Source organism: Pituophis catenifer, unplaced genomic scaffold, assembly GCF_029215685.1.
Source record: "Pituophis catenifer annectens isolate HBS135680 unplaced genomic scaffold, rPitCat1.0.hap2 SCAF_3, whole genome shotgun sequence".
Classification (NCBI taxonomy): domain Eukaryota; kingdom Metazoa; phylum Chordata; class Lepidosauria; order Squamata; family Colubridae; genus Pituophis; species Pituophis catenifer.
This window is the reverse complement of record NW_027256883.1, coordinates 159099705-159171793: the sequence shown is the minus strand read 5'-3', so window position 1 is coordinate 159171793 and position 72089 is coordinate 159099705. Positions and strand designations below refer to the sequence as shown.

The 72089-nt window shown below is 37.7% G+C and overlaps 3 protein-coding genes across 5 annotated transcripts in view; 1 reads left to right on the top strand and 2 right to left on the bottom strand.

The window, feature by feature from the left end:
* The window catches only part of CCDC17 (coiled-coil domain containing 17), a 19945-nt gene extending 1382 nt beyond the window's left edge, over positions 1-18563 (top strand). Inside the window, exons 3-19 of the mRNA XM_070939613.1 lie at positions 233-289; positions 1327-1450; positions 2716-2875; positions 3495-3617; positions 4312-4445; positions 4870-4998; positions 6791-7017; positions 8987-9072; positions 9374-9589; positions 10901-11123; positions 11415-11525; positions 12857-13014; positions 14739-14892; positions 15904-15996; positions 17239-17443; positions 17549-17655; positions 18364-18563. Of these exons, the coding sequence (XP_070795714.1) occupies positions 233-289; positions 1327-1450; positions 2716-2875; positions 3495-3617; positions 4312-4445; positions 4870-4998; positions 6791-7017; positions 8987-9072; positions 9374-9589; positions 10901-11123; positions 11415-11525; positions 12857-13014; positions 14739-14892; positions 15904-15996; positions 17239-17443; positions 17549-17655; positions 18364-18483 (2427 nt within the window). The 3' untranslated portion in view covers positions 18484-18563. The remainder of the gene's footprint in view (positions 1-232; positions 290-1326; positions 1451-2715; positions 2876-3494; positions 3618-4311; positions 4446-4869; positions 4999-6790; positions 7018-8986; positions 9073-9373; positions 9590-10900; positions 11124-11414; positions 11526-12856; positions 13015-14738; positions 14893-15903; positions 15997-17238; positions 17444-17548; positions 17656-18363) is intronic.
* A 5297-nt stretch (positions 18564-23860) lies between these two features.
* Positions 23861-37760, bottom strand: NASP (nuclear autoantigenic sperm protein). 3 transcript variants are annotated; one of them, XM_070941402.1, is made up of 15 exons: positions 37534-37760; positions 36248-36304; positions 35252-35362; positions 34395-34475; positions 33597-33700; positions 31983-32867; positions 30625-30695; positions 29884-29960; positions 29716-29789; positions 28558-28746; positions 26382-26548; positions 25891-25944; positions 25750-25809; positions 24685-24813; positions 23861-24020 (listed from the first exon to the last, which is right to left on the bottom strand). In XM_070941402.1, the coding sequence occupies exons 1-15, from the start codon at positions 37758-37760 to the stop codon at positions 23976-23978; spliced, it is 2331 nt and encodes a 776-aa protein (XP_070797503.1). In that variant the 3' UTR covers positions 23861-23975. The 3 variants fall into 3 exon arrangements, with proteins under 3 accessions (XP_070797503.1, XP_070797504.1, XP_070797505.1); XM_070941403.1 differs by having other exon boundaries at positions 36248-36298; positions 37534-37598; XM_070941404.1 differs by lacking the exon at positions 37534-37760 and adding an exon at positions 35673-35724.
* A 2253-nt stretch (positions 37761-40013) lies between these two features.
* Positions 40014-62631, bottom strand: AKR1A1 (aldo-keto reductase family 1 member A1). Its single transcript, XM_070939612.1, has 9 exons — positions 62554-62631; positions 55645-55740; positions 53244-53363; positions 50424-50575; positions 49806-50001; positions 45179-45378; positions 43546-43618; positions 41142-41228; positions 40014-40731 (listed from the first exon to the last, which is right to left on the bottom strand). The coding sequence occupies exons 2-9, from the start codon at positions 55732-55734 to the stop codon at positions 40666-40668; spliced, it is 984 nt and encodes a 327-aa protein (XP_070795713.1). The 5' UTR covers positions 55735-55740; positions 62554-62631; the 3' UTR covers positions 40014-40665.
* Between the last annotated feature and the right edge of the window lie 9458 nt (positions 62632-72089).

Below are 72089 nucleotides of genomic sequence, written 5' to 3'. Positions count from 1 at the left end.
TAGACAGTTTAAACTGTACTTTAGCTTTTGGATAATTGTAGCATATCAAATTTCCAAAATCTAGTTGAGATTTCTCCTACATATTCCTACTATATAGTATTTCTTGGTAAATGAAATAGGTTAATAATGTTCAAGTATGAATCTTGATATAGCAATAAATTAATTAGTGGGGGTTTTTTTTACCAACCTTTAGAAAGGAAGAAAGCTATTTAGTAATTTTTCTGTTTCACAGTTCCACAAATTGAGGACATCACTTGAAGGCACACTTCCAACATTTCGGACACTCCAGGTAGGGGTAAATGAACATGAGAAACTTTAAAATCTTTTTTGGGGGCTGAAGAGAAATTTATAGTGTCACACATACAGGAATATGTAGAAAAATCTATGCAGTACTGCTTTTCTGTCTTGTTAGTCTAGGGCAGGGATGGGCAAATGTGGCTCTTTTATAACCTGTGGACTTCAACTCCCAGAATTCCTGAGACAGCCGGCTCAGGAATTCTGGGAGTTGAAGTCCACAGGTTGTAAAAGAGCCACATTTGCCCACCCCTGGTCTAGGGCTACAGTTTATTTTGTAAATTATTATCATTATGGTTCCTTGCACAGCCAGCCAGATGTTCAGACTGGATTTGACATTTTTTTCTACCTATCAAGTCCTTCTCAAGGATCTGGGATAGGCAGATATGGATGTTTGATGATGTTAAATTACAAGCTTATGGCCATAATTTAATTATTATAATTATAATATTTATAATTAACTGTGTAATACAGAACCATAATTCACATAGTCATAGCATGCTGTTCTGGTTTCTTGAGGAATTACTCCAAATACAATTTGGTAAGTATTATGAATATTCAGTTTATGTTGTGGCTTCAGCGAAACACAAATGACTATCTTTGCTTTTCCTGTTATTTTAATTTTGGATTATGGTGATATGCTTATAATTGCCAAAACTACATGGTGAAATAACTTCATACAAAGTATCACATCTATCCAAGAAAAAAATATTGTACTTCATTCAGAATAATGCTATATCTATCTTGCAACAGATGACAGACAGATAGATAGATAGATAGATAGATAGATAGATAGATAGATAGATAGATAGATAGATTAACAAATAATTGAATAATTTTAGTGTTAGGTATCCATAGTGCTGTGCTTCAGATGTTGCTTTATGATAATTCCTAGACATTCCACCCAACATGATCAATGTTGATGGAGGTTGGAACTTAAGGTTCAGAATCTACCTTTGGAGAACTACAATTCCTTGCTCTTGCTGTAGGAGAAACAGCTATTTGAATCTGGCGTCTTTCCTTGACTCTTAGAATGAAAACCAAATACCTCACCAGCAAGAATACTGTCAGCGTCATAAGCAAATAGTAGATGCACATGAGCGCCAGTTGGCTGAAATCCAAGCTAGCAACCAACACCTGGAACAGCAAAAAGATGGTAAGTTGAAAATTAAAGATTTTGCTGAATTGTCAACCTTTTGTTCCTGGTTCAGGTTAAGGAGTTAGCTGAATTGGAGAAAAAAGTAACAAAGAAGGATAGATGAGTTTTCATTTAGCCAAAAGTGTTTGAGACTAGCACACAAGGGTAATTATGCCATATATACCAGATAAGACAGTGGTGTCAAATTCAGTTTCATTGAGGACCACATCAGAATTGTGTTTGACCTTGGGGGGATGGGGTAGGCATGTCCGGGGTGGGTGTGGTCAGCTCGATGTCACTCGTGTTGGGGGAACCTGTGGTGGCCTGACAGCTCTGCCAGAGAAAACGGGCTCCTGAGCTCCATTTTTGGCTGTGATGGCTATGTGCGGCCCTCTCAAACTCCATTTTCACTGGCAGAGGCAATGTGGGCCAGTCCTTCCCTGTTTCCGGGACGGCCCCGCAGGCCAGATCTAAGCACTCCACGGGCCGGATCTGGCACCCGGCCTTGAGTTTGACACCCTTGAGATAAGAGAAGGAAGCAGTTAGTGAAAGAATATCACCTCAATGGTGCTTGTACCTGATATTTTATGTATGGAATTTCCCAACTCCCAAAAGACAGAGGAGACCTGTTTCTCATCAAGAGTAGGTTTGGGTGTGGTGTATCAGAGTTGTTCAATCCAAAGGCAACAAATGATCTCTACATATATAAATTATAATTTCAGGAAGAAAAGTTCAAACCTGACTTTCACCCTAGCATGTTCATTACATTTCTGTGGACTTTTTTATGGAGAACTATTTTATAATTTGAATAATTACTTGTAGTTTTGTTGTATGATTAAAACACAAGTATATATCTGATCTATGTAGGAGATAACAAGACTGAGCCTGAGGGAAGGGTTAAACGTGTCCTCAGTCACAAGTCCCTTCGCACCCACAAGAGATCTGAGTCTAGCAGACCTTGAATTCCTTCTACTCTTATCTCCCGTTAATTTCCCTTGGCCATTAGTAGTTCAGATTCTTGTAGAGAGCTCAAGCTTACAATAAATCTTTATACCCATTTGAACTTTTAGAATCTCCTGATTTTCCTGGCGTTCGTCAATCTACTCCTTCTGAGAAATAGACCAGAAGAACATATATTAATGAAACATGTATAAGGTGTTCCTGAACTGAATGGATTAGATTCCAATATATATATTGAATATATATATTAAAATATATATGTAACCATACATTAATTGATGCAGTTGTTCCAGCACAATTTGTTCCATTTTGTATTTATCTAGAAATTCGTACACGCCTGTCAGAGTTGAAATTGGGGAACTCATCTTCATCTCAGATAGAAGAGTTGTTGATGGAGCTGAATACCCAAGAAAAAAAGAACAAGTTGACTTTGAATGCACTGAGCGAACAGGTGAAACTTCTGCAGGTAGCAACAGGGAACAGGTAAGACTCCAGAACAGAGAACTCTGGAAATGAACACGTTTTTTTCAAGATCTATATGACAATGTTTTAGTCCATACTATATGGGACATCAAAGACAGTCCAGACCTTATTAATAAGATTTCTCTGAACATCTGTAATATGACTGTTATAGTGTGCTTGAGAACATAAATATGCATTGCCAATGAACGGAGAAAGCAAAAAGACTCTTGTATAACACCCAATTCTCTGCTAAGGAATTCCGGCAGGTGGGTCAAGGAGAGGAGCCTTTTTCATTGTGGCCTCATCCCAATACTTTATCACCAGACATGAGAACTGCTCCCACCCTTTTAGCCTTCTGGAAGGGCATTAAAATTTGGTTTTGCCAGTTAACTTGGGGCCCGGGTTGGCTTGGGGCCCATGTTGCTCACCGCTGAAGGTGTTGATCGAATAAAAAGATCTCATCTCTCTGCCATCTGTCTTAGTTTTGGTTTTTGTATTGTTTTTAAATTTTTAATCTGCATAGTTTTAATATTTTAATATATTTTTATTATTTTCCTATTTGTTTTCTAACCTGTAAGCTACCTTATAGGGGAGATGGGAGATATAAAAATTTAATAAATGCCTCCTTTTTCATTTTTAGAAGGAATCTGGATTCTGCCACCAATAGAAAGACACATAGCATTGTAAATAAAATGGACGAGAATGCCATCTTCAAGTCTATGGTGTTTCCAGCAGCTATTGGGCCCCTTTCTTCTGAGATACAGTGAGTTGGAAGACAGAGTTGTAAGGACATGTAATGTAATAGTTTCCGTAAACTTAAAATATATAGAGATTATTATATCTTTAATTGTTTCTGCCTATAAAACTTTCCCACCACTTAGCAAACCTGTATCTTCAACTCTTAAGGCCATTTCCTCTAGCATCAGTCAGCTACCTTGTGGCAATATAAAACTGTACTTTTCATGTTTCTTGACATGTTAATGGCTGAATAATAATATAAAACATCATAAATTGCTAGTGACAACATGCCCTAAATTGATTTTCTACACAATATGTGGTCTCCAACAATTGAAAAGCAAACTTTTTACTAATTTGAGAAGACTTAACTCCCCTCCCAATGGGACCAATGAAAACCCTATAGCAGCTGTATGAAATGCAGTAATTCAACAAATGCATCCTTTTTCACCTAATTATCTCCATCAGGGGTGGGTTCTACTTACCTTATTACCGGTTTGCATCGTGCCCGCACTTCTGTGCATGTGCAGATGACCTATGATGACATCCGGATAAATGGGCGGAGCCTCTCACCGGTTTTACTACCGGTTCTTCGGCAACCTACCAATGATCTCCATGCTATGAAAAGTTGCCCTTTTTTTGGAATGTAACTATTAAGTATTTACCTAGTCAGGGGAAAAATTGTAACAATTCTTGATGATGACTGTTCATATCCCTGACAGGATGCTGTACCTGACTTACTTGCAGAGTGGAGGCAGTGACCATCACATCATCCGTCAGATGTATGAACTGCAGCTGGAGGCCACAGCACTGGAAAAAAATGGCACAAAGCCTGAACAAAATGGTAGAAAGAAAAGTGAGCTATGTTTTCCCAATCAATTTTACTCCAAATTTGGATGTTGAGCCTACACTTAAGCCAAGAATGTTTGCATCTCTCTTGAGCTCAGCAAACTGTTAACAGATAATCACTAGATTCATACCACATGCCCAAATTTAAACTATAATTTATATCTTCAGTGGTTGGGTTCATCCAAGATGGTATGCCAAAACCATATAAATTTCAGTAACATTAATGGGAAGTCTTAACTCAGTCTATGAAGACACTCTTCCAGTGGATAGTATGACATTACCCATGAAAACTTATTTATTATGCATGTATGAATCTTTAAGCTGAACTATTGATAGATCCTGTAAATCTAAAACCTTAGCAAATGGTTTTTCCTCAGTCACAACTTGTAGCTGTCCTGGCTTCTGATTGACTCTCCTTCCTATCTCTGCAGAATATGAAGATGGTCTCAACTCAAAGACTTTGGATGCAGAACTCTTGTCTGTTGAGTTAGAGAATCAACGTCTGGAAGATGAGATATTAAAAATGAAAATTCTGAAGGACAGAAGGAGAATGGAAAATGGTAGGGTTCATAGCCTTTTTTCTTAACTGAGTAAAGATAGTGGCCATAAAGCCTGCATTTCAAACTAGTCCACAAGAAGCTAAAGGGCAAATTATTTTCACAAGAGTTAGGAAGTCACTTTCATAATTAGAGGTTTTGGTTTATAGCAGGAGTGGCTGCCTGGAGAATTCAGGGAGTTACTGTAAGTCCATAGGTCTTAAAGCTACCAAGGTACCTGGTTTATAGTTTGCACCTACACATGGCAGCAATAAAGTGTGGGAATCAAGTTAAATATGCCAGATAAATGTTGATAAATGTTAACTGCACATTCAACACTTTTCTGCCTTGAAATGAAACACACAGAGGGTCTGTCCATGTATGAAATGGGAAGAGAAGAAAGGCAAAGAACACAGGTCTATTGATCATCTGAAAGCCCAGGTCACAAAAGGAATGCTAAACATGTTTACCAGTCTACCAGTGTTCTTAAGATTGGTAAGCCTTTGTCCAAAAATAGCTCAATTGTTAGATCAGTAGGCCCCGGAAGGGATGTAAAGGAAAGTTCCTGACTGTCCTTCAGCCCATTAAGAGCTCAGCTATTCTTGAGGTTTATCAATTTCAACAGAAGGCCTGAAGAGGGAAGAAGGAATGGCCTTAAGGGACAGGAGGAAGAATTTATACCAAGGCAACAGTCAGATAAAAGGGGCCTGAATCCTGGGCAAGAACGTAACAGGTGAAACATCTGAGACAAGCCCTTCCCTAGTTCACAGGAATATAAAGGGAGAGAGGGGAAGTGAATTCAGACTTCCAAACTTCTGTTACTATACTATAGTTTTACAATAAATGTAGAACTGACCTACATGTCATTGGTTTCCTGTTCTAATCTACCTGAAATTCTATGTCAGAGACAGAAAAACTTATCTTCAATCACTTCCTTTATACCATGCAAGATTTACTGGCTTTAGTCATGTCCTTCTCAATCACCATTTTTCTAACCTAAAGACTCCCAAATGTTATAGCCTTTTCTCAGAAGTGTGCAAACTTCCCAATCATTCTGGAAATTCTGTTCTGCAATTTCTCAGATTCATTATTTTCTTTTTCAAGTGCGGCAACCAAAACTGTACATACAATATATTTCAGTCCCTTTTATAATAACACCTAGCATTCACCTTTTCCACAACTACTGTACTGCACATCTACATTGAGCTACCTGCTAGGACCCCAAAACTTTTTGTTAATTAGTTATAGGCAGCTCAAAATCATCAACTGTATATAGGGCACTGGGAGGTGGGGAGATGCCCTTATGTGCATTACTTTATGCTTATTAAATGAGATTGTTTTTGCTATGCACACAGTTTAAAGATGCCCTTTTAAAGGTCTTTGTAATAATTTCAGTTTTCACTAGTGATCTACTGATTGATTTTGGCAGCTAGCATGACGTTTAGCTTGGCATTCACTCCTGGTGTTCATCAGTCATCTCTATCAGAAACATGCTACCCCAATGAGACTGCACAGCAAGAATTTTTGGGTGGTGTTAGTTTGGTTTTACCTATAGATTGAGGAAGGTGTAGCTGAATGTTGATTGATGTCAACCCAGCAAAAACAGAATAGGACCATGAACTAACTTTGATGAAAGGCTATAACACCAAAAGAATAAACATTGTCATTTTCTGCTGGTTTATCTATTCATTTCCTATATTTAATCCACACTCTCCAATTAGACCAACCATCTCTACATTCTCTATTGGCATTTGGAAGTGCTCCCATTGGATACAATGCTACATTAATGAGCTTTTGTGTTGTTCGTTTTCATTAGGTTCTTTGGACTTAGAGCTGGACAAGTTGCAACAAGTACACATGGCAGAAATGGCTCAGCTACATGCTGAAATTGGTAGGCTGAGACACAATATTGAAAGGAGGAAAGTTCAGTGGTCTAGAAGGGGATCCCCACCCCTACTTCCACCTCCTATAGCACCACCTCTGCCACCTCCTCCTCCTCCTCACCTTGGGCTTCCTGATCCCACCATTCTGACTAGAAATATGGTGAGTGCCTTTTGCCTTGGACAAATTTGAGAGAGGTTTTACAGGTATATAGAACTCTTTGATCTGCAGGATCTGTTGTGCTTTTGTTTATAGTACATATTTTCTAACAAAAAAAAGGCAAGAAAACATTGCTCCTGAAAGCACAGAGAAAGTAGGTAGAGTTTTCTCAAGGATGGGACTTGTTTTTCTCTAAATCCAGCTCATGTCCATTGGATGGATCGTGAATCTACCTTTTGGATGAAATTCAAATTTTGACCTCTAGCTTTTATGAAAATAATTTTCTTTCATATTTGTGATGATAACTCTCAGTTAGTGTGAGGTAATGAAAGTGTGTTCTGGAAAAATGACCAGGACACACAGTCTATACAATGAGTGGCTGCAGTGCAGTTTTGCCCATATTTTCCTTCCTTTTTCCCTTATTCCAATACTTTGCCTCAAGGAATATACAAAAATATCTTGCAGTTTATCTTTCCAACAAATTTGTATCTGCTGACCCTTGGTCGCTGAGTTGAAAAATCAGCAACAATGACTATTCACAATTACAGATCTATATTTCAGATATTTTTGATTCAAGTGATGGTATGCCATAAAATATGTTCAATGTTATATTAAAAAATACACTTACTACTGGAAGAGGAAAAAGAATATAGTAAGACATTTTTGCATTTATATGATCATTTTAAAAAGTATTATGGTGCCAAATTTCAATGTCTCCAAACTTGCATTTAAAAACTCTTCCACATGGCACCGTTTCCCCTTTCCAATCCTTGCCAAGCATCTTAAATGAAACTATCTAATCATCTGAAATCCTGTTAGCTTCAGAGCATTGAGAATCGGCATGGACCTCTATGAGCCAGTCACTGTTCTTTCCTGCCAAGTTACAGCAAAGAACAAAAATAATAATTCAGTCAATAGTAATCATAAATATTCTCTCAACTTCAGTCTCCATGTGGGGAAAAGTATCCTATTGATCCTTAGCAGGGATGGTATTCACTTACCTTCGCTATCAGTTCGCAAATGTGAGCGCGCATGGGTGCTCGCTTCGCTCACATGTGCCACCTCCACATATGCACAGAGTGTCAAAAACAGGACATGATAGCGGGTAGGTGGAGCCTCCCGCAGTCGCCGCTAACCAGATAGAACCGGCTAAATGCCACCAGTGATCCTTAGTCTTTCCAGGAAAACAGTTGAGTTACTCAGATATGAAGATATCAATATTTCTGCATATAAATTCCATTTGAAGGTGTGATTATGATATAACATCATATTTTTACAGCCAGGCATTCTTCCAAACAGGTATTATCAAGGTTGTAGGTTGCACTGTAGGTCATGTGTGTGTGTGCGCGTGCACATATGTGGGGGGGGATTTCTGCTTGTATATGTGGGGAATAAAAGGAATTGCTATTAAGGCTTTTTTAAAAAGGGCACTTTAAACAGTTCACCTGTATGGAGTGAGCATCGCAGGGGTCTGGTAGTGATCACAAGTGCATGGAGGGGTATGTTTTACCACCACAATTTGTCTCCACTTAATCTTTCAACAATCAGCAGTTTCTTTAATCAGCAACATGTTGGAAGATGGCCTTGGTGCAGAGGTGGGTTCCAGCAGGTTCTGACCAGTTCTAGAGAACCGGTAGTGGAAATTTTGAGTAGTTCGAAGAACCGGTAGTAAAAATTCTGACTGGCCCCATCCCCATCTATTTTCTGCCTCCCAAGTCCTAACTGATTGGGAGAAAATGGGGATTTTGCAGTATCCTTCCCCCGGAGTGGGGTGGGAATGGAGATTTTACAGTATCCTTCCCCTGCCACGCCCACCAAGCCATGCCACACTCACCAAGCCACACCCACAGAACCGGTAATAAAAAATTTTGAAACCCACCACTGCCTTGGTGGATATGTTTGTTTAGGTTATGCTGTTAAAGAATTAGTTGGATTTTGCTGATAAAATTCATAAATGTCCTCTTTGTTATAGGACCCCATGGGATCATCTGCTACAGGAATAAACCAGTACTTTCTGGATCCTTCTGACACACTAGGACCAGCTCCATATGATCCAGTGTATGTAATACTGTAACCTATAATATTCAGTCCTGAGAGGCATTCATGCACATGTACAGACAGATAGTCCTTTCTAAATAAGTTGCAGTTAGAATTCACTGCTGCATAAAATAATTGTTTTAAAAAAATCAAGTGGCCACTACTTTCACATAAAGTAAATATATTTATCCTTCTATTCTTTCTCCAAACATATAGTGATTTTGATCAAGATGTTTGGGTATGACGATTGTCATCCAGCTCTACAGAAAAAGTAGCAACATGGAATACTACGAATTTAACTAACTCTGTTCTCTCTCTGCAGATCTGGCTTTGTAATATTCTATGATTTTCTTTTGGGGTTGGATCCTATGTTCTACCATGTTCGCCTGGTCTCTGGCTTATATCGTAATGGGCAGCAACTAGGGAAGTCCACACCTCTTCCTATTGTCTCCTCTGATATGGGCCATTCTCCACAATCTCTGATGGACAGGCAAAGAGCATGCTGTGCCATCTTAGCAGCTAGACAGCCAGTCCCAAGGTGAGCTTCCAAGCTATTTCCATCACGTCACACCTTTCCTAACCAGCAAGTCATTACGTGGGCAGCCATTCAGTTGACAATTCTTCTATAGTTTTGCAACTGTATACATTGTTTCTAAATTCTAGAAAAATATTTATTTAATACCAGTATTGGTCATGGTTGTTCCAAAAGTGTTTTTTTTTCAGGAGGCAACTGGACTTTCTTGTTCTGCTTTGAAGACATTTCGCTTCTCATCCCAGAAGCTTCTTCAGCTTTGACCGGATGGTAGGGAATGGAAGGATTTATATTCCCTGCAGAAAATATAAATTCTACAATCCAATCAGAGCTGAAGAAGCTTCTTGGATGAGAAGCAAAAGTTAAAGGTTGTCAAAGTAAACTATTGAATAATATAGTATTGCTATTTAATATTTAATATTAACTATTATATACTATTTAATATTTCTATACCTCCAACTGAATGCCAAATACTGTAATTTCTGTTCCGTGGCTATATTCATGAGGTACCATGGGTTGTTTAGTATACCTCTGTAGTAATTTCTGGGCTTTCAGGCTAGATGCTGCTAGGCAACTGTGCCGCTCATCCAATAGGAGGGAAAAGAAGGCGGCTCTTTGCGAGGTATTATTTTAATATGTCAGATTTATTCTAAGACCTTTTGAAAATCTTGGCGCGTTTCCACTGGGAACAATATATAGCTGTGATGGCGAACCTATGGCACGCGTGCCACAGGTGGCACGCAGCGCCATCTCTATGGGCAAATGAGCTGTCGATCCAGTTCATCTCCGCAGTGCATGTGTGTGCGCATCCCACTGGCCAGCTGGTCATCGGGTCTCTGCCATGCATGGGGGCCTCACGTATGCATGCGGGGGGGTGGGACACATGTGGGGGGCAGTGCGGGCATGTGCAGGTGGGTGGGCCGTGTGCGAGGGACTGCATGCGCATGTGTGGGGGCATGATGCATGCGGGGGGTGTCACATGTGGGGGCTGTGTGCGCATGTGCGGGGGCATGGCGCATGCACGGGGCCATGCATGCATTACATTTTGGGGGTTTGGGTGCGCATGCTTTGGGCACTCAGTCCAGAAAAGGTTAGCCATCACTGATATATAGTCTAAGTTTACATGAAATTGCTTTTTTTCACCCAGTTTCAAGTTTGCTAGATTCTGCTTCTTCCTATTTAGGAGGAAACTTTACACTAACTGTGTATTTTCTTAAAAATCATGGTCTATGCTATAGCACATTATGAAACAGACATACATCAGATCCTTCATCAAAAGTAGCCATATTGTTGTGGATTTCCTGTTTTTTTTTTCAGAATCCTTCCTTCAACCTCCATCAGTCTTGTAGCTGAGCTTCAGGCCTCTGGAGGTTTTGATGTTTATGGGCAGGAAATCCAGAATTTGTCCCCCAGAGGATGGGCTAAAACCAACATTTTTGACCACCTGCACCAAGTGATGAGTGGGCATTGGAAAGTTCCTATCCGAGTGCTTCCTGTAAAGCCAGGTCTTACTGAAGAACAGTTGAATGGTGTGCCTCAGGTAAGAAGGAATAGAGCAGAGCAGAGCAACATCCTTCCTACCCCAAACAATTATTGTTTATAAAAAAGGTATTCCAGTAGTTCATAGCCAGCCTCTTAATATTTATTTATTGCGTTTGTGATTTATACAGATTCTCTGCCAGATCTCATCCAGTCTGATTATCAAATTGATTATTCATTCTTACCATAGAATACCTGATCTTTGGCAATATATCAACTTACATATGCTAAACGTTTGCAATTGCATACATCTGTCTATTCTAATGATATAACATTTCCTTCAACTTCTCAGGTTGGCAAAGCTGAGCTTTATTTGCGACTGGTGAACGCAAGAGATGCTGATATGCAATCAATGGCTGATATCCAACCTGGCAGAGCTTCCTTATATAAATATCTTCCTGCAGTGAGTTGGACCCTAAAATAATCAATGTTGCCATGTCACAAAAAATGTATATATACATTTAGGAGCAGTTGGAATAGTTAATTTCTTTTGCATAAAATTTATTGTCTTCCTTCTAAATAGTTATGCATGCTCAAGTAATGCTCCTGATGCTGTAACTGTAAACCTTTTTTTTTTTTGGCATTTTAAGCATGTGTGGATGTGAGTCTAATCCTAGGGATCTAGCTTGAAAGTAGAACTTCTCTGAGAAAAAAATACACATATCCAAATTCATAGGACAGATAGGAGAGCACTTTCCAGACATGCTGCCAATCCAAAGTGTCAAGAGAGTCAGATTGACTCAATATTTTTAACCAGTGGTGGGCTGCAACCGTTTTAACAACCGGTTCGGTGAGCGCACGCTTTGCTCGCACAATCGCCTAACGCGCTTACACACAGCAGTCAAAATACAGCAATTTGAAGCTCAGCTGCTTACCTTCTAAGGCAGCCCCGGTAAGTAGAACACTGGAGGCACGGAAATCAGCTCTGCCGAATGAATCAGCTGAGCCAGAAAGAAGGAAATATAGGACAGGATAGGGCGGGTATGGATGGGCGGGGCCAGCTGATTGTCAAAACTACCAGTTCGCACAAACTGGTCTGAACCAGCAGCAGCCCACCACTGTTTTTAACGTAGTTAGCAACTATCCCAGTCTTACTTTCTTTCTACTGGCTCTAACATCACACAATCCCAAGAACTGGCTCAAGAACTGCCATTTTGGAGAATGCAGAGGACCCATTCAAATCCTCAAATCCCCGTAACTGGTACTGCAAATTTCTGGGCTAGGAGAAAACTGAAAGATTCTTTAGACAGTGAGCCCTTCCCCGTTTGCCAAAAAGGCAACAACGAGCACGACTGTATATTTGCTTGGAAAATATGAAAAGTGTGCTGAGACAGCAAACTTGGTGGTTGTTAGTATGAAATGAGAAAACTCAAAACATCATTCAGTTGGACCATGGCTGTATTCAGCAATGAGGATGTCTAGGAAGCACCTACTGTAAAAATAACCTCTCTATTATTTTTTATCACTTTCCAAGGGAAGAAGCGCTAACAAACTTAAGGTAGTAAGCTTGGAAAAAAAAACAGCAACTTCATATTTATATTTGAAACAATAAAGTTGTAAGCTCTCGAGCAGAATTGCAATCTTCAGAGTTACGGAGCATTGGTCTATTGCAGCAAAGATAACTTACAGTACTTTGAAAGAAGGAGACCAGCTCCAGAATATTTGCAGTGTGCTCTCCAATTGACTTGCTGCTTACAATAATAACCTCCTTGTGCTCTCTTCTCTCCTACACAGGCATCCAGTTCCACAGCGCCTCCTATTGATTTCCCTCCAACCCAGCATTCTTTCCATCCTGCCCCTACCAGCCTATCCTTTTCTGCTTCTCCTTACACTGGTTTAGTTGACCCTCCTCCTAATCAGGAACAGTCTGTCCAGCTTAAATCTAATGAAAGGTGAAAAAGGAGGATTAACCCTTTTCTCCCTCCAAGATTGTCTTTCCTTTCAACTTTAAAACAAATCAGCATAGAAACATAGCTCCCTGCCCCTGCCCTTTTTATGGTTTATTTTAAAATCTGTTATATATAATTTTTTTAAAAAATTTCTAATAAGACGTATATTTCACTTTGTATTCAGCAGTTTGGCAACTAGTTAGTACACATCAAAAATAAATAAGCATTACTGACATTTCAAATCTTAATGGCACACCCATTTCTTTGAGCTAAAAATCAGGCAGTCTGGTGAAGCAGTACTTTTTTCAGATTAACAAAAGGGCATCAGCCTTTGTGCGCTACAGCACACCATCAGAGGCACGTAGAACTTGATGTAGGATTTAAATAGAGATGTGATGGGGAAGACAAGGCGATGATACAAATTGGGTGCTACACAGATTACAAACCCCTTTTCAATTCAGTACTGCGCTATGTGAAAAACTCATTGTTAAGATCCTTCACCTCACTTTTTATATCTAACTGTCAAGCACTAAATCCCATCAAATTATGTGGAGCTCACTTTCAGATAAATAGGCTAAAATTAGCCCTGCGTTCTGAAGAGATAATTGTTGTATAAACCTTTTAAACTATTAAGCAAAATTTAAAAATTTTTAAAAAATGTCCCTAATGTACTAGTGGAAATTTATTTATTTATTTGATTTGTTTGCTGCCCATCTCGTCTAAAGGCAACTCTGGGCAGCTTACAAACAAATGTAAATAAATAGTTTCCTTATCAAACAGTTATTGGAAAACTTCTCATTTAATATCCATAGCAGGAGTGAAATCCAGCAGGTTCTGGAGAGGAAATTTTGAGCAGTTCAGAGAACCAGCAAATACCACCTCTGGCTGGTCCCAGAATGGGGTGGGAATGGAGATTTTGCAGTATCCTTCCGCTGCCACGCCCACCAAGTCACGCCACACCCAGCAAGCCACGCCCACAGAACCGGTAGCAAAAAAATTTGGATTTCACTACTGATTCATAGCTCTGGTTATGATCAGTGACCAGTGTTAGAAATCGTCTGACTGAAAAAGGCACCACAGTGATATACAAACAAAAAGTATATAGCTGAATGCCTGATGATTTAAATTAGAACTTTCTAATGTTAGCTCATTCTAGATTACTCTGAGTTTAGCTCGTTTGTTGTATGTGATTTACTCTTTGTTATTACTTTGGGGTTTGTTTTGCTGTGCCCAATAGTTTTCCAAATAAATGCAGTGATTAATTGATCAATTACTTGTTTTTTCTTCTCATGTTCTTTCCCATTTCTCACATTCTCTGTACACCTACATCATCAATTTCTTCTCTGCTCTCTAACATCCAAACGGGTATGTAAACTGGGTTTCTTAAAGAATCTTCTGGACTTTAATGTTGCGCTCTGTCACATTCAGCACACACGCAGCCCTCCTTCCTTGTTCATGTTCCCCTTCTTCTACTACACTATTTTCCTGGCTCTGCATTGGCAGCACCTAGAAACAGATCAGAGGCTTCTCCAGCCTATTCCAGGTAAAAATTCAGTATGGTTTGGTTTTCAGATTGATTATCTTCTCTCTCTGTGTGTAGGAAGATTTTTTTTCTTTAGGCTTTTCTTGGTGGAAAAAAACTCGGGCATGATAAAGATGGTACATGTTATTTCATGAGATGTGGAAGAAGAATATCTGAGCTAATCAGCATCTAATAATTCCAACAGAGGTGAAAAAATACCCCTAAATCCAATTCCCAAGCAGAGAAATTACAGGCAGCCAAAAGAAACACGTCTGGGAATCATTCTTGATAAAGTGAAAGGTGCCCCACCTGGCAATGGGGCCATCCGACTGACAGGTTACCATCAGAAAACTGGTCGGGTAGGTAGTCAATGTGTGACTTTATCATTGGAACTGATTAACCCTTAGTTTACTGAACTGTGGCTTACTGAATTAGCCTGAATGCCCAAGTTCACTCAACACACTGCGAACCACATTTTAAATGTGTTCTTAAAACTGAATTTTAATGTGGCATAACATTCAAGATGCAAGAGCACGCAAGTTAAATATAAGTTCATACATCTGTATTTTGTGTCTAGGGGTAAAGGAATAGTTAATTTAGGTAGTCATTGTGATTGTAAATATCATTTTTACAGTATTTCTTATTAAGTCAAATTTATTCTTTTATGTATAGTTTAGGCATGTTTGAATTCTTGTTGCGCTTAGGCATACCTAGGAGATTTGGCTCAAATACTCCTACATCCTAATTTTTCTATAGGAAAAAGGCATGTTTCATGCATTCAAAGGGCACAGTCCTTAGTATCTTTATGAACTGAAAAAGATGTGTCTAAAATCCTGAGATCTATTGCCAGACAATAGACATATTGTACTGAATAGAGGAAACAATTGGACACAGATAATTTCTTACATTGGCACCAGTAGTGGGTTTCAAATCCCAGCGCGCAACACTTCTGTGCATGCACAGAGCATTTTTGATGACGTCTGATTGGGTGGGCGGAGCCTCACGTTGCTGCCACTACCAGTTCGCCTGAACTGGGGTGAACCGGGAGCAACCCACCACTGATTGGCACCCATTAGATGCAGAAAGATATGTTGTCAACGGCAGCTTGGGCAGTGCCTGAAACCTAGCCAGAAACAACAAAGGCTACGAATTATTGTAATCTTTATGTAAGTGAATTCAAGACAGCTGGATTGGTTATACAAGGTCCATAATGTATATTTGGGCTATAGCATCCCTCAAGTTTTGTAGTCTGCAATTCATGTTATTAAGCTTTAATGCAATAGAATCATCCAAGGATTTGACTCAAATATAAGAAATGTATTAAATGACTTAAGCAAGGAGATGGACTGTATTTTTCTTAATCCTTTCAGATGATTTGCACCAGCAATTCAGGATTTAATTATTGCACTAATTTCATCAGATCAGATATCAAACACAGTTATTTCATATTTGGAGAGGAACAGGTATGCAGAAGGTTCAGATTGTGGGACTTATATTTCTACAGGAAAGCTTTACACTGCTCCAGAATCAGTTTTGTACCTGAAAGATCTTATTACTTTTTCGATTTTCATCCTGCCTTTATTACTTAATAAGTAACTCAAGGTAGTGAACATAAATAATGTTCTTTTCTCTTCCGATTTTCCCCACAACACCCTTGTGAGGTGAATTGGGATAAGAGTGAATGACTGGCCCAAAGTTACCCAGCTCGCTTTCATGCTTAATGCAGGACTAGAACTCACAATCTCCCAATTTCTAGGCCTGCACTTTAACCATTACACCAAACCTCCTCTGTTTAACAACTGCCCCGGTTAATTCCCTAGTCTTGCTAAAGGCATTTCTTCTTAGCCTGCAATGTTGAAGCTTCACAGAGATTGTTGGTGGGCATTTTCCCATTGGTGAGAATTTCCAATTCTGCCTCTCGGTTTTCAGATCTCCATTTATTTATTCATTTATTCATTATTTATTTATTGTATGCCGCCCCTCTCTGAAGACTCAGGGCGCCATTCCCCATCATGTTAAAAGATTCCTTTACAGGTGTGTCAATGGTTGTAGAGCTTTCTCTTAGCAAGTGCTTGGATTTATTTGCAAGTCCTCATCATGTGCAATAGGTGGAAAGGGAAGGGATATTAGTAGAAGGATATTCTCAGTTGGAGCGAACACTGAGTGTTTCTAGGTCTGCAGCAGTGAAGGCAATCATAAACCAAATTGTTTTGAAGCACCAAATTGTTTTAACAACTGTGGCAAGAAAAGATGTAAAATGGACTAAAATTCACTTAGCAACATGAATTTTGGGCTCAATAATTAAGCCCTTAATAACCTTAAGGTTATTAAGACCAGCTGCCTGCAATTGCTGCAGGTTCGAATCTCGCCAAGGCTCAAGGTTGACTCAGCCTTCCATCCTTTCTAAGGTAGGTAAATTGAGGACCCAGTTGTGGGGGGCAATAAGCTGACTTTGTATAAAATATACAAAAGGATGAAGGCTATTGCTGAGCACATTGTAAGCCGCCCTGAGTCTCCGGAGAAGGGCGGCATATAAATCAAATTTTTTTAAAAATGGTCATAAGTTGAGGACTACCTGTATAGATTTTGTAGTAACAAATCCCTATTTAAAGAAATGATAGAAGGAAAGGGTGGCTAATGGCAGAAACATTAGAGCCATACATTTTTCTACTGGGCATTGTAGATTTATTTTGATCTCCTCTCAGGTAATATTTTGGGATGTTATGCCACAAGAAGATATGATCCTTGTTGCTCGCTTTTATCACTGCCCCAAAGGAAGGGAAGCATCTGCATTCTGGGACAACAAATTCACCTCCCATTATCCATCATTAGGGAGTGAACAATGGTTAGCTGCCTGGGCTGTGTTCAGACTAACCAAGCGGTTTGAATCCTGTGAAGTGATGTTTGCAGGTATGTGGTTGGTATTTTAGATACCTTGAAGCTATGATTCTCTTCAGGAATCAGGATTTATATGGTATCTCTAGTAATACAATTATTTCCACTCTGCCTCTATAGGTGCAAAGAAGGAAGAGGAATCCAGAATGACTACGTGGAATATTGGCACTCATACATTATCTCTGTATCAATGTCCTGTGCCACTTATAACAGTTTTGCCCACTGTGGTAAGTCCCCTCTAATGTAGCATGCCAAGGTTTAGTTTAGGAAATAGGAAAAACATTAAAGTTAAGGTAGTTCCCCCCCACCCCCAGTTAAGAAAATGTAGTATTCACATTGTACAATGCAACAACCTGGTTTGCTTTTAGCTTAATGTTAACTAAATTAAGAGCCAAGGTGGTGCAATGGTCAGAATGCAGTATTGCAGGCTAATTCTGCCAATTGCCAACAGTTTGATCCTGACCAGCTCAAGGTTGACACAGCCTTCTATCCTTCCAAGGTTGGTAAAATGAGGACCCAGGTGGTTGGAGGCAATATGCTGACTCTGTAAACTGCTTTCAGAGGGCTGTAAAGCACTATGAAGCAGTATACGTCTAAGTTGCTAAATCAAGCCATTGTTTATCAGCATGATTTACAACTTTGTGTATTACATAAGCCTAGTATGATTTAGTCAGTAAACAGTACACTGAGGAAATATGTACACAATATGGCAGTTAGTTGTTAAAATCCAGAAATGGCCCCAAATCCTATTCTTATTATTTCAACATTCTTAATTGGCCTATTTCAGTAGTGTTTTAAACCATTTTAAAAGCCATGTTTTACAAGCCATAGAAGCAATGTCATATGTGTAAGAATCAGTTGATTTAGCTTTCATTCTACTCTATGGGAATGCTCTGTGTCTTAGTCAAGCCTTATCATTTCTGCCTTCACTTTAGCCAGCAGAACACAAGATGTATGGCGATGCTACTTTGAGACTACACATCTTTAGTACCCAAAAACCTGAGCTGCCTTTCCCACCAGAGTTACCAGCCACACTTGATCCTACAGAAGCCTGATCCCATGCAGGTACTAGAGGAAGAATACAGTAGTTTGCTGTTGTAAACTAGAATGGCTGGGATTCATCTATCCCAAACAGAATTGGTAGAAGAACCCAAAAGTTCCTTTTGGTTATCTTTCAAATAACATGGAAAGAAGTGTTTTTCTCCAGATGTGCCTCCACAGTATAGGAACTACTCAAACACATGCTGTGCTCACATGTATTCAATTTGTCTGACAATTAAATAAAAGGGGTTTTATTCTTCATCTTTGAGGCTTTTGTTTTTGCAGTGATTTCTTTGTTGTGTTTTGCAACCTTCTTGGATGAATACATTTTCTGATCTGGAAGTTACAGATAAATTTATTGCTCTAGGATTAATAATCTATCATTATATGAAAAACTATTGAGAAAAGAGCAGAACCAAAAAGAAGTTACTCTTACCTTGGAAATGTATCAATTCAGATTTATAATCATATATGATTTATAAATGATACTGTTCACTCTGCTTAGGAACTAGATCTGCAGTAAATAATATCGCTATAAAAAGACTGATTTATATCATTCTATGTGATCAAGGTAAATAGTGTTTTAATACTGGTTTTCCCCCTGATTTTTTCTCCTTTTGCATTCTTTTTCCTTGACTTGAGTTAAATAATTTCCTATTTTTGCTAATGTAACTACCGCTTCTTAGAGTGGAATATGAATATTCCCTTCCAAGTCATTTAAATGTATTTCTTACCATCATATTCTCTCTTTTTGATACTTAAGATCTTATAATTATTTTCCATCCATTGTTTTCCTTTAGGCTAATGAAGATCATTCAATGAGCTTCAGGACTAAGTGGATTTGAACTGAAATCTGAGCTTAATTTTTTTTAAAAATAGCTTGTTTGGTTTTAATGAGGATGTGACATGGTATAAACATACAGTATTTGCACAGGCAGCCCAAAATCTATGTTGCAATGGATGTAATGGCCTATTTATGAGTATGTAATAAACTGTATGAAAACAAAATAAAGCAAGATGCTAAAAAACTAACACATCTCTCTTAGTTTGGTCTTGTGTTTAAGGCACCAGACAAGAAACCATGAGACTGTGAGTTCTAGTCCCACTTTAGGCATGAAAGCTAGCTGGGTGACTTTGGGCCAGTCGCTTTTTCTCAGCCCAGTGTTGTTGTGGAAAAAATAGAGGAATGTGTTGGATATGTTCCCTGCCTTGAATTTATAAAAATAAAGGTGGTATAAAAATACATCTATTCACTTCTTCCAGGAGCAAAATTTCTCTATACAGGTAGTCCTTGACTTATGACAATTAGGATCTGAAACTTGAACGATGAATGAAGCTGTCATTGAGATGCCCCTGTGACTGCTCCATTAGATGGCAATCCTGAGCCTCCCAATTGCAGTTGTTAAGCAACTGGGGGGGAGGGGTGCCTAAGGGGATGGGGAAGCCAAGGGATGGGAAACCCCTGGTGCTCACTGGCATGCAGAAATCTGCCATGAGCAGGAAATACCTGGCCTTCTCTTCATCTCATTATGCTGGAGGATTCTTTCCCTGTCCCATGATTCTGGGATCTTTTTACTTTTGCCTTTTTCTGCAGCTGCTGACAGATATGCCCAGCTGATTTGAGTCAGAACTAGGAAGCTAGCAACAGGATCTTTCATAAGGCTACAGCGAGCCTCCCAGGCATGGTGGGCAGGGAAAGGGCCCAGGTATCCTGGTCCGGTACAGTGGGGAGAAGTAGCCATCGAATATGCCAAGGCAGTTTTGTGCATGCTGATGGGCTGGGTGGGCAGCTGAGATGGGGGGGAATTAAAACACCTCATGATTGTAAAGGTGTGTGTGCTGCCATGCGTCCAAATTCTGATCACATGGCCAGAGGCACTGCAATAGCAGCAACTTTGGGCAAAAGTCATAACTCCATTGTAATTTTGAATGACCGCTGAACAATAATTGAGGACTAACTTGGCGTCATAATGAATTTATGATTTGCCACATCTTATCTATTCAACACCAAAAAAAAAAAAGAAGAAAAAAGCCATAGTACTCTATGTGATTAAAATGATGTATAACAAAAATCTGGCTTTGGCCTATGAAATGAACCTGGATGCAGAACAGTTCTGCCAAGGAAAAGCAACTTTTTTAGAAAATACCTTCTTCCTATAAACTAAAAGATCACTGACTCTATACACAGACATCATTGAGATCAAATTAACTACATATTCTGCAAGTAGATAGAATAATTCACTTCCATCAGCAAAAGCAAGATCAGGTCAAACAACCTCTTACATTATTTCAACTAAAGAAAATTATCAGACAAACAATGGTCCCTGAAAAACTCAAGATATGCTTCATCAGCATAAAGCAAATAAAAGTATCCTAAAAGTTAGAAGCAAAGGAAGCTTCTTCCTATACAATACTAGGAGCGCCATGGTGGCATAGTGGTTAGAATGCAGTACTGCAGGCTGCTTCTGATTGCTGGCTGCCCGCAGTTTTGCAATTTTGAGTCTCACCAGCTCAAGGTTGATTCATACTTTCATCCTTCCAAGGTCAGTAAAATGAGGACCCAGATTGTTGGGGGCAGTATGCTGACTCTGTAAACCGCTTAGAGGGCTGTAAAGCAGTATATAAGTCTAAGTGCTATTGCTATTAGAACAGTACTTCCCAACCGTAGAAACTGTAGCACTGTGAACTTCAACTCCCAGAATCCTCCAGCCTGCCAAAGGATTTGAAAAATATCAATTTATATTCCAATACTAAAAAATATGCTAAAGAATGCTCAAATTACTTAACAATCAATCTCACATGTAAAGTAAGGCTCAAGTTTGTATTTTGGCTTCAGCAACATATAGAGCTGGCAGGTATCTACAGCTCTTAAAAATGTGGATGAACTGGGCCAAGTAATTTTTTATTGAAAAATGTGTATCAGGAAGGTTAGAACAGCTACATTGTTTAGAGTAGTCCAAGGGTTTACATAAATTACCTAATTTAATTTATATGAAAAAGATTATGAATAATTGTGCTAATTCCTGGAAAAAACACCAGCAACTTCAGATATGCTGATACCACTTTGACGGGTGGAAGTAAGAAAGACCTAAAGAATTTTTATTAACAGTGAAAGATTGCAAAAATTGGTCTATTTATCTTTTTAAGTTAAACTGATGAAACTTTATATTGAAATTCCTTAAATCTTGTTCTAAATACTATTTAAATTGTAATTAAATAGTGAACATTGCAATTCTCTATCAATGTTGAAGGCACAGTAATAACTCGTTACCAGGCCAAAAACTTAGTTTTGCTAATTCAGTCACGTGTTTGTATTCTTGCATGGATAAATTGGTGCGCATACATGATAACCATCCTCTTTTGCTAGTCAATTGTATTCAAAATATTTATTAAAGGTGCCCAAAATATTGTTTAGAAACATGTTTAGTTCAGAACTTTACTGATCATCCCTCTCCAAGTATGTTTGAGTTTTTAAGCTAGGAACCAGCTGTTCTGAACTTGGAAGATTTCCAAAACACTTGGAATGATTCTTTTATACTCAAAACAGCAGTTTCAGCATCAGAACTATTCAAAGTGAAATGCTTTGCACACAAATATACTTAAGGTAACCAAACAGATACTATGATCTTTCAGTAGATTTGTACCTTAAGATTTGAGAAGCCCAACTCCCTAGAACCCATCTTTTTTTTGAAAAGAATGTGTAATGAGCTCAGTATTAGTGTAGTATTTTTATTCTTGAAGAGAACCATTACAGCTGTGTTTTAAATTCCACAGGAATGTATATTCAAGACTGATTTTTCATAATCTGTTTATCAGAGAAAAGTGCAAAATAACAGGTTCAAGAATATTTCTCTCTGAGAATAGTTTAGCTAGATTCTATGAAGAGAAAAATTTCTCAAATTGCAGTGAAAACAATGTACTTTCCATAGCAGTCCTAGCCAGAACAACTGTTCGTAAGTGCAAAACATCTGTACTACAGGTACAGGTACTACAGGTGTACTTTTCTGAAGTAGCTCAGTTCCAAACCAATGATGTACTAGATCACTAGTAGGTGCATGCCCTTCTTTATGTACATATACTGCAATTACCAAAATATTTTGCTATTATTTATAACTGCTGGGCCAATAAAGTCTAATCCCAAACATGTCAGAGCATAAATATCCCTGCACTACACCATTACATTCTAGCTGAACATTTTTTCTTGATAAAAGTAAATGTAAAGCCAGGAAAATTTCAATCAGAAATCCATTACAGTGGATTTCCAGTTTTATAGTCTGAAATTGAAGTCCATGCCAGTTCAAGGTAGAAAGTTCAAAGATATGCCTCAAAATCTCTTATTTGACAGTATTAATAAAATGCCATTGTTATATTAATAAATCTTCTAAATCTTGTTATATTAATAAATCTTATATTCCCATCAAATGCTACTTTCTTATGTATCTCAATTCTCTCAGTCTTACTTTACCTTGGTGGAAGCAAGAAGCTATCATGTATTTTACTAGTAAGGCTAGTGATAAAAAATATTTCATGTATTTTTAACTCCAGGGAAGAATTAACAAATTGCATTTGCTTGCAGATTAGACACAGAGAAGCATATTGTGCATGGCTTTTTAGAGGTTTGCAAATCTATGGGGAGAGACAATGACGGGTCCAGTGTAAAGCAAACTATCTGCAGGTATTTCTCTTCAAAAGCTTGTCATCTAGTCATGATACAATTATAGAAGAGCTTTCTTGGAGGAAGTTTGTCTTTCTCTTAATTCTTGCTAGTAGGCACTTTGTTAAAATTACATTTCAGATTTTATACTGTTACTAGTAAGATTGTATTGTCTCACATTTAAGTCCTAAAGGAGTTTTAAAGCCATTGGTTTTGCTCTATCTACAATCCAAGAAGCTGTTTGGATCAGGATTCAATATGTTCATATTATTGAGTGATTTTTCTGCTTTGACAATTTATGAATCATTTTTATGAGGGCATAAAGAGTTCAGACTCTTTCAAAATGGACTACGGGCAAACTTTCTGACCACACCTGGGTTTTCCTTTAGTCAATCATCTTATGCTTTCCTATGAGTTCTTAAACTAGGGTTTTGTCCTAATCTTATACTTTATGAAATTTCAAAACTACAATTTTAAAATAAACAGAAGCCTCATTAGACTAGACAATTTTCCATACTAGACTACAGCCTTTCCATATATTTTTCATTTCCCATCTATTTATTCTGGTCTGAGACTTTTTGGAAGATTTATCCCACTTTAATCTTGAAAAACTTACTGTACCAAAACAATAAGTAACTACCACACTGATTGCATAAGACAGATAACCAAAATTTGAAGCCAGAACACTAACTTAATAAATTTTAAGATTTAATTTTGCATATTTTAAAATGACAATGTTAATGTTTGAGTACAATCTTTATTGAATACAAAAAGTTGCCAAAGAGTGAAAAAATACATTATATACAAAACCCACAATCCTTGGGAGGCAGCATGCCCAATATTAAAGAATTATCATACAGTACTTTGAACAGTTTCAACTTGTGGTCTTCCTCCTGTCTAAAAAGAAAAACAAAGTTTAATAAATATATATTTTTTACAAGGCTAGGTAATTAATTCATGCATCGTTAAAGGATTTGGTACAGATTGTAAGACTAACATGATGGACAATTTGATAGGAGCTATTAATATCTAAGTGATTAATAATCCTGTTTTAGTATCTTGCTGCACAAAAAATATACAGATGTTTGCATAATAGCACTTAAATAAGCTCACTATTTAATTCATGTATAAACTGTATGCAATTATCCAGAAGTATAAATTGCTATGCTTTTGTTGGGAAGCACGAAGCCTGGCATGGAGAAGGGATCAAGTGCAGTTAGCTTGGAGTCATTGCACAACCGCAAAAAGGCTAAGACCCCTAAATTTCTTGAAGTTTTATGTAATCATTTCCAAGGATAGGCTGCCAGACTGAGAGATTCCTTATAGGCAGAAGACAGTAAAGTAGTTAGCCTAAACTCTGCATGTGTGGGTCTGGTTGTTTGCATCCGACAACAAATTAGGTTTTCTGTTTAGCTCTGTTACATCAATATGTGTTTTAGCATGGATATATTATATGTTTGGGAGAAAACCAGCAGGCAATGAAACATATGCAAGGAAAAAATGCCTGGGAAAATTATTTTTGTTTATTTCAATTTATATGTCTCCTGACTGAACTGCCCACCTCCTGTTCCATTTTCTCTGCAGCCTCATTTCCATTGGGAGCTGCATCACCACCACCATTGACAGCCGATTCTGATTTAGATTTCTTAGCTCCATTGTCTCCCTGTTGAGTTTCTTCCTCTGGTTTCCTCTGAAGACAAAATTGTTTGGTCTTCATCAAGCAGAAATGTGAATCTTAAGAATATTTAGTATCATTATGCATATGCTATTAAATAGAAACTGCTAATTGTTTTAAATTAAGTTTACGAACAACATGCAATATCTATTTGGTCCTCTTCAACTGTTTTAAAATTAAAAAGGTTAATTACCTTCAAGTTACTTAGCCTGCATATTACTCTAAAGATCAAATTCTAGAATTTGACTAGAATTCTAATGTTAGACCAGCAGTTCAAAAAAAAGGAGATAACCATTATTTAATGAGAATAATCAAATAATTTATTTAAAGGGCAATATTGATATATTGCTTAGCAACTCATATAATAGCCCTAACATACAATAGAAGAGAATATATATAGTCAGGGTTGAATTGTAGAGACCTTGTTCATGTGCAGATATTTTATTAAGTGTCTAGGAAACAAAATAAAACACCTGCAAGTAAATAACCAAGCTCCAAGAGCACCAAAGACTCTACAATACAAAGATAGCTAAACAGATTATTCCAGATTGAATAATGCTAGTGAATATTTTCCATTTCCATTTAAAATAAGGGAACCCAATTTAGCCTGGATGTTTGGCTGTGAAGTTCAGTTTCAGTTCAGATATGTCAACATTTGAACTCTGAAGGACTACCATGGATGTCTCTGCAGAACCTTAAGACAGCCAAGTTGAAGTGCCTGCAGAACCCACAAAATCAAGCTTTGAAATTAAACCAGGGTTAATAAGGTAGGTGCTATGCAGCACAATACCACCCAAGCTATCAAGAAAGCTACATGGTTCCCAGACTAACTGGCTCCCACTGGAAAGGATTTTATGTAGGATATATAAAAATTGTAGAAATAATGTGATTTAACCTTTTAACTGCAGGATTAGCTACAAGCCAGTAAGAATTGTTTAATAGAATACACACCTTTTTCCTAACAAGATGGGAGATGTCTGTAGCTCCATCAGTTTTGTGTCCAACTGGAATCTATTACAGAAATAGTAGAAGTTTCTATGAAATATTAACCATAATGTCATAAACCTAGTTGCTATTGCTATTGTCACTTACTGTTGAAGTTGCACTACTTTCAGACCCTTGTGAAAAGCTGGAAGATCCACCAACCTGGAAAGAAATAAATCATTTTAAAATACTATTAGAAAGCCTCTAGCTGCTGAAACTCCAGAAAATAAACAGATCAGGGCAAAAAGGCATTTTCTGAAATCTACCTTTTGACTTATTGAACACATCTGAATAGTTTTAAAAATAAATATTGCAAGGTCATTTAAAAGCTTAATCTTTAAATTCTCAGATTTAGCAAACTAATCTTGTGTTCAGTGACAATTATAAAAAAGATCTAGAGAAACACTGCTATCTCCTATTGCATTCAAATGTCAAAATCAATGGCATGTCACTTTAATATTAAAGATGCTCTGCTCAGATTTTAGGTTTCAGACCTATTAACCACTTTTCATAGTAAAGTACATCCTGCAGGCACACAGATTTATTTGCCAAGCATTTTGAAATCTATTTATTTCAACAGAATCAATGATGGAACTCACTAGAGTTGCTTTCAGAGCTAGTTCAGTCACTCTTGCACTATTTTGAGACTCTTTTGAATCCTCTATTTTTTCTTTGATTTCAGGAAGCAGGCCCTTGAGTTCCTCTATTTCTTTTTCATCCTCAGCTGGTCCTTCTCCCTTTGCTTTTAGTCGCTCAGTCAGCATAACTGAAAAAGATGACAATATAGGAGCCATTAGTACTTTTTGTAGAAACAATTCATTTAATTTGGCCATATCACCACTTGGTACAGAATAACAAAACACAATCCCCCCCAACAAAATCAGAGAACAGTAACTATTCACTTTTCTATTGACCCACTGACTCTTTTAAAACAACTTTATAATGAAAACCCAAATTGTAAACCAAACAAAGGCTCAAGAAACACAGAAAGCAAATTTAGGTCTATTAGCAGATTTTTTTTGTTTGTAAAAAGAAACAAACAAATCTCAACTATTTCAATTATCACGATAAAACCAGAAAGAGCTTGGTTCATGGTTCACAGATCACTTCTGTTAAACTGAGATTAATACCTTATATTTATTATAGGTAGTCCTCTACTTATACTTGGTCGCTTAACGTTATGACAGACACCCCCCCCCCCACCGGGACTTACAACCCAGTTTCAAAATCCGTCTCCATGGTCACATGACCACATTTTGGTCAGAAATGAGCCTATAATTATAGCTGTTTGCAGCAGTCCATAGCCATGTAACCACAATTTATTATTGCTTTCCAAGAAGTTTACTTCCAATTTCTGGCAAAAACTGAGGCATGGTGAAGGATACGTTCTAACCTTCACAATTTATGATGGTAATTGCCAGCCTCAATTGCTGTTGTAAATCAAGGACTACATGTAATTTGTCTGAGCAATTTATAAGAAGGTAAAACCAATCCAATGGAACAACCCACTAAGGCAGGAATCCCCAATCCCTGGGCTGATACCAGTTCATGGTCTGTTAGGCTGGAGGTGAGCAGTGGGCGAACGAACCCTATTGTAAATTGCACATGCAGAGGATCCAGTTGCACACCCCTCCCCCCGGGTGAAAAAATTGTTTTCCATGAAACTGGTTCCTGGTGCAAAAAGATTGGGTGCCACTGCACTATTGAACTGCTGCAAACAAAATTCAGGCCTAGACTCACTATCTCTACCAGAATGGTAACAAAACAAAGCCTTAAAGGCATTGTGAAAGCAGGGGGAAGGAAGAGCAAGATCTTGAATCTCAGGTGGCAGTGTTCCTATGTATGTATACATTAAAGTTACACCAAGGAGATACTTGATTAGCCTCAATTCACACAGACTGGGGATGCTTAGCAACCCTTTTCAGGATGAGCACACACAATGGATTAAGTCTGAATATGAGAAATAATCATCACCACAGCAATCCAAACCCAAGCAGATATTGTTAAAGATGCATGTGGGACACTGTACAATAAGTGTTATTGGCTTGCAGCTAGCCGACCAGCTAAAGCTGGGCAAAACTTGTTTCCTGGCCACAGGTTCCACTTGCTTTTCAGTTACGTAGCAGACTAGGAAGTCTCATAAGACATGGACTTTGTTCCCTCGGGGAAAGAGTGACCCTATCCCAGACCAAACATACTGAAATTTAAGCTTGTTGTGGTCTATCCAGTCCCTTAAAGACTCCAAACAGCAGGTCAACATCTCCACAGTGGCTATATGCAACTATATACCATCATACTAATACTTAATTCCAGGTTAAAGGCTTTCTTCTAAAATTTCACCAGACGTTGAATAGTAGAGGATGACATCAAATCCAGTGTCACCCTATACTGAAATAACCAATGGATCAACTGTTTCTTTCCCCAGACAGAGCTGATCCACACATTCAGAAAGGAGCACAATCACATTCACAGTGCTTTACAATTTCCTACTCTTCCACTTCCTATTCATATCATACACCATAAGAGGTTGCTTGTGTCTTCCACATAGGTGTAAATCTGAATTGGAACTGATCTAGACAATTCCTTCCTTTCAGAATCTTCTTGTAGCTGAACTTCTCTAAATCTTCCTTACTCCCCAAAAACAAGAAATTATGGGAGTTGTCCAAGAAAGCTAATGGCAAATTGCAACCAATGTTAATTTGAAACTTGGAACTGACAGGGAACAGTAATGGAGGAACATAATTAAAAATATGTAAAACTTCTGCTTTGATTTACCCAGTCTTTTGTCTATTACTTCCATTGATTTACTGAACTGCAGCACTGCTTCCTCATACTGATTGTTGTAGTGATATGCCAACCCAAGGTGGTAGTGAGTCTCTGCAAGCAAACGGTCATAGGCTTCTAAATATTTCTGCTGAAGAGCCAAGCAGGAATGAAACTCCTCTATAGCTTGCATGTAGTTTTCTGCAGAAAACACCAGAAAATCATGATAGCAGACAAACTCAATTCCAAAAGCAATATAGAAAAATATTCACATTTGTTTAGGAAAATAATTGTAACATATATTGGAGAAAAGTTGACTCAGTTCAAGAGTACAATTATTGTTTTGCAAACCAGGAAAATAACTAACAAAGCCATATGCATAATCCATGTTATCCTTTTTTCCCTTCCTCAGCCATCATACAGGTAGTCCTCAACTTAAAACCATTCATTTATGATTCAAAGTTACAACAGCACTGAAAAAACACACTTAAAATTGGTCCTCATACTTACAATTACTGCTGTGTCCCCATGATCACAGGATCAAAATTTGGACACTTGGAAACCATCATGTATTTATGACAGTTGCAGTATCCCATCGCCATTTGCAATCTTCCCACCTGGCTTCCAACAAGCAAGTCAAAGGAGGAAACTGGATTCACGTAACTATACGAGTCACCTAACAACTATGGCAAAAAAAGGTCATAAAATCAGATTGGTCATGTGACAACTCACTTTATGACTGTCACAACTTATGTGTGCAGTGGGGAGACTCCATAATGGTTGTAAATTGAAGACTACCTGTATCAGTTTTATCAATTAGTTTTATTAATCAAATATCAACCAGTATCAGTTAGGAATTAAGTGCTAAAACAGTGAAAAAAATGGCAGCTATACTAGCGTGATACAAATATAGAGCTATATAAAAGCTATATATTAATTACAATAAAAAATGAAAAACTGCAACTGTCAATTCAGAATATACATAAATCAAACTTGTCAAAACACAGTATATGACATACTTCATATTTATGCTACTTCAATTTTGTATAATTTTAATGTAAAATATGACAAAGATTGATAGTCAATGCAGAACAGACATGCTCTCATGTATAGTCACAACATGCAAAAGCCATTAGAAATAGCATGTCTGGACAACTTTAAATCAATTACCAGATTCAATGCTAACTTCTCCTAGTTTTAGATGAGCCTGAGCAGCATGGAGCTGTGCTTCTTTAGTGTCCTGCCTAGACCAAAAAAGCAAATCAGAAAATACACTGTAAAAACATTCATCAGTAATATGGTTAAGGATATTATTTTATTAGAACTCCTAAGACATACCTCTTATATATTACTTTTGCCAATTCCAGCATATCCCAAGCCAGTTCTAAGTTTCCAACTTCATCTTCTTCACTCTCCTGAAGCAATATGATTTATTAGTCATATTAGGCAGTACCAATTTCTTATGCCTTAATAGCAATCATAAATATTGACTCTGGCACCGAGTCCTATGAAAATTATAGTCTTTCTCATAGAAATACACTCATTAAGAGAAGATTTCACACAGCTTTAGAACAGATGATCTTTTTTCACAGAACCAGAAAATACTTAAGATTTACCTCAGAGAAGCAGCTATCTCTTTATCTAAAGGTAGTCCTCAACATATGATCTCAATTGAGCCTGTTTATGTTACTAAGTGAGAAATTTAATAAGTGAGTTTTGCTCCATTTTACAACTTTTCTTGCCACATTTGTTAATTACTACAGTTGTTAAATTAATAACACGGTTGTTAAGTGAATCTGGCTTCCCCACTGACTTTGCTTTTCAGAAGGTTGCAAAAGGTGATCATGTTCCCAGGATACTGCAAACTGTCATGAATCTGAGTCAGTTGTCAAGTATCCAAATGTAAATCACATGGGGATGCTGCAACAGTTGTAAGTGTGAAAAATGGTCATAAGTCACTTTTTTCAGTGCCGTTGTAACTTCAGTCACTAAGCGAACTGTGTTAAATTGAGGACATACATTTTCTCCTGCATAACACTAATAGCTTTTAATAGATCTGAATACTGATTTATACTTCACCTTTTCTTCAGCTGTAGAGTAATTTTCTTTCTCCTCTTCAGTTTTATCATCTTCTTCTGAACCTTCCGTCTCTGTAAGAGGAGTTTCCTGTTTATATACACTACTGGCATGCTATTTACTTGGCTCTTTATTTTATTCAATTTTTGCAGCATCATTATTTAACAGTCTTCCTTAATTCAATTGCATGCTATTCAGTTTTATAATTGTAAAGACATTCATGAAACATTCATACTTATTTTTTAAAATATCTGCGGATTAAAGATTTAATTTGATGAATACTTCCACTTTTTTTAACTGAAATTAACTCATTTCTACCCTGTTTCCTCCAAAATAAGACATCCCCTGATAATAAACGCATGGCAGCAAGGTCAAGCACTTATTTCAGGGTTCAAAAAAAAATATATAAGACAGGTTCTTATTTTCGGGGAAACATGGTATCTATATAAGATGTTCCAATGCATAAACTGAAAAGAGTTAAAGGTATTTGCCTCTGCTAAATAAAAATTAACTTTTAGAACAGTTCAGTGCATCTAGTGAGGATACTAGTGAGGATCCCATTCCAAAAGGATTAAGGTGGGATAGTAGTTACTCTGCAATTTTTGAGAAAATATGCTGTTTACAGGGCAAGTACAGTATTTTTCTGCATCTTACTGTACCTTTTCATTTTAATGTCTAAATACAATCTGCTTTGTAAAAAACTTTTAGGAGATAGAATTTGAAGTTTCCGCAGGATCTGAAATATGCTTACTGACATGTCCCTTTTAATATCAATTATATTTTGCAAATAGCTGGAATTATTAAGACATTTAACTGCTTAAGAACTGAATAAATTTCCAAAAATCATGTTGTAAGACAGAAAACAAAGCATGAAAATTATGAATTTGCCAGTTGCACTGTTATATTTCTGTTATATGGCAGCAAATTGTTGTTTTTTAGCATAAATCTATAGCCTCAACATCTTAATGTAATGGTACTCTGGTCAATCCTACTGCTTTGGTATATATTCACAGGAGGAAAGCTATGCTTTGAGTTAGTATTGCAATATCAGAGCATGCAGTGAACATCCATTCAGGATTCTCTAGTGGCCATTACTTTTTAGATTTACTGCTTAGACTAACAATAACCCCAAATCAGCCAATAGTTTTGTCATGTCCACAGTTAACTATTTGGCAGAAAAAGAAAAAAAAAAAAAAAAAAAGGGGGAGGGGGGAGTAATTATATTATTTTGTGCCCTTTTATATTTCTCCCTAGCTATATCCCTTCCCTCACTCGAGGCAAAGAGAATTCTGAATGGATCAGTTTTATTTGGGTTAGCATTCTAAAAAAAACCACCCACAAGTATTTTCTATCCCTGTTACCTTCTCCCTCTCCCATCTCGTGATCCTTTTCTTCTTCCTTTTCTACCTTAGCAGCAGCTTCAGCTTTTTCTTCAATTTCTATTTCACGTGACTGTTCAACAATCCCTGCAGAAGTAATTTCATTTGGAGCTGTAGGTAACACTTCCCCTGAAGCTATAGGTTCATTCAATTTTTCTTCGTCTTTCAAATCCACGTTTTCTTGTCCAGCAACAATGTCCGTTTCTTGAATAGCCACAGTTGTTTGTTCTGCCTTCTCTGCCTTCCTTTCTACTTTATCAACAGCAGACACCAATTCTTTTTCCTCTAATGTTTCTTGTAAAATTTTTGCTGACGCCTCTACCATTGAATTTTCTAGCTTTGCATTTGTGTGCTTTTCAGTCAAAACTACAAGCTTTTCTGCCTTCTGTTCCATCTTTTGTAAAGCTAACTTTTCTTCTGCAGTCACTTCCTTCTCTACAGTGCCTCCACTAGTTGCTTCTGCAGGCTTTTCTACTATTAGTTTTTCTTCCCCAGGAGTCTTATCTACAACCAATACTTTCTTAAGTACAATGTCTTCCTGGGTTTCTTCTGCTGCTAGATTTTCTCCTCCAGTTGTCTCTTCTGGCTTTTCTTCTGCAGCAGCACTACCTTCTAATGAATCTTCCACTGTTTTTTCACTGATCTGTTTTTCTTGCATAACTTCTACTTGCTTGCTTGCTGTTTCTTTTTCTGCAAGATTATCATCTATATTCACAGCTGCCTTTTCTTCTCTAACTTCTTCCACTTCTGTATCTTTATTTTTTGCTTGCACTCTAGTTTCTACCAGAGATTCTTCTGAAGGTTTTCTGGATTCGTTTTCCCCCATGGCATTATATACCTGATCTCTTAATTCCTCCCTTGCTTCTTCTACATGAAGAAGGAAGATGAAGCACAAAGAAATCTTCGAATTTAGTGATAAGCATTTATGATCTTCACATTCCACCCTATTTCCCACTAACTCTTTCTGCCAATACCAAATACTTATTTTTAATTTAAGAACAAGCACCTTTGTAACGTTTATGGTCTGCAAGCAGTTGAGCTTAAGCAATGAGTTGTGTACTAGCAAGAGTTAACAGCCAAGCAAGAGATGCCAAGCTTCTTTAACTGAGACACCAAACATTGCAGAGGAAGCCACTATAAATTGAGGGGCTTAAGCAAATTTGACAGGCAAGTATTCACTCTCTAATGTGAATTTCATTTATGGTTACAACAGAATTTATACTTCAAATTTTATATAATAAGACTAGATAGCACTGCACCATACACGAGTTGGTTGCAAGCCCAATCTGGTTTAGTTTCAAAATTTTCCTTTAAGGTTTACTTCCAATCGTTTCTAAAACAAGTATATAAATAAAGGTTTTCATAAAGAAAAAACAGTAGGTACCCTCTCCCATGAAGTGGCAGTATTTTAATTTAATAGAAGCATTGATTTTGCAATTTTTTCTAAGTATTGTAATTTTTACTTAAGTGATCTTACTAAATCACTGTATTTTTAAATGTGTTATTTAAGGCAAACAATCTCAATTCATGCCTCATATTCATTCAGAATACATACAGCTTGGCATCTCTCTAATGCATTAAGACAGCTCTACATACCATCTATATTATCAGCGCTTTCTACCGTTGAGTCTTCCATTTTTTCTTCTTCCTCTTCCACCTGCACTCCTTCCAAAGCATTTCCCAGCACACCATTTTCCATTCTAGGACAACAATATTAATTGATGAAGTGATTTACAGGCTATGTGTGAGACCATGACTATATGCCATAGTGTCATTAACCAGTGTTTAATGGAAACTTTAATATTTTATTCAGGTAGTTCAGTGCACGTTCTAATAAATTACATGTTTAATCTACACTTTGTGGAACACTTTGAAGAATTCAGTGCCATGATATAGCATAACACAAACTGGCCCACTTTTTCATGTCGTATACTTTTACCCTGGAAAGTAAATACATGGCTCATTAAAAAGAACCGCTTGGGATGGAGGTATCCAAGATTAATCAACCCAAACAAATAAACTAAACCATACTCTTTCCAATTTTTAATAGAAGTATATTGTTCACAAATATTTACAAAGTTCTACACTGGGTTTAGGAAAAAGCTATTAGGTTCTGATACATCTTCAATAATAAAGTATTCTGGTTGTCTTAAGACTTGTTGGAAGATCAGAGCAAATCTTTAGTATGAATATATACACACACACTCTTATGAAAATATTATTCTGGGATCTTTCTTAGAAAATAACATGGCATAGAAAGAGCCTCGCACATAGAAGAACTACAGCACATGTGAACAGTAACAGTAAGTAGAATTGTATGAATTACTGACTGGTTAAATTTTAAATGAATATACCGAGGTTCAATTGGCCAAGTGATAGGATATATTAACTTACCTTGCCAACTCCAGAAGTGATTTTCCATAAAAAAAGAAAGCTTCAGCACACTCATTTGCTGTTTCACCATATTTCTTGCCCCTGAAGAACAATTAGACATAAACTCATTTTTTGAGAATTACTTTAACTGAACTTAAATTGTATTAAGGGATGCTTCAAATTAACTGATAAACATAATCTCCAAACTACAGGTAACTGATTTACAATAGTTCATTTAGTGACCGTTCACTTACAACGGACCTAAAAAAACATGACATTTTTTTATTTATGACTGTTGCAGTGTCTCAGGGTCATGTGATCATCTTTTGACAAGCCAAGCCAACGGGGAAGCCAGATTCATTTAACAATATTACTAACTTAACAACTGCCATGATTCATGTAACAACTGTGAGAAGGTCGTAAAATAGGCAAACTCACTCAACAAATATCTCACTTAGCAACATAAATTTTGGACTCAATTGTGGTCTTACGTCTGTACTGAATATGTACTATCTGTACTGAATATTAAATCATAGTGTCATGTAGGTAAAAAAATTAGATAGCAGAGATCTGAGTAAATTAGGTTTGTGCTAGATAAAAGATTTGTTCCTTGGCTGTGTAACGCATTAGTCTTGACTATATAAATCTTTTGTTACAGCTTGGATTGTGAAAACCATAAAACTGTAGCTCAACAGACAAAATCCATTCTGTTTATTTGCCATGTTAGCTTCTTAATGAATCTTAAAACTATGTAGAACATATCAAAAGTAAGCTAAAACAGAGAAGACTAAAATCTTCAAATATTAAAAATATATTTAGGAAATTATAGCTGAATAAACATCTTTTACCCTCCCATTATATATAATCTAAATACTTACAAAAGGCTAGCAGCTTCCTGAAATGCATTAACAGCAGATGGAATATCTCCCATTACCAGATTCTTTTGTCCCAAGCCGAGTAGTCTCTTGGCTTCCCCGTCCACATCAATACTGCAAGTATGAAAATATATATTGTCTTTCCATAATATAGTTTTTTGCACAGCTTTTCACACAATGGTCAATACAACAAAATTTAAAAACAAAATATACGAACTAGAATATAGTTAAAAACTTTTTATATAAAACACAAAGCAGGATTAGGTGAAGAGATGTTATTCAAGAGCCATCTAAATATTTTGCCAGTCCCTAGGATTTAAAGGCCTACTTGAACAACCAGGTCTTGAGAAACTTCCAGAAAGCTGAAGGGAAGGATTTTCATTAAAGGGAGGGGACACAGCACAAGAGGACTATCACTAAAGACCTGCCAAGAGAAATTTCCTAGTCGATGGGTCCTCCAGAATGTCCTCTTAGATCTGGTAGAAGAAATAGATGTTAATATGGGAAAGGTCCCTCAAATAACCCAGTCCCATGCCATTTGGGGATTGTTGTGTGTTGGCCCTGGTCTTTAGGTGTTAAGTTAATTTTGTTGTATGGGTATACTATGTATATATGTACAATGACAATAAAGTTATTATATATTATATATTATTTAGGGCTTTAAAGCTCATAATTAGCACCTTGGATTGGAACCAGAAACAGATTGGTAATCAATGCAGCTAGCAGAGGCATGTCCCTCTGTATCATTAATTTATACCACTTTTTATATTTACTATGCTTGGCCCAATAATACACTATATATTTTCATACTAACCCTAACCTTTACCTTGTTAAAGGTTTTCACAAATTTTTTTACCATATAGAACCAACTCCAAAATCAATAGCACCACAAATGCTCAAAATACAATGTCACCTTTATCAGCTTAAGTGAATGAAGAGCTCAATTAGTTCACTATTCTGGCTCTGACATGTTTGTTTTTTATCCAATTATTTTCTTACCTCTCTGTTTTGTCAGCAGAAGTAGAGGGAGCAGAAGCCTCTTCTGTCATCCTGAAACTGAAAATTTAAGTTAGGCAAACTAGGAACAGTTTTCAAAGTTTAGCCAGAAGGCATTTGGGCTAACACCTAAATTATTAAGTGTGCTGTAAAAAAACCTTGCTACTTCAGATAGGTTGAGTATTTTTCTTCTCATGCAGTGGCAAATCAGTAGCTTTTTCATTGCCCAGAGAGCAATAAATGAACAGTATTGATTAAAAGTGAAAACTCTATTTAGAAGCTTTAAAATGGGGTTTTATATATTTCAATATATAGGAAACATTTGTGATCTGATATATATTCCAGTGACAAAAATACAGCATGGACAACTACAACTTGCTACTTCCCGTAGCTTTAAATGACAAGTTATACCAAAGAAGGAATATCATGTGGCCCTCTGAAATATCTACACAAGCATGTGAATAATTATTGGAGAAACTTTAAAAAAACATTTGGCACAACTGCATTTGAAGCAGTATACTTGATCTCTCAAGTATATTTCATTTCCTGTCTTAAAAGAAACTACAGGTGGTTTAAGCTTCACCAACTGACAAGAATCATCCAATAAATACATCCCAGGCCCTTTAATACGCCCAAATGTATGAAGAGGCAACAAACTGGCACCAATACCAATAACTCAGGTTTCTCAAACGTGTTTTAAAGCCATTTTTTTCTGCAAGAGGAAGCGTCTCACTTCCCACGGAAGCCTTCACCTGAAGGGACAATGGGCCACCTCGCCTCTCCTGTCCTGTCAGCGCTTTCGGCGCCAAATCTCAACGGCCGCTTTCGATGGGCCAAGTCTGCTGGCCACGTGACTCACTCACTCACTTCCTTCCACCCCCTCCCCTCCCCCGCGCTTTGGCGCGCGCCAAAGATTGATAGCTATTAAAAATGGCGGCATAAACTCCAGCCAGGTCACGTGGTGTCTCGGTATTTTTTTTTTTTTTTAAGACCCGCCGCCTCCATCACGCCAAGGACGGCACGTACGAACCCACTCAAAAAAAAGGGGGGGGGAAATCAGTGAGGTTTCAAAGAACTGAAGAAAAATTATAGGGGGGAAAAAAAACCAGATCAAAAACCGTACAGCTGTGTCCGAACATCGCAGATTACTACCCGGAAAATAAACGCTCAAAGCCTCCTTGGTATCGTAGCCGCTGTCGCCCCCTCATTAGACGAACCCACGAGCTCAACTCCCCCTTCCTGCTTATCCAGCTCCGGAAAAAAGAAATCCTGCCTGAAGCCCCTTGTACCTTAAAAGGCGATGGTAACCAACGACCCGCCACAGAAAATCAAAAGCGAAGGAATAACCAGCAGACAAACGCAGCCCACCGCCCCTCCGGATGCTTATATAGCCCTTGAAGACACGCCCCAGTGGCGCGAAGCACGCTCTCACGGAAAAGGAACTACGTTTCCCAGAATACTTTGCGGCCCCTCGCACAGGGGTTTTCGATGAGTCGGAAGGAGGCGTCTTCAACATAAAGGAATGGCAGTCTCTCGACAAGTGACGTCAGTAGCTACCGTTCGAATAGAACTGTGTGGTTGCCTCGGCAATGCGATTGGCATTTTGGGAAAGGTAGTCCAAAAATCGGAGTAAATAAAGCTCGCCGTCTCAGCGTGCTGGAAAATACAATCTCATAACATAGTAGTTGTGGGTTGCACGCATTAGAACCGATTTGGAGGCATTAAAAATAATCTCTAGTGGAATATATGTGTCTAAAAAATGTGTTGTTTCCCGGGCTTTTATCCCGCCTTACGTTATTGCTTTGACTTGGATCAGGCTATCCCAAAGTAATCCCGAAAAAGGGCAGTACGCAAAAATGCTCCCAGTCGGTATAAGTAAAAGGTCATTAGTATGAAGTGGGGCTTACTTGATACTCCTCACAAAGGTGACCAGGAGGAGAGGACAAATCTTTAATCTTTTATGCAACTAAGTGCATACCGTTTTAGTCACTATGAAATCTTTCTGAAGAGAAGTATTGCATTTTGGGGAGCAGTAATTGGAAGTTGTTTTCACATTAATCATTCATTTAAAGAATCATTGTTCACTGAATTAATCTGATTGCTATCATCCGCATAATACTAGAACCATAAATTAACCACCTTTTCAGCTTTTAGGTAGAACATAAATTGGCCAACCATACAGTACTGTATATAAAAATATTGTAAAAAATTAATATAACAAATCCAATCCATGAACAAATTTCATAAATAAGTAGAAACACTGTATATATGATTTATTTGTAAAAATAGCTATAGCACTTAAGACTTATATACTGGTTTGTAGTACTTTACAGCCCTCTCTACATGGTTTATGCCCCCCCCAACCCCCAAAATCTGGGTCCTCGGAAGGATGGAAGGCTGAGTCAACCTTGAGCCAGTGAGGATCAAACCCTGGCAGTCAGCAGAGTTAGCCAGAAATGCTGCATTTTAACCACTGCAGCATCATGCCTCTAATAAATAATAAAGATTGATACAAATAAGTACATGGTATGATCATTATAACTGCTAAATGGATTTGTATATGTTAAGTCAATAAAGTGTCTTGATTCATTTGGCTTAGCCCATTTTAGCTTAATTAATCAGTATCATATGTAGAACATTTGGTCAAAATAGACCATGATTCTATTAACTATAGTTAATCCTATTTTGCAAGAAACTCCATGTATGTATCAGTGAGCCACCACTTTGGTTAATAGAACTGTATATATAGAAAAGAACATCCCACATCTGTAATACTACACTGCTTCTAAAGTCCTTGGATTTATATAGCCTTCTATGTGCCTATCAAATCTTAAAATGCAGACTTAGCCTAATTACATGATTGCTTATAGAGAAAATGTAAACAGCCTGGCTGGGGCTTTATACTATAAATTATCAAAAAAAATTTTGCTACAACAGGGGTGGGATTATTAAAAACACTGAAGCAGATTAATGCACAAGCTGTTGCTAATTTTTGTATTCCTAAATTCTAATTAGTACTTTTCATAGAATCTTTCATAATTAATGTCATTGGTCATGGCAGGGGCCAGGCTTAAAGGCATTATTATAGTGTTTTCAATGTTCCCTGAGAGATTGCACCAGAAGATAGTGATGGAGGAATTACTATTCTATATCTTGACTGCTAAATTACTATTCTATGCTTTCTGTGCTGCATTCTGTTGTTCCCTATGAAGTTCCCTATCTCAAATCTATATAGAACCACAATGAGACACTGTCAATGTGCTGACAACACCTAACACTATAGTTCCCCTCCCAGAAAGCCATTAGTACTCTTGAACACTACATAAATTCTATAATGGATGGAAGCTGGGAAGCAAGTTAACATCCAATTCAAAGGAGGCCTGGTCATTCTGGTCAGCCTGTTTTACTTGTTTACTTATTGATTTTTATCCCATCTTTATTACAAGCAACTCAAAGTGATGAACATACATAATACTCCTTCCTCCTCTTATTGTCCCACAACCACCTGTGAAGTGGTTGGGCTGAGAGAAAGTGACTGGCTCAAAGTTACCCAGCTAACTTTCACAGCTGAGGTAGGACTAAAACATATAGTCTCCTGGTTTCTAGGCCAGGACCTTAACCATTACATCAAACTGTTTTAGATGGGATTTCACTTCTTGTGAAAGAGTAGGTCTTAAGCCACTGGAAACTTCTTTAAATTTCAGTTATCATAAATTCCAGGGTGACAGGTGCACTAAAGTACAAAAATAAATTGAGATAGTAGTATGCATCCGGGATTAGAACTTTAATTTCGTTTTCCAATGTTCTGTGACATGTTCTCCATGGCAGCCATTTTGTGACATGTAAAATCAAACATGCCCACATATCCAGAGAGTTATAGCTCTCTAATTTGTAAGATGATCCTATTATGTGATAGAAGTAATTTAGCTAAATGTAAACTGAGTTGGCAAATTATTTTAATTCAGCGCTAAAGGCAGCAGCAATGCCATGCATCCTGTACTCTTTTGGTCTGTGCTACCAAACATATATTGGGATAAAGTCATGAAACCTGTGGTCACAATCTTTATGTAACTATTAGATATTATGGCAGGAGATCCAAAATTTAAATTTAGGTATGTGTAATGCATATACTTCTTGCATTTATTACTCTTTGCACCCTATTAGATTTCAAGCAAATATTTTGGTACAGATGTTTAAAAAAAGATGGAGAAACATGTTAATTAAGATCTTATAAAAATTTTCAGGTTGTACAATTTATATTGTTAAACAGTTATTTCTCTAAAACCATTGTTAACTCTTCAGGATTAAATGCAATCCCACAGATATAATACTTTATTTAGGTGTGTTTTTTAAAATCTAGTATATGATGGCAGCAACAGTCCTGAATGGAAATACATTTTTCATCTTGGTAGTTTTATGAATTAATATGGTTCATTGAAGGGATATAGGGGGTGTCCAGCATCCCTAGGTATCATTTTGTCCCCCACCTGCAAAAGATAAAGAAAACTGTTAGTAGAAACAATTGTGCTTCCTTTTAACTATTTCAAAGTGAATATAGCACTATCTGAAATTTGACTTTCAGATAGTGTAAGGTTTTATACCTTACAAGCCACTAGAGGGCACACAGATTTTTACTTTGGAGAATTAAACATGGCAACATTGTTACTGGATGTTATGGACTTATTTGTACTTTAATCCATTTCTTAATCGCAACTTTTAATTTAAAACATTAACAAATATAACATTTAAACATGTATTTGTTGACAGAACAGGATAGTGAAGTTGTTGAAGGGATAGGAGACTAAATACACTCGGTGGGTGTTTTACAAATTTCAGTTTCATTTTATTTAGTTATCTATTTATTTATTTATTTTGTATGAACAGAAACAACATTTACCGTGAGCATTGGCACAATATATCGCCAGTTTTTATTCAGGCTCTCAATAGAATTCATCTCTTCAACGGTCAGGCTGAAGTCAAACACCTAAAACATATAAATACATTTACTGTTAATTCAGGCTAGGATTTTCACTGTTACTATTTCATGAGTTAGTTGTCTTAATCACTTAAAAAATTTGCTTGTAGAACACATGTAAATGCAAACAGGTGCAGAACATATCTAAGTAATGAGAGCTATCTACTAAGAGATGTGCAATGCTTCAGTGCTAAAGCCAAAAGATGCTTTGAAGTGGGAATGGGTGTGCACACTGCACCTCCTTAAAGTTGCAGCTTCTTTAAGGTGATGCAGATAGGTGTGGTATGAATGCACCCGCCCACTCTGAAGCATATTTTTGGCTACAGATCTAAAGCATTGCACATACTAACCACCTAAAGAAAACATAGGTTTTTTTTGTCAGCAAGCATGCCTGGTATATAGAAATGATCCTTTTCAGTGTTTCTTACACTTTGTAAAAGATCTAAGTGTGAAAAAAAATCCTCATTTGTAAAGTTTCATTATGCTTAAATTGTGAAGTTATCTCCTTTATGACGACTTCCATTATATAAGAAAAACTGTTTATAGCACTGTAAATAAATAGACACAAACTTCAGAAACTTGGCAAAACTATTAATACAGGACATCTTGCAAGGAAACTGATACTGGAGACAACCTTAAAAAACTCACACTAAGAATTTCTACTAGGCGGTGCTATATACTGTACATTTGGAGTGTAGTTTACAGGAAAGTTACAATTTTATCTTCAGTGAGATATACAACGGAAAACAAGTGCCAAAAAAGCAGCAATCTCTGAACTCAGAGAAGCAAATTCTTCAGTAGGAGTTCATATTAATAGTTTGTTTATTCCTTGCAAAACTTTCGTCACAAAAAGTAACTTCAGAACATTATATAATTTGGTGAAAACTGGTGTTAGTGGACAATAGTGACTATTGTAATGAGCTGAGAAATTTGTGACCTTTCAGATATTGCTGTATTATAATCTCAGCATCTCACACTATTGTCTATAGTGGCTGAATTCACTGGAAATTGGAGCTCACTAACATTAGATTCATGATTCCTGCTGTAGTAACTTTATTAATATTGCAACAAGACTGAAGAGTTACATGGAAGGTGTTCCATTGTATGCTTATAGCTGAATGAGTCACAATATATTCAGGCATACTACTATAGAAGCTTTTGTAAAGATCCAAGTAAGTACCATGGAGTCTGAAACTTTCTCAACATGCCTAATATGTCATAGTTGTTCAGGCAAACTGGGTCACAACACAACAATGAAAGGATATAGTTCATAACCATAGAAGTTTGTCTTCCATTTGGGATTTCATCATCATGAATTTTTGCAAAATCAAAGTAACAGGTAATCATCATGATAAGATAAGGCCATGTCCTACAGAATGGGCTTCCTGAATTAGGTTGTGCTGCCTAACCTATAGCCACCTTCCTTGGTTGACAAGATGCCAAAGTGACTATTACTGATTTATTCCCCTGGATTAACTGTTCAGCTCATTTTTCCCATAACCTACCAAATTTAATTGACTAGAAAATGCAGGAGCAGTTTTCTTTGGTGAGTTAAGCAAAAAGGATATTTTTCAAAAATAAGAAACAAACTCAGCAATAATTCTTTGGAAAGAAAAGCATTGATGTTAATTCTGCTTCCCATCATTGCAAAAAGAGTAACTTTCCAATCATCTACAGATGTAATACCTCTCCAAGTAATATGTAGAAATAATAAAAAAACAAGCAAAAATTTGCAAATTATTCTGATCACTTCAAGAGCATGCAAATAAGATAGCATTAATTGTAACACTTTCTGGATAGCCATACATCTATTGTTTAATGATTTCTAAATAAGAGGGCTGACAGAGAAGGGATTTGTATTTATCTGAATTTTTTATAAAGCTTTTGAAAAATATAAAAGAGGTTATAACAACTTCAAAAGGAAATTGCAATATTAAAATAATGTTTGAAGTGCAGTTTAAAGCAATACAGTAATATGACACCACACAGAAATGTTGGATTCTACTGGACCTATCAAGATAAAAAGGGAAAAGGTTTTCTTTAAAGTCTGGGAGGCAGAAGCTTACAAGTGAACATCTGTTAAATATATTGAATGCACAAACCAGAAACACCAGATATATTAAACCAGCATAGTGTAGCAGGTAAAAAAATACAGTCTCATAACCAAGCCTAGAATCTGTGGTAGTAAAATTCAATAGTAAATTAGTTGATCAGCTGGAGCTTCAAACAAATCAGAATGTGCATGTGAAAAAACACAGTTGAAGCTTCAGTATTGCTGCCTACTGTAATGGCTTCTTCTCGCAAGTCAGTCAGATGTCCTACTTACGTGAAGATTTTGGAGTATGCGTGCAGGGGTAACACTCTTGGGGATAACAACTACTTTCCGCTGAACTTGCCATCTGTCACAGAATTAAACAACAAGCTGTGATTTTCTCATTCAGGATAAACAAAATCCAAAGTGTTCTATTCTGACAGGGAAAATAATATTTTCTCTATAAGGCTACAAAACTTTGGGCTCAAAGTTAAAAATAATGCCATTGTAACATAGAATATAGAATACTAATCAGGGTTCTTTGAATGGAACTTCAAAGTGTATTCCTAGAATCTGAAGTTCTTTTGAAAAAACTAAGCTGCTACCTTGCTTTTGCTAATTTGATTAAAACATTTGTAAAGTACCTTCTACTGCAAATCTTCATTTTAAATTACAAAGTTGTTTTCAATGGAAGAATAAAAACATTAATACTGTATAATAAAAATAATACTGTACTATTAACAAAATATAATAATGTTTAGTTACATTGCAAAAATTAACATTCTTTTTCCTCTTCTTATTTATTTATATCCCTCCTTTATTATTTTTATGAATAACTTCAGGGTGGCAAACATGTCTAATGCTCATACAAAATAACTCTATTCACATTCTTGCTTTCATCCAATCTTTATGATTCTAATATTAATACACATTTATATTAAAATATGTTTTCATTATTTAATTGCTCAATGTTTACCAGTCACAATATTGTTTAAACTTGCCTATTCTAATTTATCCTTATGCCACCATTATAAAAAAAGGAAAGAAAAAAGATTTTTTTCTTTCTTCTCTTTCCCTTCTTTTTCCTATCCACCTTCTATCCATCATCTCTTGCCTGCATCAATACTTTAATTCTTATTCTTTTTTTAACTTGTCTCCCATATTCTTCTCTTAAATCTTTATCTCTGTCTGTATCTGTGTCTACATCCTGCCCAGTCAATCTAAGTGTTTCTCCCATCTCTACCCTTTCCCACTGTTTAGCTTTAAAGTTATCAGCCCTAACCCCAGTCATGTCTAATGCTCCTTCCTCCTATTTTTTCCCACAACAACAACAACCCTGTGAGGTGAGTTGGATTGAGAGAGAGTGAGTGGTCCAAGGTCACCTACCTGGCTTTTCATGTCTAAGGTGAGACTAGAACTCAGAGTCTCCTGGTTTCTAGGCTAGCAGCTTAACCATTAAACCAGCTTCATTTCTAATTTAGGAAATGTTTGATTCTAAAAAACTTTGCATTATAAAGGTCTCAGATTCAATCCCTGACATCTCTTTGTTTGAAAACTGGAATGCCTCTGCAACTCTTCAGAATGGCCTAGGGCTAGGCAAATCAATGGCCTCACTTGGTATTATATTGGTAATATATTCATATTGGTAATATATTTCTACACTCTGTTCTTTCAAGAGGATACTAAATTCATTTAGTCACCACAATCACTGCAATATTTCAGCACTTACACAATCAAAATTCAAGTGTTTACAAAATTGGGGTGGTTGAAATCCTTTTGCCATCACATCATAACATTGTAACACCAATTTGTACTGTACAGTGTTTAGCTAAATGTATTAATAAGGAATATAAAGAGTTTTATGGTCTAACTCTCTGCTCTTTCAGATCGTTAATGTTGCTCTCTCAAAAGGCTAATTTATTAATACCTGAGAACAATCTGAGCAGGAGATTTGTTGTATTTTTCTGCCAGTTTCTTTATCCCAGGTTCTTCCAGTAATACTGGCTCATCTGGGTGCTTCCACATCCGGTCAGGTGAACCAAGAGGACTGTAAGCAGTTACTACCAGCCCTCGCTGATGGCAATGAGCTATTAGTTCTTTCTGGGCTAAGTAAGGATGACATTCCACCTATTAAAAGCAATGAACAATAGTGAGCAGGTTGGTGGCAAAAAAACTAATATCACTTTGCTGAAAGAGTAGATTTTAGAGAAACAAGTTCCAATCATTGAAAATTTAGGGGAAATTAAGTCCATCATGATCTGAGGGTTGGTGGCAAATGTGCAGCTAACATTCTGGCACATTGTATTGAGCTAGAGTCTATACCCGTGTTGGCAAACCTATGGCACACAGAGCCATGTTGCCCGGCATGCATGACATCACTCATTCCTCTTCCGGGTTTTCAGGGCACCAGCCAACTAGTCTGCCTGTCTCTTATCCGATGAGAACGGCCTGCCATCACAGCCTGCCCCCGCCCTCTCTGCCCTGCCAGCTGCTCCTAGTCCTGCCGGAGAAGTGGCAACACGAGAACCGCTGTTGTTGGGGGCAAAAGGGTGGCGGTGGCAGGAGCAGTAGGCCCGGGCTTTCCTCCCTGCCTCCCTTCCTCCCCACAGAGGCCTGGGGCTATGCCAGAAGCCCGCTCGTGTGGGGAGACAGGGAAGCCCCAGACCTCAGAATAATGACTTTCCAGGCCCAAAACAGGGCACGGGGGAAGCACATGTGGGGACGTGCATGCGCAATGTGGAGCACATGCATGGGGGGAGCCCAGGGGTGTCGTGTGCGCATGCACATGTGGGAGAGTTTGCATTGCATTATGGGTGCTGGCACATGCGCGAGCTGTTGCGCACACACATACACACTTCCAGCACACCACGAGAAAAAGATTTGTCATCACTGGTCTATACTCTTGTATTTTTGTCTAGCTTAGATGAATATTCTATGACAGATGAACTATATAAACAGAAACAAGATCACTAAAGCATTTTCAACCTATATCTTCTTTTAAAGAAAATTCTCCTAATTTTAATGTTAGAAAATGTAATGGCAAAGTGTAGAAATGGCTGTGGTAGAAATTGTGTGTGGCTTGTAAGTTGTGCTACATTAACTAGAAGCAAAATAACTGCACCAAATGTATTATCTTCACTTTGCCGATTACATTCCCCCCACTCCAGTACCACAATTACATCCATATCCTGGTCCATAAGGTTATCAGAATAATACATGCTGTGAAACAAAAGGGATCACAGGAAAAAACATAAAAATTCTTCTTCTTCCTATAACTTCTTTCATTATGGCTGGAGTTGGACATCTCTGACCCTGCTAATATCCAGTCAGTTTGGCCAATGGCCAGTGATCAAAGGAGCTGCATTCAGCAAGATCTGAAGGTTCACAAATCCCCCATTCCTGTTTTACTGCATTTTAAATTATTTCTTTAAAACTAAGTTATTCCATTGTTAATAAAAACACACCTTTGGCTCTCCAGCGGCTCATATGGAAACAAAGGAGCTAACTTGAGTGATGGAATTCCTTCTTTTACATATGCTATAAGGTAGAACATACTGTCTCTGCCTCTACACTTTTAACACAAAGGTACATATTCAAATTACTTTGTAGGAGAGGGGAAAGTTGGCCTTCACCATATCTTGGAAATGGGACAATAACATTAAAAACACTTTTTAATGCTTTCTCCCCTCTTTCAGATTGGTTTTAACTTAAAACTATAGTGAAGAGGGTATATGATGAAGGAGGGAGAAAGAAAAAAACCCTGGAAAGCAGGACATAGGAAACTGGCAAAGCAGAATAAGAAATAGGGATCAGCAGAAATAGGGCGAGTGCTAGCTGCCTTGGTCACTAATCCTGCAAGCTATGGGCAGGAGTGAGGCCTTGGCCAAGTGAGAATCACAGAGCAGGTACACAATGTAGTTATACATGAAAGAACATTAACATGTAACATTAGGTATGTCTGCTTGCTGCCAACAACAGGAAGAGATACAGAGAAAATGATGCATTGTGTAAATGACACTAATTTAGCTAATTTCTTAGTCCATTTTCCTGAAGTGGAATTAAGGCTGAGGACCGACCAACCTATTAATTTCCTGTAATATAGAGCTGGCTCTGGAATGGTCCAATCTTTTTGATAGAATACAAGAGAATAGAAACTCCATATGCAGGAAGGAAAGCACTGAGATAGGACATGGCAGCAGATTCTATGCTTTACTGTGAGTTGAAGGTAATGTGAGGAAGCGCAGAACATAAAGAGAAGGGATTGCTAACAATAATGGAGAAAGGAGAACTGGGGCTAGAGAATTGGAGATAGTGGCCTGAAATATTTGATGGATTGTGGAATGTTGCAAAAGAGACTGAGTGGGCAGAGACAGAGTGATGTTAATTGACAGATTTATGTTGGTGGAAAAGATGGATAAGGTTCACTTGAAGAAAGAAAGGCCAATGGTAAATAGCAACTCTTTGCATCAACAACACTGCATGGAAAAAGAAGTGGTTTCTTCACTGCCATTTCTGGAGGGACTCAAATAGCTGAGAAATGGTATGCTGAAAGAGTAGAAAACTTCATTGTACGTATGGAAAATCTGGACTGGACCTGGGACATGGCAAGAGCAGGTGGAATGGAGGACCAACTTCCAAAGGAGGAAAAGGAAGCTTACAGCATGAGGGAGCACTCTTTTTCCTAGACGACAGCCAGGAAGAGTAGAGTGGAAAAAACCCTAAGGGTGGAATTGGAATGGAAGGTTACATTGATTTCAATGGGGATGGGGATGAGTGGGAGAAGGAGTAATGGGATAAGGGGAGGGATAGCTGGATGGCACCTATGGTCCATTCTGTTAAGGTAGCTATATTCTAAATGGCAGAATTATTGTTCAGAAATACAGACAGGGTGGTAATTGTATTGAAAGGCTGAGGATGCCCTGAAGTGGGAGAAGAGACAGGAGAGGACAGAATGGGAAAGGATCAAAATACTGATGGGCAAAGGGGGCATAGGGCATAGTGAAGACAGGCTGTTACAAGAAAAGTAAATTGGACATTTGATACCAATCCCCATTTCTGTCCCCCAGCCCCAACTAAGAGCCTGGATTCTGAACTGCTGGAAAACTTGCCCTCCAGTTGATTCTTTTCAATGCCAGTTTTATTTGGAGTAAGAGCATGTCCCTACATTGCCTTGGGATGGAGGAGGCAGCAGACCTGCATGGACATGTACCTTTCAAACTGGATTAGGTGAGAGTGAAGGATTGCGTCTAAGATCTGCCTGGTCAGGTTTCAGGAGCTATACCAGCTTTGATACCAAGGCTGGGAAAGAGGAGAGGCAATAACATTCAATGAGACGGTAATGTAAACAGATGCACTCTTGTACTAATCATTACATCTAAAGTCCTGTATATGAAACTGGGTATCAAGGACAAGCAGGGAACTGTTAATGTAGTAACATCCCTTCTGGCCAGCACGCTGCCTTCCAGAACTGCTTAAGATTGCCTACCTGGTGGTAGACTCTCTCAGACAATTTCAACCTATTGGAAGTATGTTATAGGACCGTGCTGGCGAACCTATGACATCTGTGCACATGTAGCCATATCAGTGGGCACACGAGCTCAGCTCCGGGGCGCATGCACACGGCGGCCAACTGATTTTCGGCCTTCTGGGCCCACCAGAATTAGAGAAACAGATTGTTTCCTGCCTCCAGAAGGCCTCGGGGGTGGTGGGAAAGGCTCATTTTTCTTTCTCACCTGGCTCCAGAGCGTTTCTAGGAGTCTGGGGAGGATGAAAATGGCCTCCCCCCCGCCCCGGAGGCCCTCCAGAGGCCAGAAACGGCCCATTTGACAACTTCCGGTGGGACCGGAAGGCCCGTTTTTTGCTGTCTCCCAGCCTCCAGAGCCTCTCTAGGAGTCTAGGGAGGGCAAAAACGGCCCTCTCCACCCCCCCCAGAGGTTCTCTGGAGGCCGAAAACAGCCCATTTGCCAATTTCCGGTCCCAAGGGAAGGCGATTGAACATAGGATGCAGAAAGGGTGATAAAGCTTCAATATTTGTCCAGTTAGTCTATTGGCAGAATGCCATCCAGCTACCTTATTTAATGTGACCTAAATCATTGTTGGATTCTCCAGTAGGCCACTATGACCACTTTACTAGATATTTTGCATCTGTTCAGATGAAATGCTTATAAAGTCTTGTGAGATGACAAAGGTAACATTTTGCAAACTCATCTGGGATTTTTTCAAGCCTGTGACAGCTGAGGACAGGAACAAAGTCCTCTCTTGGATGAACTTCACCACCTTTATTTAGATCCATACTCTTCCTGACTAGTATATGACCAGAGAGGGGGATAACAGGTTGGATACAGGAGTGGTGAATTAGTCTTTGAAAGGGGTGGTGGTGCTGGCAGCTTTGAAAGAGGAAGGTGTGGTACACCCCCTCCTTAAGAAGCTATTTCTTGACCCAGGTAAGTTGACATGCCTCTCAAAAAAACCCACAACTTGTTTCATTTACATTGTATTTCCTTTAATCATAATCTTATTATCAATCACATCCTCTTTTCCTTCTTCTATCTTACCTGTAGAACTGCTGGCTTGACAGAAGCTATGCTGAGAACATCATCAATCTGTCGACTATTGAAATTTGAAAGTCCAATAGCTTTCACCAAGCCTTTTTCCACCAATTTTTCCATAGCCTTCCATGTATCTTTGTAGTCAATATAATCATAACGCATTGTACCATCAGGATTCTTGGGGAAGAGATTATTTCCTCGCCTATTATAAAAAATAGATAGCAAATCCATTGGAAATACCATTAAGAACGAATACACTTTAAAATAATTACTTTACTATTTATTAGTTACATTTTTATAGCATTATAACATTTATAGCATTATGAACTATACAAATTTTCACAGTATTATGAACTATACAAATTAATGGTAACCCTCCAGAATGAAGGGAACAAAATACTTCCAGGAGCCATATGTAATTCAGCACTATGCTGAACAAGTAACAGAGCATCACCATTGCGATAGGATTTGAATCATATGTAACTTCCACAATGTTCATTCCCTCCCCCACCCATTTTTTAAAAAGGAGTAAATTTCAGCCTCTATCCCTCTCTGTTCCCCGGTCCTGTGCCCCAGGTTTAAATAAATAACAAATTGAGGTTTACTCTCTTAATTAAAACGCACTCGAAGGCATGTGGCCAGTGCATAAGGTAGAGGTCCAGGTAATCCAACTTTAGATCTTGCAGAGTCTTCCTTAAAGCTGGCTCCACATCTTCTGGGTGGTGTTTGGTATTCCATAGCTTTGATGTTACAAACAGTTCTTCCCTTTTAACAGCCTTTAAAAAGAATAACAGTGAATCATTATTGTTTCAAGTATTTTTTAATACAAGTGAAGACATGTCACCAAAGAAGAGCACCAAAGAAGAGCACTAACCTACATTTTGCTCAATTCAATATCTCTGTATTAATATTTCAGGTTCTATTTCCGGCTGAGGAGAAGGAAATGAATGGACGAATCTGTGTAGAATGGGAGACGCTTCACTCCAAAGTACAAAGTACAAATAAGTTCTAAAATTCTTATGCGATTGTTTAGATCTCTTAAGGCATCCAAACAAAATCATTTCTATGAAAAGGTGCTGTGTTTCAAAGTTTTAACATACCACCATGCTGCGTTTAACATAATAATGTTCACTTTATGCCAAACATAACAAGCAAACTTTTTTCATTCTGTCTAAATTATGTTTTGCATATTTTTTCCTTCCTTCTAACTCATACATTCATTTCCAGAGGTTTTTGTAGCAGAAAAATGATCAGATTGACAATTAGATGTGATCCTGACAATAACTCTTCTTTTTTACATATTAAGTTCATCTTTTCATTTTAAGCCCATTCCTTATTTATCTAGTCATAATCTACCTTAGTGTTCCTTCCTCCAAGTTGAGTTCATCTTCTGATGATTTGAAGAGTATGTCCATTTTTTCATGCTGCCAATACTAAAATGTTTTGCCCCTGCCTTCTAAGATGTTTTTTCTGGCCCAACCTACAACCCAGCTTTTCTCCACACATCTCCCATTCAAGCAGGAACCAGGTTCAACACTGCTTAATTTACAAGCTCAGAAAAGCTACCATCTGCTAAAACTCTTTATCTCTCCATCCTAATTTTAAATATTTGCTTCCTCACTGTGGATCATGCTTACTCAAAACAACCACGTATGAAACTGTTCCCATTGTGCAATGATTTTTGTATTTCCATTATTAAGAACTAGTCATTGGGGCATGAGACAAGCTTTACTTCTGATCAAGCGTTTTTTATGACAGGTGGCACAACATAACATTTTACAAGCTTTTATGTGCACTAGAGATTAAATATTTTTTTAAAAAAAACATTTAAAATGAAAGGTAATAAGAAAAATAGTTGTCTTATTTTGCAAGCGTTTGGCTATTTAATTAAAAAGATAGTTTGATGCAAATTGACATGTTTAGGGAAATTGTGGGCACTCCAGGACCATTGGGCATTATTTAATTTTGTCAGAAACATGCAGCATACAAATATAACAAATATATAGATACATTTCGCCACCGTCTCATTTGTACACTTACATGCATTTCATCTATAGAGATATCAAAATATAATACTTTGTGGAAAATTGTTGGTATCTTGTGGTTTGTTGGTACCATACAAAATAATACAGAGTCTTCGACTTATGACTGCAATTGGGACCAGAATTTTTTTTTTTAATTTGATTTATATGCTGTCCTTCTCCAGAGACTCAGGGCGGCTTACAATGCGTTAAGCAATAGCCTTCATACTTTTTGTATATTTATACAAAGTCAGCTTATTGCCCCCACAAACTGGGTCCTCAATTTACCTATCTTAAAAAGGATGGAAGGCTGAGTCAACCTTGAGCCTGGTGAGATTCGAACTTACAGTAATTGCAGACAGCTGGTGTTAATCACAATGCTATCAGTCTGCTGAGCCACCAGGCCCTCTGCCGTTTTAACTGCTAAACAATCCGTTTGCATTACTTAGCAACAGCAATACCTGTACAGGTAGCCCTCGACTTACAACAGCTCACTTAATGGCTGTTTAAAGTTACAACAGCACTGAAAAAGTGACTTATGACCATTTTTCACACTTGACCATTGCAGCAACCCCATGGTCACGTGATTTATATTTGCATGCTTGACAACTCACATTTATGACGGTTAGAGTGTCCCGGGGTCACTGATATGATCCCCTTTTGCAACCTTCTGACAAGCAAAGTCAATGGGGGAAAACCAGATTCACTTAACAACCGTGTTACCAATTTAACAACTGCAGTGATTCACTTAACTATGGCAAGAAGAGTCGTAAAATGGGTCAAAACTCACTTAACCAATTTCTTACTCAGCAACATAAATTTTGGGCTCAATTGTGGTCGTAAGTTGAGGACTACCTGTAGTCCCAGTTGCCGTTGTTAACTAAATTCCACAGGCATTAGGTGAGGCAGCTTCCTGCTGGCTTCCTACAATCAGAGGGATTGATACAGGTTGAGGGATACCTGTATGCAGATTATGGTATATAAAATAGATGTCCAAAGCAGAAAACAGGACATACTTCTTCAGTTTATGATATATTTCTGATTCGTTCTGAATTCTAAGATTGCACACTGATTAATAGATCTTTTTGTGCCATCTGTATTATGAATGCAATCCTGGCTTTCACTTTCTGCTCACTATCTAATAAAACTTCATTTCCATAAACAGCTAACTGTAGCTTCTCTTATAAAGTGTTTCTTGCGAAAACCTCAGGAGGGGCAGAACCTTAAATAAACAGAACCAGGAGGAATTTACAACACAGAATCGCAGCAGAACATTTCTTTTGATGGTCACATTACAGTACATAAAGAGATGTAATTATAATTGTTCAGTAAGTAGAAGTAATATGAAATAGACATGACTTTGCATGGCTGGCCTTTCTACCTTTCCTTTTTAACAGGAACCCAGAGAGATTCTTTATTTTACCTTGTCGGCTCCAACAGTCTCCTCGAGAGCTTCACCTATTTCTGCTTCGTTGCTATAAGCTGTAGCACAGTCAATATGGCGATAGCCCACACTAAGGGCATACTTTACAGCCTCTTTTACCTAGAACAGAAAAATGAAAAGAACAGTGGATTAGAATACAAGGAAGCATATTCCAATTCCATTTGACCAAAAAGGCTACTCTAAGACAAACAATAAGACAAATAAAAGAGTTGTTTAAGGTATGTTGTATGAGGTGGGGCATGTACATATACCCAGAAGAAAGACAAAAGAATGACAGAAGGGAAGAAAAAACTGTAACTCTCACTGTATTCTTAGGAAAACTGGTGCATTCCTTGGAGATTACTATGTAAGCACAATAGTCAGAATTGTCACAGAAAGCAGCCTAACTTAGAAATGCATATTATTTCTGTCTTTTGACAAAAAATGATGGCATTTATTTTAACAGGTTTTCCTCATCTACAATACTGCCATGCATCTGATTATTTCACCAGCTTTCTTGCCTTAATAAATAGCTACAAATTGTAAGAATCGTAAAATGGCTTTAGGAAGTCTCTTGTTCAATCATGTAAAAAGAAAAGATCCCTGTTGAATTCAGTTTGGCTCCTGTTGACTTCATGAATACAGGTTTTCTTGGTGACACTGGAAAAATGATTTTTAAACTTCCCACGGCTGGAATTTCTACATGCTCTCCCATTCAAATATCACCACATCCCACTCCTTAGCTTTTTAAGATCAGCCAAAGTGAGTTGTTACTTGCTGCAGATAGATTGAATAATAGCTTGATTCTGTAACCTTGATTCTGCAAATTTAACCCTACTTTGGTTTCTTATTATATTTCAGTGCTCTCTGCTTCACACAGTAATATCTTGCCTTGATTTCTAATCACTGCACTATTGCTAGAAAGCTGAATTTAGCAGATATGCTTCTGAACATAGGCAGAGTTCTGACATAATATTGAGTATTTAAATAACATTAATAAAAAAAGATTTATTAAGACAGAAAACTCTTTTTCTTACTTTCGCCCTACTTATATCTTAAAGAGAGAAAAATAGGAAATCCCTATTCTTGTTCAAACAGAGACTTAGTTAACTAACTAGAATTCATATGAAAAACAGACATAAGGTTTTATGTGTGGAAACCTGTCTGCCTGTCATTATTTAACCTGGTGTTCAGACTAGTTCATAAATGCAGTGTTGATGCGTTCTCAAACAACTATACAATATTGACTCTGCCTTCAAATTTCTTCTAGCTATAAAGTATGCTAAATTAGTTTGGATTGGTCATATTTCACATTTAGTCGTGACCTCTAGTCACAAACACTTCTGAACACGACCAAATCGGGTTCCGACCAAAAAATTCACAATCTTTTTTTTTCGTGGCCCATTTCCCCTTTCGCACCATTTTTTTTGTAAGCGCCAAATTTCCAAAATTTGGTCATGACCAAATCAGTTTGCGACCAAAGTTATGAAATGCATTATGGACATGACCAAAGGTTCTACTGTACATAAGTGTTTTTCTCTCTGTTCTTTTACTTTTATTTAATTTTTTCTCTTACATGTTATTAATTTCTAAGGTTCTAGCCCCAACCACTTTTGAAGATGCAACTTCTGGCTGCAGAAATTACAGCCAAATTGAAAGGATTTCCTACTTGAAAGGAATCTGAGGATTACAAAATAGATGCTAGTGGGTCACCTGAAACCTCCAAGGCTCCTATTTTTACCCCTGATTTGGAAGTATGGGAACATAGCCACTAAAGTAAATTGGCAATACTATATACATACCTTGTAGTTTGAAACTGAATGTCATTATAAGCTGTAGTCTAGTGCATGGATGTCAAACTCACTGTCATGTTGCCGTCATGTGACGTTTCACGACATTTTTCTCATTCATGGAATTGGGGTGGGTGTGTCCTGAGCGTGACGCATCCGGCCCATGCCAGTTTGACACCCCTGCTTTAGTGATTTAAAATATTTGCCCAGCTTTTCAGAAGTCTAACACTAAGTAGAACCCAGGGTATCTTCTTCATAATTTCATCAGGAGAGTCCATTCTCTTTTATGAAAATTGAGTTATTTTGTAGGAATTTATAAAGTTTCTCCCTTTGAAAATGTTTTGATCAATAGGGACATTACTGGGATATTTTTTCTTTTGATAACCACTAGTCAAGCCTTAATTTTAGAGTAAATGTAACAGAACTTATGATTTACGCTGACAGCAAAATTGGCTAGGAAGGATGGAAATGCAGAATATAATGTGATCATGGAAGAAACCTAATTCTTTCACCCAACCTTTTAATGAAAGCATACCTTTCTATCAGCACACAGAATTTAAGCTCTTAAATACTTTAACTAACTTCCCTCAACTTAATAGTGAACTACTTACTTGTCCAGCATCACTCTTCCAAGTACCTAATCCAACAAAAGGCATTCTTTGTCCAGTATGAAGCAAAGCATAGTTGCATTCAGAAGGCATCTTTATCTAAACAAAACGTAATGATAGTTTATATTCTAATTGTTTAACTGCACAAAACAGAAAACCTGCAGATTGGACTGCATTTGTGATGTTGATAATGCCATTCAATTTAAGAAAATAATAATTGGATGAAGTGTTATATTACATCAACATTTTAGTTAATATTCAGTGTATTCATTTTATACTCTATCAAGGGCAACAATTTTAAAAGAACCACAGAATGCATAAAAATAAATAATATCTGAATAAAATGGAAACAACATACTGAAATATTACAAAATAAAAGAATAGCCTACTAAAACAACAGTTTTAGTCACCCCAGTTCAGCTTCGCCACGCATTCATGGATGCCTCCCGCCAGCCAGCTAGTCTTTGGGTCTCTGCCGCGCATGCGCAGGGGGGGCTGTGCATGCATGTGTAGGGGCAGTGCGGGATGCACATTGCACTTTGGAGGTTCAGGCACGCACATAAATGCAAACATGTCTTTTGTATAACTCAGGAAATTATGTTGCAACAGGTTGTTTGTATTAATTTCAATGTGAATGAATTTTTGTTTATATGCACAGAGACACTTTTTATTATTTAGAACCACATTCTATTACTTTTTTAAGCCTACAAAGAAGAAAAAATATTTTCAACCTGAAAATACTTCAATATTTTACACTTTTGTCTTGCCTTGCCATTTTCACAGCACAGTAGGGAACATTAAACATTTGCTCCCTGATTAACTAGTGAATGAGCATTGCAGTGCTTATTAAGTGAATGTGCATTGACAGATTCCTGAGTTTTCAAATCGCCAAATGCAAAAATTGTTTTTCTTTGTTTGGTTCTTCAGCTATGCACAAAAATGGCCAAATATAATGTGTTTGTTTTGAACAGGGATATTTTGTTTCAAATTAAGAATATTTTTTTTGTGCATGCTTCTAGATTCCAGGTAATTTGTAGACGGGCAGCCTATAGATTAATTCTTTGTGTGAGTTCCTATACATCTTTGTGAACTATTCTTGGCAAAAAAAAAGATTATGGTTAACAGTAGGGTGTTGTAATACTTCTCCACAACCAGTTATTCTTTCAGGAACAAACTGAAAATTCTGAGAGTGCAACATAAAGTTAGACTCTAGTAATTATTCTTGAAGTGATTTTATTGGAACCTGGAATAAAAGATCTTATTTACCCCTGCTTTTACTTCCCTCATCGTTTCTCGAAATCATTTCCTTATATCTAACTTTAAATTATATAAACTCCATGGGTAAAGATCTATGAACCCTTTTTTTTCTAAATTACAAAAATATGGAAGTGCTACAGAAATAATTCACCAGTCTCCAAAACAGAACATCTTTAGAGTATTTCTCCAATTCAAATATGAGGGAACAACTATGAGTACTGCTAAAAGTCTCTGTGAGGAAGCAAACAATTACAAGCATGATTTTTCACCCCCGTCTAGTGAAATACATATAAGAACTGAATTCTGAGAGACTCCAAACATCTACTTCAAAGACGTTCTATGAAACCCTCCAACTGGGGAATGTGGATAAAAGCAACACTATCAAAATAAGATTTTAATGCTGCTTGCCATTGGACAGAATGCCTGAGAAACCACATATATATTTTACACTAATAAAACACATAGATCCACACACGTCAGATCATAATAGGAAAAAGCCATCTCAACTTTCTAAATTGTATCAGGTAACTTGAACTTTAAAAAAAAAGATATTTTGGAGATTCTAACCTGTAGAAAAATATGGGAAAAAATATATGTCAACCATTGATAAAATGCAAGTTTAGCCTGGAAAAACAGGATTTTGTAAAAAAAAAACAAAAAAACAAAACAAAACAAAAAAAAAACCTCAAGATTGTCCCACCTTTGATTATCTTTGATAGAAGGAGGATAGAAGGAAAAACACTATCCCACTTCTAAGATTTTTTTGTCTGTCTGTCTGTCTGTCTGTCTGTCTGTCTGTCTGTCTGTCTGTCTGTCTGTCTGTCTGTCTCTATAGGGTTCTAGTATTTTAGAATTTCTTTCAATAGACGTGGTTTGCCTTGAAGGGCTGACAAACCTATAAAGGCTACCTTGGATTCCCAAATGCTCTTATCAGCCCCTGCTTCAAAGTTATCAATGATTCCCAGATAGTAATCACTTTCTAATTATTATATTCATGCTATGAAAATATCTGTCTGATAATCAAATTGCTGTTACGGAAAATGTCATCACATGCTGTGTATTTTCTTAGATAGTTGACGATTATTATACATTATCAGAACAAAGGACTTTTATGAAACTTCCATAAATCTAGTCTAAGAATGGAAGTACTGGGCCTGCACAGTTCAGCTTTGTAAGGAGAGAGAGAAAGGGAAAGGAAGGATTGGGCACAGGAGATTAAGCACATTGTCTACAGAGTAAGCTGCTATTCTCCTCCACCTTGAAATCTAATTTTAAGATAATGTGTGTGTATAGTATGTACTTTAGTTAGGAAATCTGCGCAGGAACTACAGAGAGGTCTGTACATGCAGTTTGCCACTTACATGATTGTATTAGTCATTATCTGAACATAGGAAAGCCTATCAACCAAGCAATCTCATATTTGATAAGAGTAATAGTGAAATCCCAATTTTATAGCAAACATTATAGAATGCCAGATGTTCATTCACAAATTCTGTCCATTTCCACATCTTAAATTATATATAAGATTATTTAACTCTTCTGCATAGCTGCTAACATGGGTAAATATTTATGATAATTTTGAATTAGTAAGCATCAAAAAAGGCTTCCTTTAAGTTTAAATAATGCCTTATAGAACTGCTAGATGACCTAAGAACTTTTTCCCAGGCGAGAAATTAATACATTAAATTTGATTAAAACTTTCCGTTTTATATCAGTGCATCAGGTGTTACTTCTCACTGACAGAATATTACTCATGAAAATACGTTTTATATGCAAAGTAACTGCTAGCTTCAGGTCTTAGTGCTCATATTATTTCTGTGATGTAAAGATACAACACTACAATATAAATGGCCCTCACCATTGGATTTAGGACTCCTTAGGTGCTGTGACCATAAGCCCTTTTTGCTTCTACACACACTTAAAGACCTACATATATTTTCGCTCCATAATACACACTTTTTTGTCTCCCAAAAGTGGGTGGAAATGTCTGTGCGTCTTATGGAGCGAATATTGATGAAGCCCCGCCCACCTGCCAGCCCACACCCTTCTACCGTTTTTGGCCTCCGCGTGTCCCATTTTTGGCCACTGCGCATCCCGTGGAGGCCGAAAACAGGGAGTGTGGAGGCTAAAAACAGGGCGTGTAGAGGCCAAAAACTGGATGCACAGAGGCCAAAAATGGGGCACGTGGAGGCCGAAAACAGGAGTGCATCTTATTGTCAGGTGCATTTTATTGAGTGAAAATACAGTATATGGAAGCAGAAAGCCTCACTATAAGGAATTTGGGAAGTGGGGGGGGGCAGGGGGCAGGGGCATGGGGGGGAAAGTAAAAAGCCTGCAGGGACCCTGCAGGAAGGGATGGGGAGAGACAGACAGTCTCTGAGGCCAGTTGTAAGAGTGAATCTGCCCAAATTTTGTTCATGTGACCGCAGGGATGCTACAGCATTTGTAACTTCAAAACTGAGTACTAAGTAGCTTTGGGGTGGGGGTGTCCATTGTAACATTTAACAGCACTAAGTGGCCGGTCATAAATCAAGGACTACCTGTAGAACATGTTGCAGTTGTCCAATAATTACATAGTGATTAGGGAACACATCATTCTGTACAAGGCATCCCAGGTCTAAAATTGGCACATCAGCTAAAACAAAAGTGGCAACAGCTGGAGGAGGAGCTAAGGAGGATTATAAACTCTCCTAAACCAGAGAACTATTCCTTTGAAGGGAGAATCATTGCAGAAAGAGTCTTACTGTAGCCAACATTAGTAGAATACCCAACCTTATTGATGGCAAGCAACCTGGACAGGAGGATTTAATTTAATCTTGTTTTGCACTATCTGGATCTTGACAGCCTCCAGTTCAGCTGTCAAAACCTGATCGAGCATAGGCTGGTGTGGCAATGTAGAAATTGTCAGCACAGTACCCCGAAACAAACCTTCTCCACTAGATTCATATATGTTAAATACCATAGGGGAAAAAAAGCTACACCCCACATGGGAGTGGCCATGGATTCAAGCAGTGTTCCCTTATGATAATTTAGTGGAACCCCCTACTTAGGAAGGAGTTCAGTGATTGTAACATAGTGCCCCAAACAATCCAGTGGGGTAACATGGTTAATGGTGCCAGGCATTCAAAATGCTATTAAGAACAAAAAGATACATTTCCTCAAGATACTAAAGGCCATTGACCTGTCATATGATAGGATCTGATATCTGACAAGCATGGATCCAGATAATATGTTTCATGTAGAACCTTCTAATACAGAACACTTGCTGCTTTCAATACAACCTTCCCTAAAAGTCAGTCAGTCAGTCAGTCAGTCTGTCTGTCTGTCTGTCTGTCTGTCTGTCTACTACCTACCTACCTACCTACCTACCTACCTATCTATTATCCTGAAGTCTGTTGAAAACTGAACTGTGCCAAGAGTTTAAAGTCCAAAGAATTATTTTCCTTTTCTTGCTGACAGTCTCATTTCTCAGGCAGTGGAAAAGGAAGATGGGTAACTATCCTTTTTTTTTTTTTTCTACTCTTTACTGGCTTATGAAGAACATTTTGTTTCCAAGAGGAACATCCTGCAGTGAGCTAAAAAGTTGTTTTACAAGCTTAATCATAAGAGGAAATTATGTTTCAACATCCTCAGTTTTTGGTAAGATCAGCTGTAGAATTTTTCCACAGAGCTATTTATTTTCTTTGCCATCATTGTTCTTCTGTTTGGTTGTGTGTGTGTGTGTGTGTGTTTTCTATTGTTGCTGGTTTTAAAATATTTTAACGATTTTAAGGTTCTCAGAGTCATTGGAAGTTGGGTGGAATTTAAATAATAAATTATGTTCTCAATGAAATACTACCTATATACAATTAGACTCCATTGGAGCTGGGTAGATAATACACATTAATAAAATTAGAATGGAATTTAAATACCATTAATCTCTCTACTTCTAAAATTAAATTTCTAATAAAAATAATCTATTTGATTCAGCAAATAAGGAAAGCTAACTTAGATTGCAAACTGTACAAACATTCAAAGATATGAAGAACCCATTTCCCTTATTTATACTCTTTCAAACTACATATTAAACTATGTGTTTGCCGTCTTCAAAGAGATACAGCTACTGATGCATGCATTTTAGTCAGGATCCTTTTCATTTTTAGACAAAACAAAAGGCAGCAATACTGAAGGGGAAGCAAACCAAAGCTGAAGGCATAACCGTGACACACTATGTTTGATCACCACATAATATATTCTAATATCTTCAAGCAAGAACAATTGTTTCACTGCTACTATTAAAATTAGATTGTACTACTTGTCCAATTAGCTTCAATATTAAGATAAGAGACTACTATTCTTTCCTTTGGAAGTGAAGGTTGGATTTTGAAGAAGCAGAATAAGAAAAATAATGAATTTGGTTTTGGAGAAGACAAACAAACAAAATTTTAAAAAATCAAACAAAACCCCCAGTTCTCACTTGAGGTACAAATGGCCAAGTTCAAATTTTCCTGCTCTGGACATATTATGCAAAGGTTTAGCTCTCTAGAGAAGACTTTGATGCTGAGAAAGGTGAAAGAAAATAGAAGAGGATGACCTGTAACAAGGTAGACAGACACAATTACAGCAGTGATAGGTGTACCACTGGAAGACCAACTTAGGGACAGATTGTCATGGGAAAAGTCTATCTATGTGATTGCTAAGACCTAGTATGGTATCAGCTTGATGGCGCAGCCGCAGATACTTCTGCAGTCTCAACTTCTACAACTGCAGCCTACAACTCTCTCTCTCTGCGCGTGCGTGTTGCACATACTGAAACTCTATACAGCTGTTATAAAAGCAGCTTCCTGAGTTACTTTTGTACAAGGAAATGTTTGTACATACATCAGCATAGAGAAAAACTATGAAGGGAGAACAATAAATCCTGATTGTGATCAGTATTAAATATATTCAAGGGTGTTTTTTTTTTATGTTCCTGGGAACATAAGCTTATCATAACTGCTCCTGGTCCAGCCAGAAATGTGAAATAGTCTCAGAAATAAATCCTATCACTTAAATGGTGTCCAAGAAAATATCGATAGGACTCAGCCCTCCATCCTTTCCAAGGTCGGTAAAATGAGAATTGATGGGCGCAATATGCTGACTCTGTAAACCGCTTAGAGAGGGCTGTAAAGCACTGTGAAGCGGCATACAAGTCTAAGTGCTGTTGGTATCTTACACACTTTACTTGGAAAAAGTAAATTTTCCATTAAGGCAGGGGTCCTCAAACTTGGCAGCTTTAAGACTTGTGGACTTCAACTCCCAGCATAGCTGGCTGGAGAATTCTGGAAGTTGAAGTCCACAAGTCTTAAAGCTGCCAAGCTTGAGGACCTCTGCACTAAGGCATACAACTAAACCTGTAGTTTGAAATACATAAAGTCACACATTGTGATTAATTTTCTAATATTCTCTTACTATACCACGCTGCATTTAATTCTTTTCCCGTTATCTGGATGGGAGGTTCCCCGCCAATCCTTTTAACCCCGAGAAAAAGAGAGCAAGCGAAGGAGCTTAACATACCTGCCAGTTCAGCCACACGTTTCACCCCACCCCCCCACTCCTGACTCTGCACAAACCGGACTGACGTAAATCAAGACAAAGGAGATATTAGCTTCGGGAAAGTCACAACAGCTCACTCACCGCGCACCACTTCGAGTTCTCTAGTAGTCTAATCCTTCCCTGGAATTCAAAAGAAAGTTAAAAAGAAGAAAAAAAAACCACCCTCCCCTCTGATTTTAATGTTTCCGTTTCCGGGTTTAAAATTTAACCGAGCATTCCTCAAGTCTTTCTGACTTTTCCAAGCCACGTGAGCTTGGAGGGCACCGTATTTCCCTTATTTTGCAAGTTACTGGCAGCAAGAAACCAATTTCATTAGACCCTGGCTGTGCAATTTATTGAAGAAAAAATCCACTTGCTTGATCATATATATATATATATATATATATGCTTTGGCATATATAAAATGGGCACGTTCGTTGTATAATACGTTTAAATGTAGTTCTGGTCACTACGATGCAAAAAAGATGCTGAGACTTTAAAAATAGATAGGAAATAGATTTACTGAAATACTAGAATTAGTAGAAACTTGCTAATTGTTTCCTGCAACATATATACATATATATATGTATATGTAAATCTGCAACATATATATATATATATATATATATATATCATATATATATATGTGTGTGTGTGTGTGTGTGTATGTATATATATATATATATATATATATATGTATATGTATATATATATATATATATATATATATATATATATATATATATATATATATGATATATGATGTCTTTGTATACCTGCATGCTGTAAATATTTGTTTCCTGTGACACTGACATATATATTATGCCCTTTGTAGTTATAACACAAACATGCCACATTGACTAATTTCCTGGACTGTTATTGGGGTCTGTTGCGAAATATCTGACATTTGTCAAACTATATGTTCCACCTTTTGATCAGAGCCTTATTTCTCCCCCTCCTGCCTAAGAACGTATCTCATCTTTGATCTGTTGAGTTCCCTCCACTCCAGAGGGCTAAATAGCAAAGTGTGAACACAAAGAAGATGATCAGGAAGAGATAACGCTAATGATGGTCATTAAGAGGCTCTACTCTGTTGGGGGAGACATACACAAACCAAATTCTGGTATTAAATATGCTACTTAGTATACTGTCTTTGGTGTAAGCCGCCCAGAGTCCTTGGAGAGTGGGCAGCATAGAAATATGAATAATAAATAAATAAATTCCAGGGAATACACAAATCAAAGATGCCAGAATTGGAGGTTTATGGCTTTCCTAAACAATATAAAAGGGGTTCACATTCCCTCTCTTGTTTGTAGTTGTTACATGCATGTATCTTGTATGTATTTGGAACAGCATGTATCTTGTATGTATTTGGAACATTTAAACTTGATCAAAATTAAATGCTATTTTATTCAAGCCTCTGTTTAAATTTCTTGTTTGAGAAGAGGCAAAATCGTATGATGAACTGTTGAGCTAGATATGTCTAGTCTATCGAAGAGAAGGGTTGATAACCCTCTCCCAAAACTTGAGGGTCTGTCACAGAGAAGGGACTGAATTATGCTCCAAAGTACCTGAGCACTGGGCAAGAAGTAATGGGTGGAAGTTGGTTAAAGAGAGATTCAACCTAGAAGTAAGGAGGAATTTTCTGACAGAACAATTAAATCAGTGTAGTAGCCTGGAATTGTGGGTCCTCCATCACTGGTGGTTTTCAAAATTAGACTGGACAATCATTTCACTGGGATGGTGTTGGAAGAAATTTCCTTCTAGGTTCTGCTCCAGGTCGGGAAACAGACACTGGAAACATGGAGACTGCTTGGAAAGATGGTTTAATGGTGGACAGGATCACATGGCTTGAGTTCCTGAACAGAAAAGGGCAGATACAGTTTTTCAGGTTTTATGCTCTCTCTGGCTTTGAACTTCCTGGGGCCCAGAAAGAGTACTCTGATTGGTTGTCAGACTCCCAGGGGGTGGGGGTCTTAGCTAGCCGATGGTCACATGTGCTTCCCAGGTCACATGTGGTGAGTTTCTGATGATATTGTGTAGAGAGCTAATCCTATCTTTGTTGGATCTTTGGCAATTCCTACTATGGCTCTGTCTGAAGGAGGTAGATCTTTGTTATGTAGAATAGACTGGCCCAAGCCTTAATGGCCCAGTGACAAAGGGTGGGGGCAGGAAGATGGGAGCTGCTTTGTCTGTAAAATATGCTTCTCCATTTCTCATCCAGGGAAATATAATATTCTGCCTTTTTCATATTTCCTAAAATATTTCACTTTTCCAGGAAAGGGGTGGGTGCTAACTTCCTACAGTCTTCTCCCTTGAGCAAAGTTGGACTAAAAAACCTCCAAGGCCCCTTCCAGCCCTTTGTTTCTGTGTTCTATGTTCTTAATTTTAAAAGTGTGGTTTTGTTTGCACAACAAAAGCATCACAAATTGGCTACCTGTAATCACATTTTAACCTAGCATGTTACGCAAACCCATCCTGTGGACTTAAAATTAGGCATGTTCCATAAACACAGCCAATTAAATTAACTAAAGTAAACTTAGCCATTGGTTAGTATGACGTATTAACATAATCACTGATTTTATAAAAATGTCCAGTCATTTTTTATTTTACAAATTATCTACTTAGGTATTTTAACAGGCAATTATGCACAGACTTAGGTTCATGACTGTGAGCGACTTAAAGTACACATCATGGTAGAGTTCTGCTATACTCAACTGAGTTCTTACAACATGCTAAATAATAAACCATAAATATTTTTAAATGAATAAAGCTTGTTAAAGTTACCAATCATCAAATGTAGAAAAACTGTCACCCTTTGGGGTCTTCAGATCTTGTAATTTACAGCTATTATTTCAACCAGCATTGGCTGATTGTTAGACAACTATAAAGAATGTGAGGTGTGGGATGGGAAGGAAAGATTCATGTGTTGCTCAGTAGCCTGGGTAGATTGCTTATTATTGTGGCTATGAATCAGACTCCAAAGAACTTCATAATTAGTGTGTTTGAATATTAGTAGCTCGGGTTGGTAGTTAGGCTGTTGGTTTGAGCTCCAAGCTTGGCAATTTGGTTGCAAATGTTTTGTCACCATTCGAGGAGACATCGTCAGTGTGTTTTGAGTTGTCTGAAAGCACTGACGATGTCTCCTTCAATGGTGATGAAATGTTTGCAACCAAATTGCCAAGCTCGGAGCTGAAACCAACAGCTTAACTTCATAATTAGTAGCTGAATTAATCTTGATCTCTCCAGTCCTCTAACTGCTACACACCAAACTGGATAGCCATTATTATTTCTGTTCAAATCTTTATGAACTGTCTGGACAATATTTTAATACTGATAATGCCTCACCACATCACTTTTCTGTTAGAACTTTCCTACCTCAGCATTCTGGAGTGGAAAGAGGAGATGGGGACAACCACATCCAGATTACCATGAACTGTTTTTCTGGAAATGGCCAAACTAGCTCAAAATGTTCAGATTAGCCCATACTGGGTTGGGAGAAATGGAGCATTCTGGGAATGGAACACAGTTTTGCATATTCTTAATCACAGGAAACATATTTATTTCATAGATCTTTATTTTGGTTTAATTTACACAATATAGTTAACACACAATAATGTGATTTGTTTATCATTATCATTGCATTTGGACTCATGTTATGCAGTCAGTTGTGGTTTATTCCGTAAATTACAGTTAAGTAAATTATTGCGTAGCATTGAGTGCATGCACCTAGCAATGTGGCAATATTTCACATACTTCTTGGCATAGTCTAGGACTAGGTGGACTTTGAAATTAATTGTTATTGATTAATGTATCTCTTTAATTTTTGCAATTTATATAATTTATATTAAAGTTAAACATTAGCCACAAAGATCAGGTAACATATTCTGTATTATATTTTAAAAATTATTTATTTCCAGAAACTTAAATATTGCAACACAATCCATAAAAAGAGTCTTGCTGATTCAGGGCAAAAGCATTTCAATTTGCTTCCAACAATATTACTTTTTTCAACTCCTGTGTATACTTCTTTGGAACTAAGAATCACTTAATGTCATACAGTATATCTTATTTTTGTGTAAACACTCCAAGAATACACTATATAGCTTGTTCAGCCTCCTGATTTGTTTAATGTTAATCCTTTTTTTTATTCTACTGATGTTTTATTAACAAGATTTTTGGTCATAATATTTCCACCATTGATTGAATTTGTATGCATATGTTTACAGAAATACTAGCAGAATCATAAAGGCAACTGGGATTTGGGCAGGTGTTGTTTGTTTCCGAAATGATTTATTATTGTACTCTCAGGCTACCATAACTGTTGCTCCATGCATTTGGCCCAAATCCATATCTCTGAAATGTAGAGAAGCAAATCCCAGTTTGCCTTTCACATCGTTATGCCTCAATAGTGTTGTATACCTGTTATGATCACAGCAAATGAGACATGACCCAGGGGAAAGAAAAGTTGAGTAGGAAAATAAATTGAAGAACAAGTAAGGAAAATTTAATACAGGAAAAATAAGTACTTCAGAGTTTTCATTCCACGCTGAACCTTAAACTAACCCCACTGATGGATGCTAAGAGCAAAATCTGATTCAAGTATCATTAAACGCATACCATAATTGTTGAATTGCATCATCTATAGGAAAATAAACCAGGCACCATATAAATACAACATGTAGAACAGTCCAATGCACACCTTCAGGAGATAGAAAAGTTCCACGAGGATGGGCTCCACCATGAGTCCAAAAGCTTGGCAGAATAAACCTCTGGTCAAATTCAAATTCAAATCTTTATTGTCAGTGCACAACACATGTACAATAAGATTGGTTGAGCTCCCTCAGTGCACCCCCCCCCCCCACACACAATACAACTCATAGTGAAGACAGAAAATTCCTAACCCAATAAATCATATTAACAAAACACCCAATCCTATTGTATGTGAATGTTACATATTGCGCAGGCCCTGCAGTCCATCATACTATGTAGTTATGATGTTATTTCTCATTCAGGAGTCTGACAGCCCACGGATAAAAACTGTTCTTCAGCCTGTTTGTGCGGTTGGCTATACTTCTATATCTCCATCCTGATGGTAGGAGGGTAAAGAAGTGGTGACCACGGTGAGAGTCATCCTTGAAAAATTTCCTCACTCTTCTAAGGTAACGAGCCATAATGATCTCATCTAGTGGTATCAGGGACAGCCCACAATGTTTTGTGCTGTGCTCACCACCCTCTGTAATGTTTTTCTATCCACGGCTGCAGGGGTGACATTCAAAATTTTTCCCTACTGGTTCTATGGGTGTGGCTTGGTAGGTTGGCAGGGGAAGGATATTGCAAAATCTAAAGGAATTTAAAGGATTCCAGTGATCCCAGTGATTGACTCAGATTGGATCCTAGTATAGAGCCATGATGGTGAACCTATGGCACGCATGCCAGGGGTGGCACGTGAGCCGTTGCCCCAGTTCAGCTTTGTCGCGCATGTGTACACATCTCCCGCCAGCCAATTGGTCTTTGGGTCTCTGTTACGCATGTGCGGGGGGGTGAGGCATGTGCAGGGGCGCATGTGCAGGCCTAGGGTGCATGCAGGGGGCACATGTGCAGGCGTGGAGATGGATGCGCATGTGTGGGGCATGTGCATGCATGGGTGGCGCATGCAGGGGCACGCACACATGCAGGGGCAGGGTGCATGTGTGGGGATGCACAAATATCTTATATGGAAACTCCCATTTTCATCACAGGTAAAGATTCCCCTCACACATATGTGCTACTCATAAAGTAGTTTGTATTGCACTTTAATATGGTTTGCTTGATTTCATCTTAGGGTCTTTCTTCACATAAATTTAATAAAGGAATTGTCTTTCTTATGCCATGTTCCTGTGATGCTACCTTAATTCTGTCCTTATCTAATGCATGAGACAAACCTAAGTCATTATTTGCTATACTGGTGTTAACAGTAGTGTTTTCTTCTTAGGCTAAGAGTACCCAATAGCAGTTCCCAGGTGTGTCAAATCTCATAGACTTCATTCCTCAGACAGTTGGTAGTACTGTCAGATAAATCATATGGGATTGGATTTACCTAGGGTCTATTAGCCACTGCAGGCTGATATAGATATTTCTTCCATCTGAGGCCCTGACACTTTTCTACACCACTCTTTCTCATAGAAAGAGCTGGGGAGCTGCTGAGTTTTCAGACTAGCATGCTCTGAAAACAGGGGAAACAGTGATTTGAAACACCTAATCCAAACAAGCCTGCTGAAGAGCTGTTCCACAACCCCCAAACCTTGATTTAATTCAAAGCTGCACAAGTCTACTAAAGTTTCAGGAAACTTGTGAATTTGGCAAGAAGATCCTAGTTCTCTTGTTTTACTGTACAGAGGCAGGAGTGGGTAAAGTCACCTATCCAAACCTATACTCTCCTAATTGTTAGCAGTTTTGTGCTCATTGGTGACACTTAGAAATAAGAGAGGATGAAAAATTCAGAGGATGAAACTAATTGCTTTGCATAACATACACTTATACAAAAGAAGAATGGCATAGTGCACAAACATGCCCAAACAAAGGCAATGAATGTCAGATAGGGATTAGTAGTAGGAATGTAATATTTTATGGTAGCATAATTTTTGGCTGGCTCAAGATCAGAAGATTGCAATTTAATTCAGCAATAGGAAAAAAAACTTTACTGTGCTACCTATTTTGGTTTCTAAACCACGTTATATAGCTTATTTATTTTTACTGACTGTATATACTTCGTGGAATGTGCATAATGGTATGCACTCTTCTGTTTATACTAAAACATAAGGCAATTTATAACAACAAATAAAAGACAAAAATCCATAGTTAAAGGTAAAGGTTCCCCTAGCACATATGTGCTAGTGTTCCAGACTCTAGGGGGCAGTGCTCATCTCCGTTTCAAAGCCAAAGAGCCAGTGCTGTCCGAAGACGTCTCCATGATTATGTGGCTGGCATGACTAAACGCCAAAGGCACACAGAAGGCTGTTACCTTCCCACCAAAGGTGGTCTCTATTTTTCTACTTGCATTTTTTTACGTCCTTTTGAACTGCTAGGTTGGCAGAAATTGGGACAAGTAACAGGAGCTCACCCCGTTACATGGCACTAGGGCAGGGGTCTGCAACCTTAAACACTCAAAGAGCCATTTGGACCCGTTTCCCACAGAAAAGAAAACACTAGAAGCCACAGAATCCTTCCTGTGCCTGACTGTTTCTTGAGCAGCCACAAAACTAGCATATGTAGTTGAATTAAATGTTCAGTTTTCTTCTGAAACTTTACTTTTCTTGGATTTATCCATGGTTGGCCTACCGGGGGTTGAAAAACTCAATAAATCGCATGCAGCAGGTATCGCACATTGGTGGTTGTGACACATATTTTAAGTGACAGGGAGCTGCAGCAGAGGGGTAAAAGAGCCACATGCGGCTCCAGAGCCGCAGGTTGCTGACCCCTGACCTAGTTGCAATGAATCTGTACATTATCAAGTTCAGATAGGCCCTATTAAAATAATTCTTGCTTCCCTTTGTAGGAAGAATTAGTTATGTAAGGAATGTATGTAATGTAAACCGCAGGTTGCTGACCCCTGCACTAGGGATTCGAACTGCTGAACTGCCGACCTTTCGATCGACAAGCTCAGCGTCTTAGCCACTGAACCATTAAAAATAAAAATTACTTAAGACATAAACTAAAATATTGGTTAAAAATTTTTTTTGTCATTTTTTTAAGTACTAGGAGAGTAGATACCCAATGTACTGGGGAGAATCTTCCATAGCCCTTTCCTACATATTCCACAGCTGAATGTATGGCTATAGCTTTATAAAAATGTATCCTGCTGATCTGATTAGTTGAGATCTTGACTTGTTTAGTTCAGCATAGTCATTATGTGACTATACTGTTGCCTAATTGTTGCATTTTACAACAAAAGTTTCAAGATACTTTTCAAATTTAAATGGGTTTAACAACTGCTGTGGAGAAGGCTGGAAAATTACTTTCACTCACAGGTTACCTCGACTTATGACTGTAAAGATAACTGGATTTCCAGTCCCAATTATTGTCATAAGTGAAGGACTACTTGTAGTTAGGTTGATTCTTAGCAATAAAGAAATTTCGTTAGCAATAAATAACTGGAAATTCTGGAAATAAACTGGTATATCATTGTCCTAGTTAATTTGTTTCACAGTCCAATTATATTTTATATTTTTCCACCTTGGAATTCTAGTCTCTATCACAAGCAGCATAAATTTGCATATTCTGTCAATTTCATATTGAACTTGATCATAATACTCATCAATGCCTCCCTCCTCTTTTGCATTAGTATCTGAAGCATACGCTTCAATAACTGTCATATCAAAGGGTTTTTGAGAAGTCTAATTGATAATAGTCACTGACTGCATGGTACCCAAATATTGTCTTTGCTATATGTTTTTCCAACTATGAAGGGAGTACCATTCCTTTGTTGATTTTCTTTTCCAAGTAGTACATAGAATGATCTTCTGACTGAAAGTGTGTAATTCTAATTTATTTCAAATCACCAGAATATAAGATGTCAGCCTGTAATTTATTTCATCCTTCAGTGCTGAGGTTTCCCATGTCCATGCTCCCACCACATAGATCATAAAATAGACATCTTTTAGACACCAGAAGTCAGATTGCTTGCTCATGTGAATTTGGCTACTATGGTTGGTTAAACAACTTAACAATTTTGCATACCATTTTAAATATTCAAGGTTAAATATAACTGCCAATTTGTACGTCTGGTGTGATCCCTGGTAGCACACTCTGCAACCTAGTGTTAGAAGAAATATCCTTCTGGGTTCAGCTCCAAGTTGGGAAAAAGACACTGGAAACATGAAGACTGCTTGGAAAGATGGTTTAATGATGGACAGGATCACATGGTTTGAGTTCCTGAACAGAAAAAGGGGCCGAGATGCAGCGAGTCCCCGGGTTTTATGCCCTCTCTGGCTTTGAACTTCCTGAGCCCCCGAAAGAGTATCCTGATTGGTTGTCAGACTCCCAGGGGGTGGGGGTCTTAGCTAGCCAAGATTACACTTGCTAGCTAGTGTAATCTTCCCAGGTGCCATGTGGTTTCTATTGCTAGATGGGTCCTATTGTGTTAGTTTCTGTTACTAGATGGGTTCTATTGTGTTGCAGATGATGGTCCATTGACAAAGATTGGAGGGAATTGAGTTTCTGCCTCTGGCCCATTGACAAAGGGTTGGGGTGGCACGAAGATGGGAGCTGCTTCATCTTTAAAACATGCTTCTCCATTTCTCATCCAGGGAAACGTAATATTCTGCCTTTTTAATATTTCCTAAAATATTTCCTTCTTCTAGGAAAGGGGTGGGTGCTAACTTCCTACACTAGGTTTGGTTATTTTAGTAAAATATGATTCAACTGAGATAAATTAGCACAATCCACTATTTTTCAATATAAAGATAGCATTATCACCTGAACTGACCAAACAAATTGCCTTGGGTCTTAAACACAGTTAATTCTCTGAGATGCTTAACTATAAACCAGGGTAAGAATACGGATGTGTAATGTCTATGGAGATTCTCAATCACCTAGGTCATGGTTGTTCCGAAAGTGCTTTCTTTCAAAAGGCATTTGGACTATCCTGTTTTGCTAGA

Excerpts from the sequence above, each read along its gene's own strand:
- NASP (XM_070941402.1), bottom strand. The coding sequence starts at position 37,760 with ATGTTGAAGACGCCTCCTTCCGACTCATCGAAAACCCCTGTGCGAGGG. Across the intron at positions 32,868-33,596 it reads AAGCGCTGATAATATAGATG|AAGAAGCAAGGGAGGAATTA; the intron begins GTATGTAGAGCT and ends TTCTTCATGTAG. Across the intron at positions 24,021-24,684 it reads CAGAGAAAATGGAACAGGAG|ACAGGAGGAAGACCACAAGT; the intron begins GTGGGCAGTTCA and ends TTTTCTTTTTAG.
- AKR1A1 (XM_070939612.1), bottom strand. The coding sequence starts at position 55,734 with ATGCCTTCTGAATGCAACTATGCTTTGCTTCATACTGGACAAAGAATG. Across the intron at positions 50,002-50,423 it reads CACTGGCCACATGCCTTCGA|GCGAGGAAATAATCTCTTCC; the intron begins GTGCGTTTTAAT and ends TTTTTATAATAG. Across the intron at positions 41,229-43,545 it reads GCATACTCCAAAATCTTCAC|GTGTTTGACTTCAGCCTGAC; the intron begins GTAAGTAGGACA and ends TATATGTTTTAG.